The sequence below is a fragment of the Manis pentadactyla genome, chromosome 12 (assembly GCF_030020395.1).
Source record: "Manis pentadactyla isolate mManPen7 chromosome 12, mManPen7.hap1, whole genome shotgun sequence".
NCBI lineage: Eukaryota > Metazoa > Chordata > Mammalia > Pholidota > Manidae > Manis > Manis pentadactyla.
The window spans coordinates 11768856-11837432 of record NC_080030.1 but is presented as its reverse complement, the minus strand read 5'-3'; the positions used below and the strand labels follow the sequence as shown (position 1 = coordinate 11837432).

Below are 68577 nucleotides of genomic sequence, written 5' to 3'. Positions count from 1 at the left end.
TACACCAGTTCCCAGAATTCCCCAGCAGGAACCCCAGTTGACCATGATGGTAACTGGCTTGGTAAACACCCTTTCTGGCTGACCTTCCTGGCCTGACTCGCTTCTCCACTTCCTGGGACCACAGAAATCTTCATCTTAACCAGACTGAACTGAGTTCTATGTAATGGTTTGAATGAGCCATGTAATGGTTTGAATTGCCACCCACACAAAAGATATGCCTACATGGATCCTGGGAATGTGACCTTGTTTAAAAAAGATTGCCTTTGCAGAACTAATGAAGTTTGGGATCTTGAGATGATATTGTTATGGATTACCTGGGTGGGCCCTAAATCCATCCAGGTAAGATTAAGATACAGAAGAGAAGATGCAAATAAGAGAAAGCATGAGAAGTAAGGCAGACTTTGGAGGGATGAGGTCACAAGCTGAGAGATTCCTGGAGCCCCAGAGGCTGGAAGGGGCAAGGAAAGTGTAAGATAAATTTTAGCCGAAATAAGCAGGCGAAGAGAGGCAACAAAGGGCCAGGTAGTTTATTTGAATGCAACTCCCAGGTGATGTTCTGTGGTCTGGGTATTACAGGCTGGGGAAGTCACACCCGACCAGGGAGGTGGGGGCTTATAAGGGATTAGGAGGGGAGGAGTGGGCAAGCTATCCTAGGGGGCGTGGAGAGGTATGATTGGCTAAAGGTGACATACTAGACAACTAGAAACTTTCTTTCCTTCCAAGAGGGAGGAGGCTGACATCCGGGTCTTGTTGGCACATCAGAAGGATGGAATTCAGGAAGAGCTGTCCCCTTCCCATATAAGGCACGGACCTTGGGGTCTGGTCTGTTCTCCCCCTATGGCATCTCTCTCTTCTGTTTGCATGCCCTTGTTTCTCCTTCCTCCAGCCTAACACTAAGTTCATTCTTTGACTCTGCAAACAAGAACCCGGGCATCAGTTTCAGAGGTGTTCAAGGTGCTGGTGTGTTACCAGAACTTTCTTCAGACCCTGGAGGGAGACTGTGGGTGTGCAGTTGCTCAGGCTCGGCTGAGCAACAGAGAGACCTGATCCATGCATGGATCGCCGGCCTCGCAGGCAGCTCGGGGCCTCCAGAGAACAGGGCCTTTTCGGGGAGGGGGCTTCAGCAGGTGGTTCCTGGTGGCTGTGTGGTGAGGCAGGGCTGGGATGGGCTCCCCCAGCTGGGGTGGGCTGGAGGAAGAGCCACCACCTCCCCCTTGGCGGTCCTGGGCTGGGAGAGAATTGTGTCGGCTGTGCTTTGGGGAGCCCAGCCACTGGGCTGCCTGTGGCCTGGGGTGGCCACCTGCCGTCAATAAAGTTTTATTGGGATGCGGCCCTGCTGCCTGTCCACACGGGGCCTGGCGGCTCAGTGGTTATGGCAGGACAGCCTCCCTTTGCAGAGAAGGCTTTCTAGACCCAAGCACTAGAACGTTCCCCCCTTGCTGTCTTCAGTTGGAGAGCTTGTAGGACCCGCTGGATGTCTTGTAGAAGGGCACGGAGTTTATGTGCCTGGCTGTGGAGTTGATGCCTGACCTCCGCTGAGCGTGGAGGGCCCCGGTGCCGGATGCCTCCCCTTTGTAACGAATCGGGGGCGCCTGCAGCCTCCCGTGCACCCTGTGGTTTCAGGGCCTTTGCAGACTCTTGCCCAATCCCTTGGTTACGGTGGGAGCTTCTAATGTGTGTGCAGAGATCACAAGCTGCACTGGCCGCTGAGTGCATTTTCTAGGCCTTGATCTTACAGATTCTCTCCTGGGCGTGTGGACAGCCACCTTCTCCCGTGTCCTCATGTGGTCGTCCCTCTGTACCACTGGGCAGCAGGGAGCACGGTGTCCCTAGAGGCTGGGTGCAGCCTTCCGGGAGGTTCTGCCACATTGTGTGGCTGTGGGTTCAGGGCCCAGGCCTTACTGTGGGGTCCACCCAGGAATGCCCCCGCGGGTGTGCGAAGGGACCCTGTGCCTCCGTGTTGCGGCTGGCCTCAGGATGCCAGGAGACCCCCGGCCAGCGCTCTGTGCAGGGGCCCGGGGTCTAATGGTACCTGGCCTTCACCTACCCCCACGAGTTCTGGGTGTCCCGGGCGCGGCGAGGCAATCCTGACATGTGAGGCTATGCATTTCTGCTGGTGCCACGTCTCTGAGATGCCCCTGGGTCGGGCCACCCAGTGGGCTCGTCCCCTGAATGCAGGGTGCTCCTGAGGCTCCTGCACTGCGGCCACCAGCTCCCTGCCCTTCTCCTGCACGAGTTTCGCCATGGAAAGGCCAACGGGGAGCCCACGTGGGCCCTGCTACTCACAGCCCTCATCTGCAAGGCTGGCATTCTCATCGCCTCCCTGGACAGCGTGGCCCCCATCCTCTCCGTGTGTGGCCACGGGTGCGGCAGGAGATGGGGGATGTGAGGCACCTGCTCTGTGGGTTGGCCTGTAAGGGCACACAGGGATGGACACGGGGCCAGGTGTGGGACACGGTCATCCATGGGATGGTGACGTGGCCAAGAGGGAGGGTGCTTCCTGGGACATGGAGGGCAGGGGACCCGGCATACTGGAGCCTGGGCCTGCCCGCCCCCCGCCCCCCCGCCATGCTGTGCCTGATGCCCTCAGGTTTTTCCTCACGTGCTACATGTTTGTGAACCTGGCCTGCATAATGTAGACCCTGCTGCATGCACCCAACTGGCGGCCACGCTTTAAGTACTACCACTGGTAAGCACGTGGGGTGGCCCAGCGGTCCCTGCTTGTCCTCTGGGGCATGAACCTCAGCCAAGCCACTGGTCATCACCTGGGATGTCCAGGCGTCTGAGCTGTGCGGCCTTGGGCTGCTGGGCTCCTGCCTCAGCGCGTCAGCCATCCCGGCAGACACGGGGAACCAGTGTGTGTGGCGTGCAGGGGTGCTGAGCGCACTGGGGGAGGAGGGGGTGGCTGTGGAGCCCGGGGCCCGGTCGGAGGCCGTGTGGCCAAACCATCAGTGACCCTGATGGTTTACTGGGCCTTCATAACGGATTATTTGGAACTGCTGGCTGGCACTCTGGGCCTAAAGTTGGCTTTCGTCTAATGCAGTAAATCGTCCCCAGTGTGAAGAGCCTAACCTGAGCATAACTGTTAACTCTCACACGCCAACTGAGAAAACCGAGGGGCCCGTGTGCACACTTAGGACTTCCCAACAGCTCCGTCGCCCTGGATGGGGAGCCGGGGTCTGGGAGGCACAGAAGCGTGTCGCAGTCATTTCCCAGCATAGACACTTAACAGTGGACTCATCCATGCCCAGAGAGAAGACAGGGTGGGGAGCCCCCATGCCAGGGCACGTGTGTGAGATGCAGCTCAGGCTTCCTTGATCCTCTTTGTGTGGAAACCCCATGCGTAACTATCGATGTCTTTGTCTCATTACGTAAGTCTCTGAAAGATAATCAACTGTTTAAAACCAAAACGTTACCAGTGGGCTTGCTGCCTATGACCCATTCATTGCAAGTGAAACATGTGACACCAGAGCTGGGGGAGCGGGGTACAAGTGCGCAGAGGACATACGGTGGGATCGTTAAAAACATTCAGAAACAGAGAACCAGGAAAGAGCAAATGGAACAAACAGAAAACAAACACAAGCTGACAGACTTAAACAATGCAACATCACATTCAATGTAAATGGTCTAAACACCCAAACAAAAGGCAGGAATGGTTAAATTGGATAAAAAAGCAAGACCCTATGCTATGCTGTCTAAAAGAAACATACTTTAAACACAGAGACCCAAACAGGTTAAGTGGAAAAGATCTACGATGTTTGTTGACGCAAAGAAGGCTGGAAAGGCGGTTTTGACACTTGAGTCAGAGCAGAATATCACCAGGATAAATAAAGGTCATTTGTGACTTTAAGAGACTCACCCAACCTCATGCTTATGCTCCCCCAGCAGAGCCTTTGACCAAGACCAGCACTGAGGATGGGGAGGGGTCCCTCGGAGCTGGTGGGAGCTGGGGAGCAGGCATGCCTGCAGGCTCTCACCTTCCCAGTGGACTGGATGCCTCTGATGACGCACAGATACACGATCGCCCAGCAGGCGGCCAAGTGGCCCAGCAGCCGCCGTGGGACGGAGCCGCTGTCGCTGATGTCGGCCGTGACGTTCAGAGCCTGCCGGTCCCAGAAGTAGCTCATGGTACTGCTGCCCTGGCACAGGACCACAAGCCCTGGGACCAGAGGGGCCTGTCAGGGGCTGGCTACGCAGTTCATGCGGGACCGGAGCCCCACCAACCTCCAGCAGGAAGTGCAGGCTGCAGGTAACCTGCACTGGGGCTGCCAGAGCACTGGGCACAGCTGGGGATCCAGTGCCCCTGCTGCCCAGGGTGTCCAGCCATGGCCCATGGGGCCTCGCCATCCAAGCACGCAGGGCTTTCTCGTTCAGAATGTGCCAACACTAGCTGGGACCAGCCCAAGGCAGGAGGGAAACTGGGCTGACACCGCTCCACCAGTGAACTGCCGAGCTGACGACTTCCACATCACAAAGATGTCCCCAGATCGAGCCCTCAGCTGGGGTCTGGGCCCAAAGACCCCGTGCGGTGAGGTGGCAATCCCACCTGCTCCCCTCATGGGGGTGAGGGCCCTGGTGCTGTGCTGTGGACAGCGGGGTCCCCGCGGGCCCCTGCGCCTGCAGTGGGTGCAGAGTGGGTTTCAGGTGTGCTCTCTGGGGAGCCCTCAGGGGCTCCGGTGCCCGGCGATGCCCTGGTCTTAACTGTGTGGGTGAGGTCCAGCAGGCAGGAGCTCTAGGACAGGGGGTTCTGGGAGTTGCTGAGGAATTACCACGGCACCCAACTCAGGACCATGTTGTAGGACAGGCTGATTTGGAAGGACGTGGTGAGGCAGCCCAGCCCTGCGGTCCAGCCACAGCTCCTGCTCAGCACCTGCCCACCTGCAGGCCGTCCCATGCACAGGCACCATTCCCGCCCCCCAGGGCGCCCCGGGGGCTCCCGCCGCCCGCCCCTCCAGCCTGCATCCACAGGGCGAGCCCACTGGGCCCTTCCTGGCTGGGCACAGCCCTTCTCTCCCCGGGGCTTCTAGCGTGTTTCAGGTGGGGCTTCTGGACCACAGTGGACCCGCCTGGAGGGGAGGCGTCATGTCACAGGCCCAACGGTGGCACACGGACCCCTGTACTTCAGCCTTCACCTCAAGGGCACGGGGTGTGTGTGTGTGTGCGCGCGGGGGGGCAGGTCTGCTCTCATCAGGGACTCCCCCAATGCGCCACGTGTGCACAGGCCCAGGGCAGTTCAGGACATCTGGCTGCTCCATTGGGCTGGGCCCCTTGCCACCCCTCCTATGCCAAGTGTACCCCACGCAGTACCCTGCTCCCACGTCCTTGCCCTCCTGGGAGAGGCCTCCTCAGAGTGTGGCCAGGTCAGCTCCCACTGGGATGCTGCCGCGTGGGTCTCCCTGCACGTCTGCGTCAGGCACCCCGTAGGTCTACAGGCTCAAAACCACCAAATGTGTGCCGATGAGACAAGCAGGCAGACACCACCCCCGGACCTGCAACCCCAGCAACTCCCCCTCCAGGCCTGAGCAGCTGTGCGCAGGGCTCCAGGGACCTGTATACCAACTCCACCCAGGTAGGGTGAGATGGCTGTCCACACCCCGATGCTGGCCCTCCGCAGGCGCTGGCCGAAGGCAAGCTCAATGTGGAAGAGGGGGATCCCCTTGAGGGCCAAGGCGAAAAGGTAGGGGACGAGGAAGGGCCCTGCACAGACACAGAGGCCAGGTGTGGGCCCCGGAGAGGGGGACGGGCAGTGTTGGGCACCTCATTTGCCACTGTAGGGTCACTCGGCCATGTCCCAGCTCACGGCTCCAGGCTCCATGCACCAGCCCCGTGGGCTCTGCGGGCCTGTGAGCCCGCCAGGCGGGGACCTGGGCTTTGTTCAGAGTGGTATGTTGGGGTCCCCGAGCCTGGCTGGGACTTTCCCTTTGGCACCTCCCGTACCGTGTGTGGGTGTGGGGGGTGGACACCCATGGCACCTGAGGGACCAGGGCTCCCCAGCCCCCAGGGGGAGCTGCCCTGACAGGCTCCACGGAGCGGATGGTAGAGCGGATGAGGTCCATGGGGAAGGTCCCCACCCAGCAAGCTGGGGGCATAAGTAGCCGGGAAGAAAGAGTGCTGGGCCCCAGGGAGCCACAGGGTGAGTGGGGACCAGGCTACCTGAGCCCGCAGGCCCAGTGTGATGGGACCGCAGCCTCTCAGCCAGGCCTGCAGGAAGACGCCATTGTCTGCACCCCGTGGGGCTACACACCATCTCCCGCTGTCACGAGAACTGAGCCCCTGGCAGCCATGGGCTGTGTCCCTGGGCTGCACCCTGACCGGGAGCCGCTTGCCTTCCCTCCGTGAGGAGCCTCCAACCCCTTGGCCCCACAGACCCTGGGCGTCTGCATGTTGGCACCTGGATGCTCCAGGGCCGGTGGCTGCCCTTCCCCACCTGTGCACCAAGTCCGGGACGCGTGGTCCCCTGAGCTGCGGTGCTGCCGGTCAGTGCCATGGTGCCCCTCCCAGCTCCCGGCTGAGGCGGTGTGGGGCCGGCCAGCCTTTGCCACCAACCACAGGTGCCCAGAATGGCTTGCCAGCCTCTCTGTTTTTTTATGTCACCATCAGATGTCCTGACACTGACTGGGACCCTGGAGAAGGCAGGTGGCCACTGAGCCCTTGGCCCACTCTGACTTGTGCAGAGGACTCCAGGCCAGCATTTGGGGTGAAACTGTGCCTATTGGTCATTTCTGTATCAGCCAGGGGGCATTGAAGGGCAAGGTCACATTCCGGGGAGCCTCTGCCCCGGAGGTGTGGGAGCCCCAGGGACGGCCAGGGCACCTGTGGGCTGGGGCTTGGAGGTGGGGATGTGAACGAAGCCCAGGTCATGCCAGGGAACTCCTGGTGGAAAGGAGCCATCCCCAAGGCTGGGGGCCAGGACCCAGGTGGAGGCGTCCTCCCTCCGCCCCCCCCCCCCACCTCCACCTGCACTGTGGGGTCTCACACAGGTGTGCGGACCTCCAGCCACCTTGGGCTTTGGGCACACACCTGCCATGTGGTGAGGACAGTCACAGGGGACTGCACAGGCCTTGGAAATGGGCACCCAGCCATCGGGCAGGGATTTGGGTCCCAGCAGTTTGATCCACTGTCTAGACTAGGCTATGAGCTTCAGGCCCGCTGGGCCCCTTGGCCCCATGGACCCCATGTTCTGTGGGGAGGGCAGGCCTGGAGCCCATGGGCCAGGGACTCCCCAAAGGGAAAGGTCCAAGAGAAGGGAGTCTGCCTCTGTAGCTGAACCTGCCGTGTTTTGGGGAGAAGAGAACGAAGTGTTTCTGTGACCCCAAGATTAGAGCCGCAAGGTCGGGACCCTCAGTCTGCATGTCAGGCACACGCCTTACCCGATGCCGTGTGCAAAGCAACACCACACACCAAACGGGTCGTGGGCTGGCGGCTGGCGCCAGAGGAGCGGGGCCGTGTGACTAGAGGTTGGAACTTTCTCCCCAGGAGGGGAGAGGGTCTGATTCTGAGCTAATCACCAGTGGCCAGAACTTAACCCATCGTGCCTACAGGACAGAACTTCCATAAAAACCTTTAACTCGGAGGCCTGGGAGCTGCGGGGCGGTAGGCGCTTGGAGGTTCCTGGAGGGCGGTGCGGGAGAAGGCACAGGAGCCCCCCACCCCTCAGCTCACCCTGCCCACCTCGTTCGTCTGGCTGCTCCTGGGTCGCATCCTCTCTGAAACCCGGTGATCGTTAAGTCAAGAGCCTTCTTGAGTCTGCGAGTCAATCTAGCAAATTTTTGAACCAGGGGTGGGGATCACGGAATCCTGAGTTTCCAGCCAAGCTGGGCAATTGTGAGTGACCTGGGAACCCAGGAGCTGAGACTGGCACGTGGGGATAGGGGTGTGGGGCTGTGCCCTTCACCTTTGCGCTGAGTTCACGTAGACAGCGCCAGAACCGGGACGGACCATAGGACGCGCCCTTTGCACCCGGAGATCAGGAGGCTGGGTGGGTGTGCCAACGACCTCACGCATTCGGTGTCAGAGCCCCAAGGGCTGGTCCTTCCTTTAGCACCACGCAGGTGTGACCAAATCTGCCTGTTTTGCATGTAGCTTGTCTACTGGAGACTGACAGGTCGCTGGCACTGTTCACAGTTGCTGCGAGGTGAGCCGAGGGCCCCCCGCCCGTCTCCAGCACGGTGGGTGTCGAGCACAGTGGCGGTGCGCATCAACGTCTGCCCAGGACAGAGCCTGGGGTTGCTCAGGGTAAGCAGAATAAATATGCTGAGATCTCTGTGGAGGGCATCAGCAGAGGACAGCAGTGAACACCTGGGCAGGAGAGCCGGACATGCTCCCTGTGGACTGGACGGCTCAACGTTGTCACGGTGGAACTCCTTCCCAAATCAGCCTAGAAATCCAAGGCCCTACCACTGAGACCCTTAGGGTCTTTAACGGGAAATGACAACCTAGCTGACGGTCATATGGAAACGTAACTGCCAATAACATTAAGAGGAGCATGAGCTAAAGGACAGACTGGGCACCAAGGCTTATCCTAAAGCTACAGGAATTAATACAATGCAGCCTTCAGGACAAAGAATTCATGGATCCCAGCAGATGCATGCACCCTGGTGGGGTGGAGCTGGCGGACCACATACTGAGTGACCCCTGCGTTGCCACGGCCCCGCGGCGGGTGCTTCCTGGGCTGAACCACAGCCAGTGTTTGAAGATCCTTCCACCTCCTGCTTGTGGGCTTAGTGCATCCCTTTGGCTCAAAGGCCCAGGAGTGGTGGGGGCTCTGGGGATGAGGGGAGGGGACCCAGGGGTGAGGGGCGGGGGCCCTGGGGTGAGGGGTGGGGCCCCGGGGATGAGGGATGATGGGCCCCGGGGGTGAGGGGTGGGGCCCTGGGGATGAGGGATGATGGGTCCTGGGGGTGAGGGGTGGGGGCCTGGGGGTGAGGGATGATGGGTCCTGGGGGTGAGGGGTGGGGCCGTGGGGGTGAGGGATGATGGGCCCTGGGGGTGAGGGGTGATGGGGCCTGGGGTGAGGGGCAGGGACCCAGGGGGTGACAGGTGATGGGCCCTGGGTTCTCCCTGTGTAACTCCAGGGAGGGGAGATCCCAGGGCAAAATACCTTTGAAAGAGAAATCAGGCAAAGGGAGAAATAATGTTTAAAAGTCATTTATTGCCTACCACCAGTCGCCCTGCATCTCTCTCTCCTGCTGCAGTAGAAGAGAGCGAATACTCCCACCAACCTCTCTCGTCCAGATAAACCCTCCCTCGCCCACGTAATTACCCACTGACGTGGAGACGGACTACTTCTCTCCACCCCTTGGAAACACCTGTTGATAACGGAGAAGCACTAAAGCCAGGCCAAGAGATTCTGGAAATATTGCAATTTTACCCACACCCTGTCTGTGGAACACGCGTCTATGGCTTCCCTTTATGTACTTAATTAAATTTTGTTACTTTTTCTCCTGTTCATCTGTCTCACGTCAATTTGTTTCTTAGACCAGCTAAGGGAACCTCTAGGAACTGAAGGAATTCTTCCTCCCACCACCAGTCAAGTAGCTATGTTTACTCAGGGATGAACCAGGACCTCTCTCTTTTTGTTAAAAGGACCAGGATGGTGTGGAGAAAGTGGAAATTACAGCCAGGATCCTTGCCTGGGTGTCACCCATTGTAGACCTGAAGTGCCTGTTTGCATGTCTATGGGATGTTTACCGAGAGGCTGGTCAGTCTTGGGAGTGTTAGGCAGAAAAATAGATATGAGCGGGATGAGAGACAATTAAGGCCAGTAAAGTTCACTAAACAGGGGACTCAAAAAAGCATCCTGTCCCAGGGGACTGAGGAGGAGCAGAAAAGAAAAACACAAAGCTAGTGAATCGGCGCAGGAATGTCTGCTTGGACCCTTGCAAGCTGCTGCTTCATGTGTCTGCACCCCAGCCCCTCTCCCACGATTTCCCCTCGAAAAGCCCTGACCGCTTGTGTGTCCGGAGGACGGTGGTTCTGCAAGGCAGGAGCCTGCCGCTCCCTCGTTTGCTAGCAAATCAATAAACTATTCTTTCCTTTCCTCAAAACCTTGTCACTGTCTTTTGTGATTTGACCTCAGGGACAAGGACTGGGTTTCGGTACCAGGAGCGGTCCCCCGACCAAGTGCCCGCACTGCCGCTCCCTCGGTGTCAGGGCCCAAGGCCGAGCTGCCCTGGAGGAACGCAGAGCTCCTGCCTTCCTCCTCGCTAGCCACAGGGGACTGTGCCGGCAAGGAATTCGTGCTGTATGGTAGCTCGAGCACAAGCCTCTAGGATTCCATCTAAAGTACACACTGAAAGCAGTAACGCCTTCCAGGAGAGAGTACAGAAACCGGTGTCGCCACCAAGGACTTGGAAGATGTCGGGGTGGTGATCTCCACATACCCTTGTTGAAGTCACTCATTTGGCCTACTCGGAAAACAGATGAATCTTGGAGATGCCAGTGCATGATGGTCACCGTAATCAGAGTGGCTCAGATTGCCGTTACTGCTGCACATGGGGCTTCATCACTTGATCCCCAAGCTGCCAGTGTGTAAGTATTGGTCAGGAAAATGCTCTTTGTTCTCTTCCTGTGAGTAAAGACCAGCAGGGCAGTTAGCTTTCAGCCGGCAAGGAGAGAAAACTATCTCAGAGGTATATCAGACCTCCAGACTTAGGTTGTCACTTAGTCAGAAGGAACCTTCGTCTCCTTTTCCTTCCAGAAGACATCACACTGGCCCATCACATTGATGGTATTATGCTGATTGGACGCAGTGATCAGGAAGTACAACTCCTGTGTCACCCGAGGAGCCCCGAGGTAACACAGGGCAGCCCAGAGCGGGCCACTCCAGGGCCAGGCCACAAGTGTGACCCACCTGGACTGACCTATCAAGCATATTGATAAAACAGTCACGTGTCAAAAGGTGGGAAATAAATCCAACAAAAATTCAGGGGCCTTTCTTTCGTCTTAGAGAAGTTTCTACAAGTCTATCATGTGGGCATGCTAAGCTCTCCCTTGTAAGGTGATGAATAAGGTGCTGTATCCGGCCCCTCTTCCCGCCCACATACACAAAATGCACAGCGGCCTGGTGGACCACCTCGGATTTCAGAGGCAGCAGAGACCTCATTTCCAGTGGGCTACTCTGAGCCATTTACTGATTGGTCTGAAAAGCACCTAGTTTGAGAGCAACCTGGACCTCTGGAAGGTGGAAGGCAGTAGAGGGCAACACCTGGATCTCCTCTCATTGCCACCCCTTCAAGGTGCACACCTGAAAACGGCCTAGCGTGAGACGGACCTGCCCAAGATCACAAGGCCCGGACCCCGGCCTGACCTGCGTGGTGGTCCACGCTCCATGCCAAGCCTGGTTGGCATTCTTCCGTCTCTGAGTCCGTGCGACACACACACGTGACACCAGCCGCCAGGAGCTGGAGGTGTCATCCATGTATCCCTGGGGATGTCCTTAGGGAGGAATATCTGGCGTGACCCTCCCTGTGCAGGTTGGGATGTTGGGCAGCTCCTGGGAGGTGCCGTGGCCTCAGCAGGACAGGGAACTGGTGAGAAAAAGAGGCCTGAGCTCAGCTCTTGTCTCCTCAGAGCTGGGACCCCAGTGACATTGCCAGAGAGCGTGGGGAGGGCTCTGGTGGAGATGTGTGTACTCTTGCATGGCAAGGGCCAGGAGGGGGGGCAGTCAGCAGCCCAGAGGGGCACGTGGGCGTGTCTGAATGCAGGGAGGGGCCCTTGAAGAAGTGATGTCTCTGATGACACGCCCAGTAGAACCTGAATTGTGACCCGGACGGAACCCAGCTCCTGGTCGCAGACCCCAGTCCTGCTCACTTGACCGGAGGTGCTCGACAGAGCAACATGTGGTCTTGTTGTGTGGAGCCTTCTGAAGGCGAGGAAGACAGGGGGGCATCTGAGAGTGAGAGTCCTGCTTCCTGTGGGCATTGGCTCAGTGACCTCTTTCAATGCTTCTGTCCGTGTCTCCAGGGGGAGTCCGAGGTAACACAGTGCAGCCCAGAGCGGGCCACTCCAGGGCCAGGTCACTGTGTGACCCATCCCCGGCTGACCTTCCCCGTGGCCCCTAATGTGTCTGCGGTGGGCGTGGGGAGGAGGGGGTCCGTTCTAGGGTGGGAGCATGTTGTGAGGTGGTGGCCCCCTGGTGGGGCAGTCAGTGTCACAGCTCTGGTCTCATCATTCAGGACATGGAGGTGAGTGTTGGGACCAGGTATTTCCACCCACATGTTAATCCTGAGCCCAGGGGTGTCCTCCTCTTCCCTGAGGGACTGGATGTCTACGCAGATGGCCCTGTGGGCCTTATCTCCGGTCAAGTTTGGGGCCCACACTGCCCCCTGCGGGGAGGTCCAGGCATCCCCGGGTGCCTCCTCCCCAGCTACCAGGTGCTGGCTTTGCAGAGCTCCACCCTAGGGAGCGTGGAGGAGCTGGTGGATGGATTCACCTACTCCATCTCCCTGGACCTGGGGCAGGCTGTCTACACCCCAGGACCCCGTTCCACACCTGGCAACCGGCCAGGGCCCTCCCTCGAGAGTGGCCAACAGGACCACTCCAGAGGGCCTGGAACGTTGTTCCCGGGGGCACCCCGTGCCTCTCCTTGCTCGCACCCCAGGGGGCTGGGGGCTCTCAGGTGAGCCACAAACCTCCCTCGTCCTGGTGGTTCCTGGGTTTCCCACTGACTATATCCCTGCTGCCCCCCTCAGCGAGAAGCTGAGCTAACTCTCTTTCGGAGTGAGCTCAACATGAGCAGGGTTCCCCAGATGGACGTGTGTATGCAGACAAGGCGCACAGCATGGGAGGAACGAGCTCCAAACACCAGCCGGAGCACTCCCGAGGACGCTGACCAGCCGACCACGGACCAGCGGCTCCCCCGGTGAGCACCCACCCCCCTCCTCGGCACAGTCGGGCCTCTGCCCACAGCCCGCGGTGTGTCTTGCGTGTCCCCACGTGTCTGAGCCTCAGCGTGCTCCTCTGACGGGCAGGGTGGCTGGCGATCAGCCTGTTAGGGTGCCCATGGGGAACACGGGAGGAGCCTTAGAGGGGCTCCGCTGGCGCCCGGCACTGTAAAGGACTGCCAGCCAAGCTGGGCCACTTCGGGGCTTACTTCTCTGTACCCGATGAAAAGCCTTTGGCCTCACCCGTCAGTGGCCTGGAGCCTGGCTCATTTGGAAAAGCACATGGAAAGCAGCCTTTGGAACGGAGGCTCGCGATTCCCTGTGGCTGGGCCCGGTCCTTGTCCTCGCCGTGGCCACATGAGGGACCTCTGGGGGCAGCAGAGGGGTACCTGGGAAGGTTCGGGAAGGACTTCCTTCAGCAACAATAGGTATGCAGCACCCACTTTGTGCAGACCCTTTGGGGACACTTAGCATAACTGAATGAAGGAAGCAGACACAGTACTGGAACCCTGTCCCGGGCCGAGTAGGGTAGTCACTTCAGGCGTCATCCGCAGGTCACAGCCAGGGAGCGACACGGACGATGCCATCGTGTCCTGCTTCCGTAAATGGGGGTATTTCTCCTGGACACAGGATGCGCAATCGTTCACTGGGTCCAGAGGGAGCGCTGCCCGTCTCACAGAATGGGGGAAGGAGGAGTTTGGGGCTTGGGGCAGGAGGAACCCAGCAGAGCCCAGCGGTCATCCATCTTCAGATTCCCATGGGCGGACTGATGACTTGGGACTTCCTATTCGGGAGGATGGGAGAGGATGGGGTCCCAGGACAGACACGCAGGGCCAGGCAGGGGGAGGGACAGGTGTCTGGACAGGCAGAGGAGTGCACAGCGGCCAGGCCCACACAAGGGTGGGCCGGGAGGGCAGTGCGGCTGGAAAGACCAGGCTTCTCACTCTGCCACCCCCAGGCCGTACTCCAGCCCCGTGGAAATAAAGTTAAACCACTATATCGAGAAGCAAGGGAGGGAGGTCCACGTGATCAATGGCGGACGGCGTTCATTCCCCGAGAAGGGCCAAGTCCTCCACCACTTGGTCCAGGAGGAGCACCTGGGGCCCACGGTGGCGGTGCTGGAAGGTGAGGGGCTGCAGCCAGGGGACCGTCTAGGGTGGGCTTCCCGGACTGGGGTTCCCTTCAAGGCACTGAGGGCTCTTCTGTCATTGTAAGGCGCGGGGAATCAGCCCCGGGGTGACCCTTTCTCTGTGTCCCGCTCCAGACCCACGGCAGAGGCAGCTGGCTCCAGAGACACGGGGAGGGCCAGCTTCGTGGCTAGAGCCCATCCAGGAGCTCCCTGAGACCCCTGTTCTGGAGATACGGCCGGTGACACCTGCCTCAGCCCCTGCAGAGCTGGAGGATGTCCCAGCAGTGGCCTCAGCCTCAGAGCCAGGCCCCGAGCTGGAGCCCTATGAGCACACAGCAGAGCCCAACAGGTCACTCATCTTCGGATTCCCATGGGCGAACTGACGACTGGGGACTTCCTGTTCGGGAGGATGGGAGAGGATGGGGTCCCAGGACAGACACGCCGGTTCAGGAAGGGGGAGGGAGGGACAGGTGCCTGGACAGACAGGGGAGTGCACAGCGGCCAGGCCCACACAAGGGTGGACCCGGAGGGCAGTGTGGCTGGAAAGACCAGGCTTCTCACTCTGCCACCCTCCGGCTTTCCCCCAGCCCCAAGATGGGACAGGCTAGTCGCCTTCGTTTCTGGGATTTAGAGGAGGTGCTCCGCTTCATCTATACCAGTGAGTGCATACCCACCTGTGAGGGCCAAGTCCTCCACCGCTTGGTCCAGGAGGAGCACCTGGGGCCCACGGTGGCGGTGCTGGAAGGTGAGGGGCTGCAGCCAGGGGACCGTCTAGGGTGGGCTTCCCGGACTGGGGTTTTCCTTCAAGGCAGTGAGGGCTCTTCTGTCATTGTAAGGCGCGGGGAATCAGCCCCGGGGTGACCCTTTCTCTGTGTCCCGCTCCAGACCCACGGCAGATGCAGCTGGCTCCAGAGACACAGGGAGGGCCAGCTTCGTGGCTAGAGCCCGTCCAGGAGCTCCCTGAGACCCCTGTGCTGGAGCGACGGCCGGTGTCGCCTGCCTCAGCCCCTGCAGTGGCCTCAGCCCCGCTGGCAGGCCCTGAGCTGGAGCCCCATGAGCCCACAGCAGAGCCCAGCAGGTCACTCATCTTTGGATTCCCATGGGGGGGCTGACGACTGGAGACTTCCTATTCGGGAGGATGGGAGAGGATGGGGTCCCAGGACAGACACGCAGGGTCAGGAAGGGGGAGGGGCAGGTGCCGGGACAGGCAGGGGAGTGCACAGCGGCCAGGCCCACACAAGGGTGGACCCGGAGGGCAGTGCGGCTGGAAAGACCAGGCTTCTCACTCTGCCACCCCCAGGCCTTACCCCAGTCGCAGGATGGGACGGGCTAGGCACGTTACCTGGCAGGACGAACAACTGGGGCCCACGGTTTCAGAGCTGGAAGGTGAGGGGCTGCGGCCAGGGGACCGTCTAGGGTGGGCTTCCCGGACTGGGGTTCCCTTCAAGGCAGTGTGGGCTCTTCTGTCATTGTAAGGTGCGGGGAATCAGCCCCGGGGTGACCCTTTCTCTGTGTCCTGCTCCAGACCCACGGCAGAGGCAGCTGGCCCCACAGAGACGGCGAAGGCCGACTCCGCGGATAAAGCTCGTCCAGAGGCCCTATGAGACCCGTGTGCCGAAGCTACGGCCGGTGTCACCTGATTCAGCCCCTGCAGAGCTGGAGGATGTCCAAGCAGTGACCTCAGACATGGACCTTGTCCCGGAGCTGGAGCCCCATGAGCCGTCGGGCTCGGGGCCCATGGCATCTGCAGGAATGGCACCGGTCCTAGTAGAGCCATACCCGGGCCCGGAGCCTGCCCACCCCTGTGCTGCGAGCACCTGGGATGTGACAAGAAAGGAGGAGTGGACCATCCTGGTGTTTCCCTCCCGCCTGGTGGCCGAGCAGCTGACCCTGGCCTTTGCGGTGAGCGGAGCGGGCTCTCAGGGTCGGGGGTGGGCCTGCCCTGTGTCACGGTCTGCCGCCGACCTCCTGCCCCTGACGTGGACTCCTGTGATCTCGGCCCACGTTCCAACTTCCCCCCGGACTCACCATGTGCCACGAGAGACTCTCCTCACCCCCAAGCCCTCACTGACTACAGGGGGACAGTAGGGCTGGCACTTAGGGGTCCTTGCAGACCAATGATTTGGAGCGGAGGGAAAGGGGGCAGGGCCTGGTGGGCTGGGAGGGGTGCTCAGGGAGGTGCTGCCAGGGCCTTAGGTCCTCGGGCCATTGGCCTGGCAGGCTTCCATGGCCTCTGCACTTCAGAGGCCGCTGCCATGGATCTGACTGCGTGGGAGACACAGACACCAACAAAGGCCCTGGGTGGAGTTGTTTAGGGTGAAACTGCACCTGAGTGGGCAGCGGGACCCACGGGGTGGCAGAATGGGAGGCAGATGCCCCAGGATGGGCAAGCGTGAGCTGCCTTGGGCGGCAGGGAGGAGGTGAGTGAGGGTGCCTACGAGCAGAGCCCCTCCGCTCCCCACGACTGCGGGGTACTGTGCATCCAGTCCTCGGCGCCTCCTTGGACGGTGTCCGAGGCCTGGACGGCCACGAGGCTCACAGCACGTCCCCACCTGCCTGGGCTCCAGGTCTGACCGGTGACCCTGCCTGGGCACGGGGGCACCAGGGGCACAGCTGGATGACCCTCCCTCCCTTCTGATCCACAGACGCTGTACAGCAGGATAAACTATTCTGAATGCAAGGCCTACCTACAGAAGCAGTCACAGACGGGAGACATTGAGCACCTGGCCCCCACCATGCATAGGGTCCTGAGGGAATTTGACACCTTGGTTGAGTTGGTCACCACCACCTGCCTCAGGACGCCAAGCATGACAGCCCAGGATAGGGCCCGAGTGGTGGAATTCTGGATCCGGGTTGCCAAGGTGAGTCATGGGACAGCCCCCCGGGTCCATCTTGGCATCCTGGTACCTGCTCCCCTCCTTGGCCAGCTCTCAGGATGGGTTCCTACGGTCTGCCCTGCACCGTCCCTGGGCCCCTCCTGCCAGGGATGTGTGGACCTGGACTCGCAGGCCCCAGGGGTGGGACAGCCATCCCTGGCCCCTTCCTTGGGTTGAGCTACAGTCCTCCACCCAGGAGGGCTGCTCAGCAGGTACCAGGCGTGCTGGGCTCCCTGGGTGTCCGTCTCCTTAAGGACAGGAGTTCATGGGGGGATAGAAGCAGAGAAGCAGGCCACGCTCTCAGCTCTGTCTTCCCTCCCAGGAGTGTCTGGCCCTCAGGAATTTCGCGGCACTCCATGCCATTCTCTTGGCCCTGCAGAGTCGTGCCTTAGGTCGCCTGGAAAGGACCTGGGAACATGTTTCCTGGTGGGTAGTCCTGTCTCTGGGACCGGGGTACCTGAGTGGACAGGGACACCCCTATGTCTGGGACTTCCTGGGAGGCGGCAGAGCCTAAGGACAGGGATGGCAGGCTCTTGGGGCCCCCTGTGAGTTAGGACAGGAGTACCCCTGCAGGAATCAGTTTCCTCCAATGTCAGGTGTGGGTTGAAGCCCATTGGAGATCTTGAGCTTATGTTCTGCAGCAAGAGGTCTCTGCCCCAAGGACAGCGACCTTGCCCAAAGCAGATTCGCCCCTGGGAGAACTGGGAATGGAGGCCCTGGGTGGAAACATAGAGCCCTCTCCCCAGGCCACAGATTCCCCAGGGCTCAGGGCCGTGGTGGAAAGCCTCCTGCAGGCTAGTGGACCTTCTAGGATCTCCAGGAAAAGGGGTCGGCCCCAAGACTCTCCACCTGCTGGCCATGTATCTCCCTACTCCTCTCCCCTCCCCTTAGGAAGAGCACCAGGACGTATAAAAACCTGACAAAGAAGGTCAAGTGGGTTACCAGGAAGCATCTCCTCAAGGTAAATGGGGGCTGGAGGTCTGGAAGGGAGGGGTCCTCGGGGCAAGTCTTCTACCGTGCTGTGGCACAACTTTGGGGAGGACTCCAGGTGTGCGGGGTGAGAGGGGGAAGCTGATGGTGAAAGTAGGGTCCCCCAGGCCCCAAGGGCCTCGTCTATCTCCCTCCCTGGCTCCACTTGACTGGGGGCCTGGCATCCAGTGAGGACCCAGAGGACAGGCCCCCGTCAGGGCTGGAGCTGGCCTGGGGTCGGCAGCAGGGGTGGGGCCTGTGGATGAGCAAGGTTGGCTTCTCCCCTGGGACCCCTGAGCTTGTCACTGCCCCTCTGTGACCTCGGGCTCCTCATGTGGACATGGAGGGTTGCCGTCACCCTGGGGTGTGGGCCTCCCTGGTGAGCAGGGTCCAGGGAGCCCAAGACGCGCTTCAGCTTTGTGCCCAGCCCACCTGGTCATGTGAGGGGAGCCGTGCTGATAGCCGGGTGACAGTGAGTGCTCAGGGCACCCTGGGAGGCAGAGGGACCTCCCCTGACCCTCTCAGGGCGGCGGCTGTGGCCCAAGGACCCCCGTGAGTTTGTGTGTGTTGGAGCTGGGGTCGCTCTAGGCTGAGAGCCTGCTGGAGGTGGGGACAGCGTAGGTGCCAGGGGGCTCGGGCAAGGCATCCATCCACCACGGTCTGGTTGCGGGAGGCCGCGTGGGAGGGGAGCATGAGCACCCGAGTGTCCTGGGCCTTGCAGGAGCTGGACTGTGTATTGAGGGAAAGGCAGCGGGACCGCATGGGACCCGAGGAGAGGAAGAGGAAGGTGAGAGAGGCGTGCCGCGGGTCACGGGCGGTGGGGGCGACCCTGCACCTGCTCCTGGTGCCACCAGTCCTGAGCTGCCAGCATTGGTGTGACCAGAAGGAGGGCGAGAGCAGCTGGGTACAGGGGGAAGTTGGAGGACAGGTGCAAGGCCCACAGGTCCTGGGATTGGCCAAAAGCCAGCCCTGGGAGGGCCCGGGAGGGGAGAGCTGGGCGAAGGGAGGTGGGGAGGCAGCACAGGGTGGTCCAAGGGAGCTGGAGGCTGAGGGTGTGGGGTTCAGGGGAGGCTCTGTGGGCTCCCCTGGGGCAGGCGGGGACTCATCACCTCCTCACCCCGGTGGCACAGGGCATGGTCCCCTACCTCGGACTGTTTCTTGCTGACCTGCCTAAAGAGAAACTCCTGGAGCATAATGAGGACGTGAGTGAGCCCAGAGGGGCACGGGGGGACAGGATGGTGAGCTTTAGGGAGGAGAGAGCCCCCAGTGAGCCTGGACCTCAGCACCGGGCCACCCCTCCGTCCCCCACCTTTCCTGAGAGTGGGTTCCCGTGTGAGCAAAGATCCAGCACCATCCAGTGCCCCACTCCTCACCCCCCCTTGTCTGCATCCTGTCCTTCCTCTGCCCCAGGTCGCTACCCTCCAGGACGAGATCATGGTGCACAAGCACATGGCCGCGGTGTACGACCTGGAGAGGGACGAGCACTTCATGTCCTTTGTCCAGGCTGTGGAGCCCCTGGACGAGGAGCAGAGGTGAGGCTGGCCGGAGTCAGGCGTGGGCTGCAGCTGCCGGTGGGCTCTGGGGGAAGGGACCCCTGACATGTGCCTCCAGGGGCTCACAGGTGTCCCTGTGTCCTGCAGCTACACGCTGTCCTGCCAGCTGGAGCCCCCAGGCCAGAGGGCCGGCAGAAAGGGACTGTTACAGTTCCTCAGGTCCCACGTTTAAACGTCCTGGGCCAGGGCCAGGTGAGTTTCTGGGCTGGGGCGATCGGCAGGGGGGTGGGCTGCTCGCTCCTCAGCCTCAGGGAAGCTTCGGGCCATGCTGGGTGTGGGGGCGTCCTAAAGACCGGTGCGGCTGGGGTCCCAGCTCCACGGCCGACCAGTCCTGTCAGACTGAAGGGTGGTTCCCCGCCCCCTCTGGGACCCAGCCTCCTCCTCTGTGAGTAGGTGACGCTCAGGAGCCTTCCCGTGACAGGGACCCCCCGGGTGCTGGTGATGGACAGGACCCTCCACACAGGGCCCGGAGCCCAGAGGGCAGTGGGGACGGGGTGGAAGCAGGATAATGGGGGGAACCCGGGATAACCTGCCTCTTCTGCTCACCCGCGTGGCCCTGTAGCTGCTGTCATCGGGCCCGCGGCCCTGCTGGTGTCCTGGCTGCATGTGGAGGAGAGCTGCTTCCCCTTCGGGCAGGCGGCGCTTGGCGCCCCAGGACCCCAGTCTGTTTGCTGCTCCTCCTCCTCCCGCTGCTCATCCTGAGCCTCTGCTGGGGCAGCTGCTCTGGCACCTCCTCCGTCGGCCGACTTCGGCATCTCCCCACGCTGCCGCTGCCTCCTCAAGGGCCTGTACGTAGCCACTGCCAACCTGGCCGCCTTCGTGCTGTGTCCTACCCTCTGCTCGTGGCCCGCTGGACAAAGGCGAGCCACCCCACCGTGTGGAGGGTTTTCCCCTTTGAGTAGGTGGCCTCCCACCGTGACGCCAACTGCTGCCTGGGTGCCATCAGCCACAGAGTCATGGCCACAACGGTCCAGGAAGAGCTGGGGCCCGTCCTCACCATGGCCAGCCTTTCCCAGGATGGACACAGAGACGGCGCAGTGCTGCATGGGACCACCGCCCCCTGGGTGCCCAGCGGAGGCATCCGAGGCTGCAGGGCCGGCCGGCCGACGCAGGGTCCCGGGACATGCTCCCAGCGGAGCCCCTGTGCAACTCCCTCCCCTCATCCCTGAGAAATAGCCTCCCCAGGCACAGTGTGGTCTCGGTGTTGTGTCTGAGGTTAATGGTTCCTGGGGGTTGGGGTCATCCCTGTGCAGAATGTAATAAATGATGAACGGATTGCCACCACACTGCTCTTTCTTCTCAAAGCTCTGCCCCTCCTGCAGACATCGTGTGCCCCAGCCCACCGCACCCCCAGCCCTCAAACTCTATGACGCAGGGGGGCCCTGACCTCCGCCAGGTTATCCTCCATCCTCAGTCCTCTCCCCGTAAGGTGCTCAGGAAGAGCAGGGCGCTCTAAGCCACAGGCTGGCACACTTTGGCAACACTGGGGAGGGCGGTTCAAACAGAAACTGGACCTTCCTTCCTGACCCCTATAGGTTATGATCAGACACCAAAATCTACTGAATAGACGCCCCGGGGTGTCTCTTCACGTCTTCAACACCACTGCAGATGTCGTAACCCAAGCAGATCCCAGGGCTGCAAGGCACCAGTCTAGCACTGTCCCATTTAATGACACACAGCTGCCCCACACATTCCAAGAAATTCCTTTTCAAAAAATGTTGAACTTGGTCTCAAAGCACCTCCAAGATGTGCACTCCTTCCTTTGGGGGCCTTTCTCTGAGCCCAATTTTTCCATGCTTCACACCTCAGAGCACCCACCAAAGCTCCCAGGTCTCCAGTCCTCCCCCATGGTGCCCCTCAGCCGTCCATCCCCGGGCCAGGCTGGTGTGAGGCCCCTGGTATCCCGCTCCTGGATCCTGGCTGAGCGGCCTGACGTCTGTGACAAAAGGCTGGGGAGGCTGAGCGGAGGCACTTGGCTCTTGATTCTCCCCATAATGCTCTCCCAGGGCTCTCAGGATGTGTTCACCCTCCCAGGAGGGGAGGTCTGGCCTGCAGCAGAGCTGCAGGATCAGCACAAATACCCCCTTGGGGGGCTCCACGCTGGAGACAGTCTCCAGGCCTTATGCTGCAGGTGGAGCCCCAGACTGGGGACTGGAGAAGCGGAAGTGGGCCCTACTGACAGCCTCAGGTGACCAGATGACAGGAGGTAAAATCAGGACACCCAGGCCACCCTCCTCCTCCTGGCCCTGCCCACAGCACCCTCAGAGCCATCTGCCTGCACGGTGGTCCCAGGGATGACCTCAGGCTCCCCGGCCACATAGGGAAGGAGGTTTGGGCAGAAGGAGGGCAGACGGGCCTCTGGCAGGGCGGTGGCCCAGGTCAGACCTGTCTTCCTGCACGGCCCACCAGCCTCAACCCTAGAGAGATGAACTTCTGGGCCCAGAAACAAAGCAGTAGCCCTGGGACTGCTGGGTGGTCACTGTGGTCAGCAGTCCGTCCTGCCCCGGTGTGTGCAGGTGCCCAGGGCATGCCAGGCCCTGGACTGCTGCTGCTGGGACACCAGGCTCACACGGCTGCGTGGCCACCCTGACTGTGGGCTGCAATGCACCTGCCCACCCGATGTGTGCTGTGGAGATGGCACGGCCCTCTGGCACCAGGTGCGCGGCTCTGTGCCCAGGCACGGGGCTCTGGGGACTCCCCGTCTTCGGGCTCCTCAGAGAAGCTAATGCTGGATTTCTTGTTCACGGAGTCGAATAACGAACTCCGGAAACACTAAAGGTAGGAGAGCAAGTGCGAGGCTTTTATTTAGAGATGAAGCAGGCAGGCAGAGCTCCTGGCTTGCACCTGCCCGGAGGGCTCAAGACAGCCCTGGGTTTCTGCGTCGTCTAGGGGATTTACAGGTGGTTGAGAGACAAAGGGTAGGGATGCAGACCGGCTAAATGGCCCCCAAATGCTTATTTTTGAAGAGACAGTTAATTTCTTATCAGTCTTCCAGATTATTTTGCAGAGTTAACACAAGAAATTTACTGCTCGGATTCTTTCCCAGAACAGCAGCTTCTTGGTTTGCGAGCATATCAATCAAGACTGCCTGTCCTGCTCCCAAGGTGGGCTGAGTCATTGTCCGCTATGTTAAGAAACCCATTTTTTGACTTCTTGGGTTTTAAAATGCAATCTTATCTTGAAGATGGAATCTTTCCTGATTTTACTATGTTGTTTGTGACTGGGCTCACTTGCCATTATGAGTTGCCTAGGATGCAAATCGTTTGATTAGGGCTAGAGGAAGAAAAGCAGCATCTGGGTAAAGTTAAAGAAACTAAGCTGGGCCTTTTAGCAGGCTAAAGTAAATTTTACAATAGTGTCATTTAACTGACACAATGAAGACATGGGCTATGCTGAGGTATTTTCCTTCCTATCTGGGGGATATTCAAACATTTCAGGCCAAGTTACTCCTGGGCTTTTTTAGTTTTCATCAATCTCCCAGAAGAATGCTTGTATTACATTAGAGAATTAATGTGACTGACTTTCCTTAATTGTTTCATGTGGAATTTCAGTAGGGGGTTTTATTCCGGAGGCCTCCCTACTCGGTCTGCACCCACAGTCCCTTCCTCACTACCACTGAGGCTCTGTGGCTTCCCTCCCCAGCTGCTGCCATTCTCTCCTTGTTCTTCCTCCAGGCTCTGTGTTCCCATGCTTGGGGCACCCCTCTCTCCCTGCCCTCCCAGCGGACTCCTTCCCCCATCCCTCCCCTGGCCTGGGAGTCCTGCTGGGAGGGCGTTGTGTCTTTTCCTCGGTTCTTGTCCCTGCCGCAACCAAGAATTGAAGGGCAGGAACACACTAGTGTGGGCTACCTCAGAGAGAGAGGCACACTGAAAGGTTGGCGGTTCCCCCTTTTAAGGATTTCTCAGGAATGTAACAAAGGGCTAGGGGTGTGGACTTGTTAAGTGGTCTCAAGATGTTTTTCTTTGATGAGACATGAAGTTTCTCATCAGTCCTCTGGGTAATTCTGCAAAATTAGCTTAACACAAGAAATGCACTGCTCGGATGCATGTGGGAGCATATCAATTAAGACTGCCTTCCTTACCTCTAAGGTGGGCTGAGTTATTGTATGTTCGCTAAAGAGTATGTTAAGTGTGGATAAAATGGAAGTTCCTGTGTCCAGGATTCTCCCCTGGGCCTAGTCGGCTAGCTCACTACACGTGTTTGGGCAATATGTTGCTATTGACTCTATAGAAAGAGCTTCCACCCAGTGCTCTGGGTGACACGGTGACACGGCTGCGAGGCTGCAGGAGAGCAGAGCAGAGGCTGGAGTGGTGGCAGCGCTGAGGTCAGAGCCCCAGAGGATGGCTGTGTGGGATGGCTGTGTAGGCAGAGTCCCAGAGGACTTGCTGCATGCAGACTCGCTCTGATTGGATGAGATGTTAGTGATTGACCTGCCACTGTGGAAATAAAGTTCGGTACGACCCTTTCACCCCAAGAACATTTTACTGTCATTTCTTTGGTCACATTGAATCCATAGTGAACTTGCCCAGGGTTGAAACCCAGTGGCAGGACATTAAAAATCTTACTTCTTAACTTCCTGAGTTTTAAAATGCAATCTTAGCTTTAAGATAGAATCTTTCTTGTCTTTACTATGCTGTTTATGGCTGGGCTAGCTTGCTACATTAACTGTCCAGACCGCAAATTACTTGATTACGGGATGAAGGAGGAAAAACAGCATATAGGTAAAGTTAAAAAAATAAGCTGGGCCTTTTGGCATGCTAAAGTAAATCTTACACATGATTACAAACAATTAGCATAATAAAAACACGGACTATTTTCCTTCACCTGGGGAATATTAACTGATCTCACTGTGCATAATGCTTAACACAGAGTTCTGATAGGGGCTTTCCTTCCATGTAGTCACACTGCTCTGACTTTAATTATCCTGCCTTGCTTTTTCCAGAGGCCCTCACCCTCACCCTATTGTGTCTAAGCCGAGGGTCCCTGTCTCAAGCTGAGCCTGGGCAGCGACGCAGCCATGGGAGGAGGAGACTTTGCTCGGAGATGGTGAAGATTCAGGCCTCTGCAGAGTCGGGGAGGGGTGAGGATCTGCGCCTCACCTCTGTTGGCCCCCAAGTTCTCTCCTGATGGCCCCTCTGCGACTGTGCCTGTCTTAGGTTGTTCCTCCCTTGAGGAATCTTACCCGTCTCTGGCTAGCCAGCCATCCTCCGGGGCCAATCAGGGCGAAGTGAGGCATGTGGGTGAGAGAGAGGCGGCATCGGTTTTCTGTCTCCTTGGCTGTTTCTGCCTCCGCGGCCTCCGTGCCCAGTACCTGCTTTAGGGATCCCTTGCCAGCCGGCACGGTCCCAGCTCAGGTAATATATTTTGAGGAACTCAGGCCATTTTTTATAACGTAAGATACTTCTTCCAAAACAGCACAGTAGTGAAGTTTCAGAAAAAATCTGGTTTGAGAAGGAAGGAGAAAGATCACAGAACCAGAAAACAGGAAAAAAGGTGAAAAGATTGGAAACACCTCAGGGCAAAACGCTGGGCATAGCTGGGAGCTCTCCCCTCCTTCTCTCTTTAACTGAAGTTGTAGGTGATGTTGGGTGCCGAGGGAGGCAGACTTCTGAGGCGGGGGGGTTTTCACCCTCATTTTGGGAGCTGACCGCTGTGTGATGACGTTTGACCAGCTGTGTGGGGAGCCAGCGAGGACCTGTAACAGACACGACCTCGCCCCCAGATAAGCACCGCTGCTGGCATCTAGTTCTTTACCAGTTTAGGAATAAGAAACTATAAATGACAAAAGACTTGCAATTTACAATGGTTAAAGAGCTGAGGAGAACTTACAATAAGGCAGTAGATATAAGGATATTTTGAAATATCTGTAATGTAAAATACTGAATAAAGTTTAGCATTATTCCTTTGACAGTGCTTTCCAGGTAATTATAGATGAGATAAATGTAAGCCAAATTAGCCAAATTTTCCCTAATGAGGAGAAAAAATTCCTCTGGCATGTTCCAGGGGGCCTCTGGAAAATAACAGGAGTTACTCAGAGGTAAGAGCACCGTTCTGAATTTGGTGTTGGTGAGACAAGGGACCGTGGGGTTAGGCAGAGTAGGGTGAGGGCCTCCGGAGAAAAAGCAGAGCAAGACCATTACAGTCAGAACAATGTAACAATGTGCGAAGAAGTCCCTAGCGAAACTCTGTGATAAGCATTACGCGGTCAGTCACACTAACTCTCTAGGGTAAAGATACCAGAGTAGGAATATAGACATTCTTCAGTGAAATCAGTTCAAGCTCAAAAGGCCAGGAGCAACTCGGCCTGGAATGTCTGAGTGTTCTGCAGATGAAGAAGAGTATCTCAGCATAACCTGTGACTTCTTTGTATCAGTTAGACCATGACACTGTAAAATTTACCTTAGCTTGCAAAAAGGCCCAGCTTATTTGTAATTGTACCTATATGCTGTGTTTCCTTCTCTGATCCTAACCAAGTAATCCGCAACCTGAGCAAAAGATTCATTTAGTAAACAAGCCAGGCTATAAACATCTCAAAAAGTTACGAAGTAAGATTCTTAACACACTTTAGCAAACAGGGAACAATCCAGCCCACCTTGCGGGCAGGGCACGTGGTCTTAATTGACATGCTCCCAGAGGGACACTGCTATCCTGAGAAAGAATCACAGCAGCAAATTTCTTCTGTTACTCATCAAAAATGAGCATTCTGGGACCACTCAACAAGTCTGCACCCCTAGCCCTTTACCCCCATTCCTGAAAATCCTCAACTGCGCATACATCCCCTAGACAATGAGCCAACCACGGACTCTCGTGTCCCCTCCTGGCGTGAGCTAGGAGTTCTGTCCAATCACTTTAACTCTAAATTAAAGCCTCTAACCTTGACCTCCTACCTTGAGTGTTTGCGAAGTTCATTCTTTGGCTCAGTGAACAAGAACCCCGGCACCAAAGGCACCACGAAAAGGCAGGGACTCATCCTCACTACCCCGCCAGACTGGTCAAAAATTAGATATAGAGCAAAGAAAACTGAGTATGATTACAGTGCTTTCTTAGTACGCAGAACTAACGACCGCAGGAGGCTCGCACTCCCGTGAAAAGCCCGCCAACTGAATCACACCCAGTAAAATAATGAATACCCTCTGTGTGTTCCAGTTGTACTCTTCCTGTCTTCCTCCACCTCTAGTGGAAAGAGCCAAAGCGTGTATTCCCCTATCAGAGGAAACAAAGCAGGAAATTCCACCTAAACTGGAGAATTCAAATCCCCAGGCACAGCCAAGCACGATGTCAAAGGTCACACCCCACATTTGGCCAAACAAAAATACTGTTACTCTATTTGTAGCCCAAATGAGTAACTGTAAAGTCCAACAGCTACAAGCTGATGGAAGGTGGAAGGGGCATAAAATCCCAGTGTTTAAGCCGACACAGGCACACGGTCCTAGTGCCGTTCCAGTTCGTCTGCACAATAAACATGCTCTAACACGTCACTACGCTCCTGTCAGCGGCCTGGGCGGCGATGTAAGTGGCGCGGCCCAGCTGGCTGCTAACTCGCTTCAGGCCAGAGTAACAGAATAGCAGCCCGTGGGAACAGGGACACCTCACCGGGAGAGGGGAGCTTTTGTGCAAAAGGCAGGTCACAGATGTGAAAGTTTGCTTCATAAAATTCAATGTCATTTTTTAAAGTGAGTCCCTGAAAGTCCCAGCAAGCCACCCAGAAACAAGCTTAGTAAGGGCCCATGACCCGGGGGGGGGGTCCCCATTTCCAATCCCAGCGTGCATTCACACAGTTAAGGGGCAAAAAGAACTCAGGGCGGGAACCTGCGGGTGCATTTCCTTAGATTCTGAAATGCTGTCACACTTCATTTTCTCTCTCAGATTTCATTACTCCTCCTCCCAGACCTCTCGGAATACTTATTTGAAACACAAATGGGGGCGGGCAGTGTGAACAAGGCCTAACTTGGGGCTCCGAATGGCCAATTGCACAAGAATCGACCTCAGCTATGGCTAGCCTAAGGACCAAAGCCATCAAGGGCTTGTCTTTGTTTAAAGTATCTCCATAATTTCATCACAAAAGAAGGAAGTAGGATTTTTGGATGAATACAGTCAGCATCTGACAGAACCCAAGAACATGTCCTCTATTCAGGGGAATCACATGGCACAATAACCATACGTCTCAGATTTTTTTCCTTAGAACTACAACTTAGAAAGCATGCAAGCTAATGGCAATGAATTCTGAAGCTGACTGACTTCCAACAGGCACCCTCCCGTGGCTTAAGCGGAAAAAAGCATTCAGCGTTAAGGCGGCGTCATCCGTATCAATGTAACATTTTCTCCATTTTACTTTCTATCTCCCTTATCCTCCACCGTTAGCTCAAAATAAACCAGTCACGCTAAGGAATGCATGGCACCAATTTTAATATTCATACTAATTAAGTAGCTTGAAGCTCAACTAAGATGAACAGATGAAGACTATCTACTTCAGAGCTAGATGCCACTGTGAAAAATTCAGACGAGAAAGATCATGAGAGGGGGCAGTCTCTAAAACGGAGGTGACAGGTGGTGCGGGGACCAGCGCTCTAACAGGAGATGTAGAACCTGAAGAATCAAAAGTTAGCATAAGCACAGCCATCTTAAAGGCTCAAACACCATTTTCTAACCTAGAAGGAGAAAAATTACTAGAACTTTGAAAAACAAGTTAGTCAGCCAGTGTTAATTGTAGTGACCTTTAGTTAGCCAACCTCAATCAGTTAAGCTTATCTTGCTAGAACCACCCTAAACATTCCGAAAGTGATTTTATTTAACCAGACCCCCAGGATGAGGCGTCAGCTGAAAATTTATGTGTCTATGAAAAAAAACCACTGTATTGTGACTGTAGAAAATACTGCCCCTTTGAAAATGCTATAAAAACTTCTGGCTTTGTGTGTTCGGGGTCCTTGTTGAGACCCGCTGCGTCGGGCTAACACATGGACCCCAGCTAGCTGGCCTCTGAATAAATTCCTCTTGCTTGTTGCATCAAGAGAAGCCTTCCGTGAGTGATTTGGGGCGGCATCCTCCTCTGGGAGAATCCAACAGAGACACCCCCCAACAAACACTACAGTGCGGGCACGGGAATTCTCACAGCTTGTGATAACCATGCTTTAAAGCTTTTGTTTTTAATAATCCAAATTCTGCTTTCTTTTTATTTATTTTTTTAAACTATGTTCTCAGTATAACTGATTATCAAAGGTATCAAAATGACATGCACAGAAATAGAAAGCACCTTAAAGGAACATTCCAGGAACACTGGAATATCATCCACAAGACCACTACAAAGCAGTGTGGTCCCAGCTGGGAAGTGTCCACTCAGAGCCAAGAGAGGCTGTAAGTCACACCAAAACATGCCTAATTACTGGACTTTTTAACCCTAATACGTGTTCTTAGCATTAAGTTTTTTCATTGCCCCAAATAGCTCAGACAAGAACAAAAACAGCAATAAAAACCTTTGGTGACATCTTCTACAACATAAAGCCATGAAATACCGTATTTAAAATCAGCCCTATGCCATAACCTGAAAGCCTGCGTGTTAACAAAAATACATACAATAAATATAAATTTAGACCCCGCATAATTGAATGTTTCCTGAATTCTAAAGGTTCAAGAAACCATTTCAGGGGGAGCCTAGTAAACATAATGTTCTTCATGTAATTGTAGATTAATGATAACAAGAGGGAGGGAGGGAGGGAGGGAGGGAGGGAGGGAGGGAGGGAGGGAGGGAGGGAGGGAGGGAGGGAGGGAGGGAGGGAGGGAGGGAGGGAGGGAGGGAGGGAGGGAGGGAGGGAGGGAGGGAGGGAGGGAGGGAGGGAGGAAGGAAGGAAGGAAGGAAGGAAGGAAGGAAGGAAGGAAGGAAGGAAGGAAGGAAGGAAGGAAGGAAGGAAGGAAGGAAGGAAGGAAGGAAGGAAGGAAGGAAGGAAGGAAGGAAGGAAGGAAGGAAGGAAGGAAGGAAGGAAGGAAGGAAGGGCATCAGAGTTAATACCATTACCTTGGTGGTAAGATACAGCTAAATTTAACATAGTGCTCCACTTACTGTTATAAGGCCACAGATTAACTGGTGAATAGCCTTAGTTTCTTCACTTCTAAAATAGGGAAGGATAACAGAGCCAACCTCATAGTATATAATTTAACATGATTAGCACAATTCCCACTGCACAGCAAATACGCAATAAGTATTACCATATATCTACTGTAAGTGCTTCCTATCAAACATGAACTCACGAAGGTAAGTTTTTGATGGAGATTATAGGGCCAACCTTAGATAGGCTGGTGAAAACCAGACTCTATTCAATACCCTGGAGATGTTACTTTTGCAAAGGCAATGTGCTATAAAGAATTTTTTTCCTTCTCTTTATTTTTCCAGTCAGCTCACACAATACACTTATTGTTACTGAGAGCCACCAGTAGGAAAGCTCACTGTAATTAAAAGATTGATCTTCTGGAAACAATGCTTAATAACAGGCACAAAAAAGTGTGAGTAATTCTGCATTTTCAAACACTGTCCTCAAGTTAATTTAACCTGAGCTCTTTGTGAATCACCTAGAAAGTCTAGAATCAGTATGTACAGGCTGAAATCAATGGACCAGAGAGAAGAGGAGACAAACTCCAATTGGCCACTTCATTAAGATCAGGGGAGCCTTGTGCAAAAAAAAAAAACCAGGTGCACAAACATTTTATATGCTCCAGATGAAAACAGTTCAGATTTACAATGGCAATATTTTGTATTTTGTGTGTTCTCTAAAGGAAAAATCTATCTTTATGCACATATATATATATATATATATGTGTGTGTGTATATATATATATATATATGTGTGTGTGTGTGTGTGTGTGTGCTGCAGGTATACTGGGAAAAACACTTGGTATATTAATAAGACAAAAAATAAAAGTGGTTCTGAGAAAAAAAAAACAACAGCAAAATATTGGCACACCAAATCAAAAAGTACATCAAAAAGATCATCCATCATGAACAAGTAGGACTTATTCCAGGGAAGCAAGGATGGTACAGTATTAGAAAATCCATGAACATCATCCACCACATCAACAAAAAGGAGGACAAAAACCACAGGATCACGTCCACAGATGCTGAATAAAACATTTGACAAAATTCAACATCCACTCATGATAAAAACTCTCAACAAAATGAGTATGCAGGGCAAGTACCTCAACATAATAAAGGCCATATATGACAAGCCCACAGCCAACATCATACTTAACAGCAAGAAGCTGAAAGCTCTTCCACTGAGATCGGGAACAAGACAGGGATGCCCACTCTCCCCACTGTTATTCAACATAGTACTGGAGGTCCTAGCCACGGCAACCAGTCAAAACGAAGAAATACACGGCATCCAGATTGGTAAAGAACAAGTCAAACCGTCACTATTTGTAGATGACATGATATTGAACATAGAAAAACCCTAAAGACCCCACTCCAAAACTACTAGAACTGGTATCTGAATTCAGCAGAGTTGCAGGATACACAATTAATACACAGAAACCTGTTGCTTTCCTAGACACTAACGAAGTAGCCGAAAGAGAAATCAGAAAAACAATTCCATTCACAATTGCATCAACAAGAATAAAAATACCTAGGAATAAACCTAACCAAGGAACTGAAAGACCTACCATACCCTGAAAACTACAAGATACTCTTAACAGAAATTAAAGAGGACACTAACAAATGGAAACTCATCCACGCTCCTGGCTAGGAGGAATTAGTATTATCAAAATGCCCATCCTGCCTAAAGCAATCTACAGATTCAATGCAATCCCCATCAGAATACCAACAGCATTCTTCAACGAACCGGACACATTATTATGAGATAAAAAGTGCAGCATTTCATCAGGAATAAGAGCGAAGCGTAGATCTCCTACCTTGCGGTGCTGAGCATCGGGGTCCGTGGCACTGACGAAGTTAGAGGCACACATCGAGCGAGTAAAGGAAGTAAAGAGCACCCTTGCCTCACCCAGAGGCTGGGGCGGCCCGGAGAAGCAGGCTGGAAGACAGACAGACAGAAAGAGAGACACTCCTCATGGATACCCAGTCGGGCTGTCAGGGTCTGACTCCAGACACACAGGCCTTTGAGAAGCCAATGAAGCGCAGCCTCAGCCTAGACTCTCGCAGGTGACCACGGCCTTCCTCAGTCCCTCGCATCGAGGGAGATGCCTCTGAAGGGGAATCCTGGCCTCCACTCAGGTGACTTTCCTGGCTCCCAAGGGAGACGGGGGATCCACTGAGGGAGACGCAGGGGAACCTGGCACTCGAGACTTTGAGATCGGCAGCCGGGCTAGTCCCATTTAAGTGGCTGACAAGCGCCCGATGTTGTGTGCCATAGATGGCTTCCTTCTATAAGGACAGTGAAGGAAAAGGCAGGCTCGGATGCCTATACTCACCTCCGAAGTTATCCCGGACGAGCCCCCAAAAACGACGCAGCTTCTCACACCACAAGGGTATGAAACTAGAAATAATTTACGCAAATAAAACGAAAAAGCCCACCACCGCATGGAGGCTTAACAACATGCTCCTGAATAACCAACGGATCAATGACCGAATAAAAACAGAGATCCAGCAATATATGGAGACAAATGACAGCAATAACTGAACAACACAAAATCCGTGGGACAGAGAAAAGGCGGTGCTGAGAGCGAAGTACACTGCAATACAGGCCTACCTCAGGAAAGAAGAACAATCCCATATGAACAGTCTAAACTCACAACTACCACAACTAGAAAAAGAAGAACAAATGAGGCCCAAAGTCAGCAGGAGGAGGAACGTAATAAAGATTGGAGCAGAAATAAATAAAACCGAGAAGAATGAAACAATACAAAGAATCCATGAAAGCAGGAGCTGATTCTTCGAGAAAACATACAAAATGGATAAACCCCTAGCCAGACTCTTCAAGAAAAAAAGAGAGCCTGCACACATAAACAGAATCAGAAATGAAAAAGGAAAAATCACTACAGAAACCACAGAAATACAAAGAATTATGAGAGAATACCATGAAAAATCATATGCTAACACACTGGATAACCTAGAAGAAATGGACAACTTTCTAGTAAAATGCAACCGGGCTAGTTCCACTTAAGTGGCTCACGGGCGTCCGATGTTGTGTGCCACCGACGGCTTCTATAAAGACAGTGAAAGAAAAGGCAGGCTTCGATGCTGATAACTCACCTCCCACATTATCCCGGACGAGCCACCCAAAATGATGCTGGGGTTTTTCTTGTCTGCGGAGGGGAAGAGTGAACTTAGAGAACACCCAAGCCAACGTAGGAGACGCTTTTAGTGAGAGATACAGTGACAGGACAGATCTCCTGGCTCGCGGCGCCAGGAGGGGTCAAGAGAGCCCATAGTTGTGCGTTGCCTAGGGATTTTTATAGGCAGTTGAGGATTTGGGGGGACCCTATAAAGGCTTAACGGTGTGGACTTGTTAAGGGGTCCCTGAATATTTAAAATCAACTTAACACACGAAATTTAGTGCTCTGGTTTCTCCCTGGGATACCGGCGTCTTGGTCAGGGAGCATATCATTCAAGGCTGCCCGCCCAGTTCGCAAGGTGGGCTGAGTTATTGTCTATCTGCTAAAGAATAAGTTAAGAATCTTACTACTTCTTCACTCTGATGCGGAGAGGTAAATCCCAGATATCATAGTAGCTCCTCTCCTGACAGTAAATTAACTGCAACCAACAGAGCCATCCAGATTTGACAAGTCATAACTCCAAGTTCTAGGCGGAGCATCAAAACTGAGACTGGATTAAAGACGGCGGTGTGAGACGTGAGACAGAGATCCCCTCCAAAACCACATATAATGTGAAAATATAATTAACACAACTAGTCCTGAAAGAGCACCGGGAAACAAGGCTGCAGCAGACTGCATATACCTGGAGAAAGCAGCGGATCTCACGGAACAGGGCACCAGCACCACTCCCCCTGAGACCCAGGACATCCCTCCACTGGGTGAGCAGCTCCAGAGAGAAGAGGTTCTGGGCACTAGAGGGCGCCACATACAAATATATAACGTCAAAGGAACCTGGTTCAAAGCAAAATCTCAGCACCAGAGAAAGGACTGAGGCTGAATTAATAAATCTTCCTGAAAGAGATTTCAAAATAAAAACTATAAACATGCTCATGGAGGTACAGAAAAATATTCAAGAACTCAGGAAAGAATTTAGGAAGGAGATCTAATCATTGAAGAGCACACTGTAGGGTATTAAAAGGAGATTAGATTCGGTGGAGGAGACGACAAATGAAAACAGAAACTAGGGAAGAGGAATACAAACAAGATGAGGCACAGAGAGAAAAAAGGATCTCTAGGAATGAAAGAATACTGAGAGAACTGTGTGACCAATCCAAACAGAACAATATTCATATTACAGGAGTGCCAGAAGAAGGAGAGAGAGAAAGGGATAGAAAGTGTCTTTGAGGAAGTAATTGCTGAACACTTCCCCAATATGGGGAAGGAGATAGTTTCTCAGGCCATGGAGGTGCACAGATCTGCAAACACAAGGGACCCAAGGAGGACACCACCAAGACATATAATAATTAAAATGGCAAAGATCAAGGATAAGGACAGACTTTTAAAAGCAGCCAGAGAGAGAAATGAGACCACATACAAAGGAAAACCCATCAGGCTATCATCAGACTTCTCAGCAGAAACCTTACAGGCCAGAAGAGAATGGCATGATATATTTAATGCAAAGAAAGAGAAGGGCCTTGACCCAAGAATACTGTATCCAGCATGACTGTCATTTAAATTTGAAGGAGGGATTAAACAATTCCCAGACAGGCAAAAGTGAGGAAATTTGCCTCCCACAAACCACCTCTACAGGATATTTTAAAGGGATTGCTCTAGATGGAAGCACTCCTAAGGCTAAATAGGTGTCACCAGAGAAAATAAAATCACAGCAAAGAAAGCAAACCAACCAAATACTAACTAAAGGCAAAAAAATAAAATCAACAATCCACAAAAGCAGTCAAAGGAAACACAAAGGAGTACAGAATAGAACATCTACCATATAAAGAATGGAGGAAGAATAAGAAGGGAGAGAAATAAAGAATCATCAGACTGTGTTTATAATAGCCTAATACAAGAGTTAAGTTAGACAGTCAGATAGTAAAGAAGCTACCCTTGAACCTTTGGTAACCACGAATCGAAAGCCTGCAACGGCAATAAGCACGTATCTTTTGATAATCACCCTAATTGTAAATGGACTGAATGCACCAACCAGAAGACACAGAGTAACAGAATGGATAAAACGGCAAGACCCATCTACATGCTGCTTACAAGAGACTCACCTCAAACCCGAAGACATGCACAGACTACAAGTAAAGGGATGGAAAAAGATACTTCATGCAAACAACAGGGAGAAAAAAGCAGGTGTTGCAGTACTACTATCTGACAAAATAGACTTCAAAAAAAGAAAGTCACAAGAGATAAAGAAGGACATTACATAAGATAAAGGGGTCAGTCCAACGAGAGGATATAGCCACTATAAATATCTATGCACCCAACACAGGAGCACCTACATATGTGAGACAAATACTAACAGAATTCAAAGGGGAAATAGAATGTCATGCATTCATTTTAGGAGACTTCAACACTCCACTCACTCCAAAGAACAGATCAACCAGACAGAAAATAAGTAAGGACACAGAGGCATTGAACAACACATTAGAACAGCTGGACCTTAGACATCTACAGAACTCTCCACTCAAAAGCACCAGGATACACATTCTTCTCAAGTGCACACGGAACATTTTCAAGAATAGATCATATACTAGGCCACAAAAAGAGCCTCAGAAAATTAGAAAAGATCGAAATTTACCAACCAGCTTCTCAGACCACAAGGGTATGAAACTAGAAATAAATTACACAAAGACGACGAAATGGCCTACAATCACATGGAGGCTTAACAACATGCTCCTAAATAACCAGTAGCTCAATGACCAAATAAAAACAGAGATCAAGCAATATATGGAAACAAATAACAACAATAATTCAACAAGGCAAAATCTGTGGGACTCAGCAAAGGCGGTGGTAAGAAGGAAGCATATTGCACCACAGGCCTACCTCAGGGAAGAACAACAATCCCATAGGAACACTCTAAACTCACAATTAACCAAACTAGACAAAGAAGAAAAAGTGAGGCCCAAAGTCAGGAGAAGGAGGGACATAATAATGTTTAGAGCAGAAATAAATAAAATAGAGAATAGAACAATAGAGAGAATGAAAGCAGGAGCTGGTTCTTCGAGAAAATAAGTAAAATAGTAAACCCCTAGCTAGACTTATCAAGAAAAAAAGAGAGTCTACACACATGAACACTTTTCATTCTGAAGGCGCGGCCTCCGGCGGCCTCTCCCCCGCCGCCCCGCCGCGGGTCCCGCCTCACCCTCTGCTCGCCCGGCCCTCGCCCTCGAGGCCGCCGCCGAAAACCTCCACACGCGGCAAGACGCCCGCCGGCCTCCCCGCCTGCGCGGCCCCGGGCCCTCCGCCTGGGGCCCCGGCCCCGGCGGCGGCGGCAGGTCGGCGGAGCGGCCCCGAGCCGGGCCCAGCGAGGACCCAGCACCCGCGTCAGCCGCCCCACGGCCCCGCGCGCCCCGCGCCGCCCGCCGAGCCCTCGCACGAGCGCCCCCTCACCGGCTCCACCGCGCCCACAGGCGGAGGCAGGGGTCCCCGCGGCCACGTACCTTCTGGCCCACAGAGCCGTCGCTGTCGCCTTCACCCCTGAAGCGGGGCCCGCTCTGGACGCTCCGCCGCAGGTCCGCGGTGGCGGGAGCCTCTTCCCGGCCGGGCTCTCGGAGGCCTTGGCGAAGCGGCGAGTGCGGCTCCGGGAGCCCAGCGGGCGAGGTCGGTGCCGCCGGCGCCTCCGCTCCGGGAGGAAGGCGAAGTCGAGCACAGCGCGAGTCCACCATCTGGGCTACGGAGGGCCGGAGGCGCCCGGAGAAGGACGGCGGACCGGACCACGGACGGAGCCGAGGGAGCAGCTCCTCCTGGCGGCGCTCGCGAACCTACTGATTCTTCAATATGGCGGCTGCGGCGCCTGCAGCTACTACGCAGCCGCCGGAGGTACGTTTTCTGCGCGCGCGCCCAATGAGTACCTGCTCCGCGGAGCCGCTCCCTCATTGGCCTCGAATGCCGTCAGTCGTGGGAGGCCCTGAGCCTGACGTGCCACGCTCATTCGCCGCGACGGCCTTCTGATGGGGGCGGGCCTGCGCGGGACGCTGCACGCTCATTGGCCGCGAGGGCTGTCAGGCCGGGACTTTGATTTTGTTCAATGTACTTTCTAATTTTTCTTGAGATGACCCACGTGTTATTTTTATTTACTTATTTATTGATTGTGGTGTCATTAATACACAATCACATGAGCAACAACGTGGTTACTAGATTCTCCCCATTATCAAGTCTCCCCCCACACCCCATTACAGTCACTGTCCATCAGCGTAGTAAGATGCTAGAGTCATTACTTGTCTTCTCTGTATTTACTGCCTTTCTCGTGTCCCCCCGCTACATTATGTGTGCTAATCGTAATGCCCCTTTTCCCCCTTATCCCTCCCTTCCCACCCACCTCCACAGTCCCTTTCCGTTTGGTAACTGTCAGTCCATTCTTGGGTTCTTTGAGTCCGCTGCCGTTTTGTTCCTTTAGAAAGATATGTAGAAAATCTCCAGTCACTTGAAAATAAAGTAACTTAATGACACGTGAGTTATTTACAATAGCCAAGAAATGGAAGCAACCTAACTGCCCATCAGTAGATGAATGGATAAAGAGATGGTGCATATACACAAAGAATATTCTTCAGCCATAGGAAGAAAACGAATCCTACCATTTGCAACAACATGGACGGGAGCTAGAGGGTACTATGCTCAGGGAAATAAGCCAGGAGGAGAAAGACAACTACCAAAAAATGATTTCACTCATCTGTGGAGCATAAGATCAAAGCAAAAACTGAAGGAACAAAACAACAACGGACTCACAGAACCCAAGAATGGACTGACAGTTGCCAAAGGGAAAGGGACTGGGGAGTGTGGGTGGGGAGGGAGAAGGGGAATGAGGGGCATCGGGATCAGCACACATAACGCAGGGTGGGCGCGGGGAGGGCGGTACAACCCGGAGACGACCTGTAGTGACTCTGCAGCGAGCGTCTCACTACGCTGATGGACAGTGACTGTAATGGGGTTTGTGGGGAGGCTTGATAATGGGGGGAGTCTAGTAACCACATTGTTGCTCATGTGATTGTGTATTAATGACACCACAATCAATCAATCAATCAATAAAAATAACACGTGGGTCATCTCATGAAAAATTAGAAAGTACTTGGGGGAGAGGCCGCCGGAGGCACCGCCTCCAGGATTAACAATTGTTTCCTGAGGCTCCTGTCGTCCTTGTCATTTGGGATTACCAGTTCCGTTTCCTTGCTGGTCATTGGTCTGTTCATATTTTCTGTTTCTTCCTGGGTCACCCTTGGAAGGTTGCATTTTCCTAGAAAGTTGACCATTTCTTCTAGATTGTCCTGTTTGTTACTATATAATTTTTCATAGTATTCTCTAATCTTCATATTTCAGTAGTGTCAGTAGTGAGTTTTGCTTTCTCATTTCTGATTCTGTTCATGTGCGTAGACTCTTTTTTTCTTGATAAGTCTGGCTAGGGGTTTATCTATTTTGTTTATTTTCTCAAAGAACCAGCTCCTGCTTTCATTGATTCTGTTGTTTTATTCTTCTCAATTTTATTTATTTTTGCTCTAATCTTTATTATGTCGCTCCTTCTACTGACTTTAGGTCTCATTTGTTCTTCTTTTTCTAGTTTAGTTAATTGTGAATTTAGACTGTTCATACGGAATTGTTGTTCTTTCCTTAGGTAGACCTGTGTTGCAGTATACTTCCCTCTTAGCACCGCCTTTGCTGTGTCCCACAGATTTTGCGTTGTTGAATTATTGTTGTGATTTGTTTCCATATATTGCTTGATCTCTTTTTATTTGGTCATTGATCCATTGGTTATTTAGGAGCATGTTGTTAAGCCTCCATGTGATTGTAGGCTTTTTCGTCACTTTGTGTAATTTATTTCTAGTTTCATACCCTTGTTATCTGAGATGTTGGTTGGTATAATTTCAATGTTTTTGAATTTACTGAGGCTCTTTTTGTGCCCTAGAATATGATCTATTTTTGAAAATGTTCCGTGTGCACTTGAGAAGAATGAGTATCCTCCTGCTTTTGAGTGGAGAGTTCTGTAGATGACTGTAATGTCCATCTGTTCCAATGTGTTGTTCAATGCCTCTGTCTCCTTACTTATTTTCTCTCTGGTGCATCTGTTCTTTGGAGTGAGTGGAGTGTTGAAGTCTCCTAAAGGAATGCATTGCATTATATTTCCCCTTTTAATTCTGTTTCTATTTGTTTCACATATGTAGGTGCTCCTGTGTTGGGGGAATAGATATTTATAATGGTTATATCCTGTTGTTGGATTGACCCTTTTATCATTATGTCATGTTATAAATATAGATATTTATAATGGTTATATCCTGTTGTTGGATTGATCCTTTTATCATTATGTCATGTCCTTCTTTGTCTCTTGTGACTTTGTTTTTAAGTCTATTTTGTCCAATACAAGTACTGCAACCCCTGCTTTTTTCTCCATTAGTTGCGTGAAATATCTTTTTCCATCCCTTCAACTTTTAGTCTGTGTATGTGTTTGGGTTTGAAGTGAGTCTCTTGTAGGCAGCATCTAGATGGGTCTCTTTTTTTTATCCATTCAGTGAGTCTATGTCTTTTGATTGGTGCATTCAGACCATTTACATTTAGGGTGATTCTCTATAGGTATGTACTTATTGCTATTGCAGGCTTTAGATTCATGGTTACCAAAGGTTAAAGGGTCCCTTCCTTACTATCTAAGAAGCTAACTTAACTCACCTAAGTATGCTATTACAAACACAATCTAAAGGTTGTTTTTTTTTCCTCCTCATTACTTATGTATTAGGTATCATATTCTGTACTCTTTGTCTATCCATTGTTGTTACCTCTGGTGACAGCTATTTAACCTTAGGAACACTTCCATCTGTAGCAGTCCCTGCAAAATACACTGTAGAGATGCTTGGTGGGAGCTAAATTCTATCAGCTTTTGCTTAGCTGGAAATTGTGTAATCCCTCCTTAAAATTTAAATGATAATATATTTTTTAAATTTGATTATTATTATTATTTTGTGCAATTAATCTACAATTACATGAGCAACATTGTGTTTACGAGACTCCCCCCATCGACAAGTCCCCCCCACATACCCCATTACAGTCAGTGTCTATGAGCATAATAAGATGCTATTGAATCACTACTTGTCTTCTCTGTGTTGTACAGGCCTCCCCATATCCCACCTACATCATGTCTCCTAATAGTAATGCCCCCCTTTTTCCCTTTATCCCTCCCTTCCCACCGATCCTCCCCAGCCCCTTTCCCTTTGGTAACTGTTAGTTCATTGTTTGCTCCTGGAATTGTGCTGCCATTTTGTTCCTTCAGATTTTGCTGTGTCCTTTTTTTTTTTTTTTGAAAAACATTATGTTTACTAGGCTCCCCCTTTCACAAAGGCCCCCCCACATACCCCTTCACAGTCACTGTCCATCAGCATACTAAGATGCTGTAAAATCACTACTTGTCTTCTCTGTGTTGCACAGCCCTCCCCGTGCCCACCCCCCACACTATACATGCTAATCGTAATGCCCCCTTTCTTTTTCCCAGGCCTTGTCCCTCCCTTCCCACCCATCCTCCCCAGTCCCTTTCCCTTTGGTAACTATTAGTCCATTCTTGGGTTCTGTGAATCTGCTGCTGTTTTGTTCCTTCAGTTTTTCTTTTGTTCTTATACTCCACATATGAGTGAAATCATTTGGTGCTTGTCTCTCTCCGACTGGCTTATTTCACTGAGCATAATACCCTCTAGCTCCATCCATGTTGTTGCGAATGATAGGATTTGTTTTCTTCTTATGGCTGGATAATATTCCATTGTGTATATGTACCACATGTTCTTTAGCTATTCATCTACTGATGGACACTTAGGTTGCTTCCATTTCTTGGCTATTGTAAATAGTGCTGTGATAAACATACGGGTGTATCTGTCTTTTTAAAACTGGGCTGCTGCATTCGTAGGGTAAATTCCTAGAAGTGGATGGTTGAGTATTTTTGCATGTATGTTTGTCAGCGATATTGGTCTGTAATTTTCTTTCTTTGTGGTGTCTTTGTCTGGTTTTCGTATTAAGGTGATGCTGGCCTCATAGAATGAGTTTGGATGTATTCCTTCTTCTACTTTTTGGAAAAGTTCAAGGAGGATGACTATTAGATCTTCACTACATGTTTATTTAAAGTCAGCGGTGCAGCCATCTGGTTCAGGTGTTGTGTTCTTAGGTAGATTTTTTATTACCAGTTCAATTTTGTTGCTAGTAATTGGTGTGTTCAGATTTTCTTTTCTTTCTGGGTTAGCCTTGGAGGGTTGCATCTTTCTAGAAACTTTTCCATTTCTTGTAGCTTATCCAGTGTGTTAGCATATAATTTTTCATGGTATTCTCTCATAATTCTTTGTATTTCTGTGGTTTCTGTAGTGATTTTTCCTTTTTCATTTCTGATTCTGTTTATGTGTGCAGGCTCTCTTTTTTTCTTGAAGAGTCTGGCTAGGGGGATATCCATTTTGTTTATTTTCTCAAAGAATCAGCTCCTGCTTTCATCAATTCTTTGTATTGTTTCATTCTTCTCGGTTTTATTTATTTCTGCTCCAATCTTTATTATGTTCCTCCTCCTGCTGACTTTGGGCCTCATTTGTTCTTCTTTTTCTAGTTGTGATAGTTGTGAGTTTAGACTGTTCATATGGGATTGTTCTTTCCTGAGGTAGGCCTGTATTGCAGTGTACTTCCCTCTTATCACCTCCTTTTCTCTGTCCCACGTATTTTGCGTTGTTCAGTTATTGCTGTCATTTGTCTCCATATATTGCTGGATCTCTTGTTTTTATTCGGTCATTGATCCGTTGGTTATTCAGGAGCATGTTGTTAAGCCTTCATGCGTTGGTTGGCTTTTTCATTCTATTTGCATAAGTTATTTCTAGTTTCATACCCTTGTGGTGTGAGAAGCCGCGTCGTTTTTGGGGGCTCGTCCGGGATAACTTCGGAGGTGAGTATAGGCATCCGAGCCTGCCTTTTCCTTCACTGTCCTTATAGAAGGAAGCCGTCTATGGCACACAACATCGGGCGCTCGTCAGCCACTTAAATGGGACTAGCCCGGCTGCCGATCTCAAAGTCTCGAGCGCCAGGTTCCCCTGCGTCTCCCTCAGTGGATCCCCCGTCTCCCTTGGGAGCCGGGAAAGTCACCTGAGTGGAGGCCAGGATTCCCCTTCAGAGGCATCTCCTTGGACGCCAGGGACTGAGGAAGGCCGTGGGCACCTGCGAGAGTCTAGGCTGAGGATGCGCTTCAGCGGCTTCCCAAAGGCCCGCGTGTCTGGAGTCAGACCCCGAGAGCCCGACTGGGTATCCATGAGGAGTGTCTCTCTTTCTGTCTGCCTGACTTCCAGCCTGCTTCTCCGGGCCGCCCCAGCCTCTGGGTGAGGCAAGGGTGCTCTTTACTTCCTTTACTCGCTCGATGTGTGCCTCTAACTTCGTCAGTGCCACGGACCCTGATGCTCAGCACCGCAAGGTAGAAGATCTATGCTTCACTCTTATTCCTGATGAAACGCTGTACTTTTTACCTCATAAAAATGTGTCCGTTTCGTTGAAGAATGCTGTTGGTATTTTGATGGGGATAGCGTTGTATCTGTAGCTTGCTTTAGGCAGGATGGCCATTTTGATAATATTAATTCCTCCTAGCCTGGAGCATGGGATGAGTTTCCATTTGTTAGTGTCCTCTTTAATTTCTGTTAAGAGTATCTTGTAGTTTTCAGGGTATGGTAGGTCTTTCAGTTCCTTTGTTAGGTTTATTCCTAGGTATTTTATTCTTGTTGATGCAATTTTGTGTGAATGGAATTGTTTTTCTGATTTCTCTTTCTGCTACTTCATCGTTAGTGTATAGGAAAGCAACAGGTTTATGTGTGTTAATGGTGTATCCTGCAACTCTGCTGAATTCAGATATCAGTTCTAGTAGTTTTGGAGTGGAGTCTTTAGGGTTTTTTTTATGTACAATATCATGTCATCTGCAAATCGTGACGGTTTGACTTGTTCTTTACCAATCTGGATGCCTTGTATTTCTTTGTTTTGTCTGATTTCCGTGGCTAGGACCTCCACTACTATGTTGAATAACAGTGGGGAGAGTGGGCATCCCTGTCTTGTTCCCGATGTCAGAGGAAAACCTTTCAGCTTCTCGCTGTTAAGTATGATGTTGGCTGTGGGTTTATCATATATGGCCTTTATTATTTTGAGGTAACTGCCCTCTGTACCCATTTTGTTGAGAGTTTTTATCATGAATGGATGTTGAATTTTGTCAAATGCTTTTTCAGCATCTATGGAGATGATCATGTGGTTTTTGTCCTTCTTTTTATTGATGTGGTGGATGATGTTGATGGATTTTCGAATGTTGTACCATCCTTGCATCCCTGGGATGAATCCCACTTGGTCATGGTGTATGATCATTTTAATGTATTTTTGAAATCAGTTTCCTAGTACTTTGTTGAGTATTTTTGCATCTACGTTCATCAGGGATATTGGTCTGTATTTTTCTTTTTTGGTGGGGTCTTTGCCTGGTTTTGGTATTAGGGTGATGTTGGCTTCATAGAATGAGTTTGGGAGTATTCCCTCCTGTCCTATTTTTTGGAAAACTTTAAAGAGAATGGGTATTATGTCTTCTCTGTACGTCTGATAAAATTCTGACGTAAATCCTTCTGGCCCGGGTGTTTTCTTCTTGGGCAGTTTTTTTATTAACACTTCAATTTCTTAGTTGGTAATTGGTTTGTCTAGATTGTGTGTTTCTTCCTTGGTCAGTCTTGGAAGGTTGTATTTTTCTAGGAAGTTATCCATTTCTTCTAGGTTTTCCAGCTTCTTAGCATATAGGTTTTCATAGTAGTCTCTAATAATTCTTTGTATTTCTGTTGGGTCCATTGTGATATTTCCTTTCTCATTTCTGATTCTGTTGATGTGTGTTGATTCTCTTTTTCTCTTAATAAATCTGGCTAGAGGCTTATCTATTTTGTTTATTTTCTCAAATAACCAGCTCTTGGTTTCATTGATTTTTTTCTATTGTTTTATTCTTCTAAATTTTGTTTATTTCTTCTCTGGTCTTTATTATGTCCCTGCTGACTTTAGACCTCATTTGTTCTTCTTTTTCCAATTTTCATAATTGTGATGTTAGACTATTCATTTGGGTTTGTTCTTCCTTCTTTAAATATGCCTGGATTGCTATATACTTTCCTCTTAAGACTGCTTTCGCTGCGTCCCACGGAAGTTGGGGCTTTGTGTTGTTGTTTCCATTTATATCCATATATTGCTTGATCTCTGTTTTAATTTGGTCATTGATCCATTGGTTATTTAGGAGCATGTTAACCCTCTATATGTTTGTGATCTGAGAAGTTGGTTGGTACAATTTCAGTTTTTTGAATTTAGTGAGGCTCTTTTTGTGGCCTAGTATGTGGTCTATTCTTGAAAATGTTCCATATGTACTTGAGAAGAATGTGTATCTTGCTGCTTTTGGATGTCGAGTTCTGTAGATGTCTGTTAGGTCCATCTGTTCTAGTGTGTTGTTCAGTGCCTCTATGTCCTAACTTATTTTCTCTCTGGTTGATCTGTCCTTTGGAGTGAGTGGAGTGTTAAAGTCTCCTAGAATGAATGCATTGCATTGTATTTCCTCCTTTAGTTCTGTTAGTATCTGTTTCACATATGCTGGTGCTCCTGTGTTGGGTGCATATATATTTATAATAGTTATATCCTCTTGTAGGACTGAGCCCTTTATCGTTATGTGATGTCCTTCTTTATCTCTTCTTACTTTCTTTGTTTTGAAGTCTATTTTGTCTGATACTAGTACTGGAACACCTGCTTTTTTCTCCGTATTGTTTGCATGAAATATCTTTTTCCATCCCTTGACTTTTAGTCTGTGCATGTCTTTGGGTTTGAGGTGAGTCTCTTGTAAGCAGCACATAGATGGGTCTTGTTTTTTTATCCATTCAGTGACTCTGTGTCTTTTGATTGGTGCATTCAGGTTATTTACATTAAGGGTGGTTATCGATAGGTATGTACTTATTGCCATTTCAGGCTTTAGAGTCATGGTTACCAAAGGTTCCAGGTTACTTTCCTTACTATCTAAGAGTCTAACTTAACTCACTTAGTATGCTGTTATAAACACAATCTAAAGGTTCTTTTCTATTTCTCCTCCTTTTTCTTCCTCCTTCATTCTTTATATATTAGGTATCAAATTCTGTACTTTTTGTCTATCCCTTGATTGACTTTGGGGATAGTCGATTTAATTTTGCATTTGCCTCGCAATCAGCTGCTCCACCCTCCCTACCATGGTTTTACTACCTCTGGTGACAGCTATCCAACCCTAGGAACACTTCCATCTATAGCAGTCCCTGCAAAATAGACTGCAGAGATGGTTTGTGGGAGGTAAACTCTCTCAGGTTTTGCTTATCTGGAAATTGTTTAATCCCTCCTTCAAATTTAAACGATAATCTCTTGGATTAAGTAATCTTGGTTCCAGGCCCTTCTGCTTCATGGCATGAAATGCATCATGCCACTCCCTTCTGGCCTGTAAGGTTTCTGATGAGAAGTCTGATGTTAGGCTGATGGGCTTTCCTTTGTATGTGATCTTATTTATGCCTCTGGCTGCTTTTAACAGTCTGTCCTTATCCTTGATCTTTCCCATTTTAATTACTATGTGTCTTGCTGTTGTCTTCCTTGGGTCCCTTGTGTTGGGAAATCTGTGGATCTCCATGGCCTGAGAGACTATCTCCTTCCCCAGATTGGGGAAGTTTTCAGCAACTACCTCCTCAAAGACACTTTCTATCCCTTTCTCTCTCTTCTTCTTCTTCTGGTACCCCTATAATGCAAATATTGTTCCATTTGGATTGGTCACACAGTTCTCTCAATATTGTTTCATTTTTAGAGATCCTTTTTTCTCTCTGAGCCTCAGCTTCTTTGTATTCCTCTTCTCTAGTTTCTCTTTCATTTATTGTCTCCTCCTCCGTATCCAACCGGCTTTTAATACCCTCCATCGTGTTCTTCAACGATTGAATCTCTGACCTGAATTCATTCCTGAGTTCTTGGATGTCTTTCAGTAACTCCATTAGAATGTTGATGATTTTTATTTTGAGCTATTTTGAACTCCATTTCAGGAAGAGTCACGAGGTCCACATCATTTAAATGTTTCTCGGAAGTTGTATTAACAATTTTACTCTGGACAAGGTTCCTTTGTCGGTTCACGTTTGTATATGGCGCCCTCTAGTGTCCAGAAGCTCTATTCTGGAGCTGCTCTGCCCCTGAAGCAATGTCGGGGGTCACAGGGGAGCGGTACTGGTGCCTGGGGGTAGGAAAGAGCTGTTCCCCGCCTCCCGGCTCCTGTGCCTGTCTCCACTGCCTGAGCCGGTGGGCCGGGCACACAGGTATAAATTTTTGTCCCAGAGCAGCCAGATATGGATCCCTGCTTTCCACAAGCAGCCGGAATCCCAGTCTCCCCAGGAACTCTGCCTGTATTAACTTTCCAACCCAGTAGTCATGCAAGTCTCATGACAGCACCATGAAATATAGGTTTGTGCTCCCAGAGCAGATCTCCTGAGACAGGTATTCAGCAGTCCCAGGCCTTCCACTCCCTCTCTGCTCCATTTCTCTTCCTCCCGACAGTGAGCTGGGGTGGGGGAAGGGCTCGAGGTCTCGCGGAGCCACAGCTCCGGTATGTTACCCGGTTGGCTGAGATCTGCTCTTTTCTCCAGGTGTGTGCAGTCTGGTGCCGTCCTCGTTCCTGTTGCTCTTTCAGGATTAGTTGCACCAATTAAATTTTCTAATTGTATCCAGTTTTAGGAGGAAGCCTCTGTCTCTCCTCTCACGCCGCCATCGTTAATCCTATCTCCAGATTTGTTTTCTTAAACCCACTTTAGAGTCTTCAGAAATGTCTTAACAAAGGATCGATCGGTCTGCTCTTAGTTGTTTTGTTTTGGTTTCCCCTTAAAAATCAGGTCCATGATGACACGCACAAGCTGTCATGTGTGCTGCGCACGGGGCCAGCTCCGTGCAGCTGTGAGGGTGTTCCCCGTGTGCCCCCGAGTCAGTGGGACATGCCGCCCCCACTTCAGCCCCTGCCCTGGTTTTCCTATCCATGCAATTAGGGACTTAATTTAAAACCCTTATTTCGTAGGGCTACCTTCAAACACACTGCTGCAACATTCTAATAAAGACTCATTTAACCTCCTCATGTTGTGTGAATATCAGTGTTTAGAAAACACTTTTAATACACGGAAGAAGACCTAGTTTTGCAGGACATTCTAACTTTGTTGTGGAAAACCCTACATTTCTCGATTTTTGTTTTAAGTGTGTAACTTAGATGGGCCGAGGAGGGGCAGGCAGGGAAGGGTAGATTTCATTCCAAGATGCAGGGATTTGGGAGAAAGGAAGGGAAACTGATATTCTGGTACTGGGGGGAAAGGGTGTGTTTTTACACCAAAAAATCAAGAGTATGCAAGCATTTCCATTCCTCGCATTTTTCTGTGTGCCTGGCAAATTAAATACCTGTCTTATTCCACCCTGAGCTGTCAGCCCACTCTGTTCAATGACACAGGCCAGAACGCAGCCAACTTCCTGCCCCAGCAAACAGAGCTCATTTCTATGCAGTAACTCAGGATCGGCTACCCGGGCCAAAGTCACCAGCTGTGACAAGGGGGTTGATGCGTTCTGTGACTCGCTGGCCCCGTCCGGATCTCACTCCATATGGTGCCCACTTCACCTGGCCGGACTTCCTGGGCCTTGTGAGTTCACTACAAACCCAGCACAGGTGGAGGAGGGAACAGCCGGCGCTGGCTCTGCTTTCTCCTGCCCAGCAGCTTTGGGAACAGTCCCATCAAGGGTGATGTCCTGGGACAGAAATGTAGGTTGTTTTTTTTTAATGGGGCAAGATTTTTAGATGCCTTAATCTTTAGTCCATTTCTACTGTCTGAAAACTCCTGTCTGCCTCTCTTCAGTTGGCCCTTTGCAGTACAACTTCTAGAATCGGCCCCCAGTAGTGTTTCTGCGGTAACCTGTTACAGAAAAGGCATTAAATGCCTGTTGTGGGGTTTGGATGCACTAGGAAAGAAAATTAGTGTGAGGGTGTTCTCCTGGCAGCAGAGCACACCCCTCAGAATTGACCCCTGTGCTGAGGTCCTGACCTCCCCTGGGAGCTCAGGGCCAAAAGGTCTGGGTTCCCAGGAGCAGTGAGGACACAGGGAAGCCCCCAGTCCTAGGTGACAATCATAATGGCTCCAGGATATCTGTGACACGAACCCCCAGTGGCAGCTGGAAACAAACTTGTCAACCATTCTGGACTGGGGTCAGGGCTTTGTGGCACTCACTCCCTTGTTTTGATGGTGGGGGCCCAGCCCTGGAATGGCCATGTGTATATGCATGTGTGCACACAGATAAACCTTTGTTCCCTTGGAGGCATCCAACCTCGGTCCCCGGTGTCCCAACTGTGGTGTCGGGGCCACATCGTTGACAAGGCCAAGAGTGGCCCTTCTCCTGCGAGCGGCCTTTTGTACCCAAAGACCTCTGTGAAGCAAAAGCTCACCCCAGAGCAGAGGGAATGAAAGGCAACTGTACAGCCCTGCTGGGTGTCAGGGCTTCTGTCCCACATGTCTGGACAGACATATGGGGAGTTTCTGTATGAAGCATTCTGATCACAGGCGTGAATAACAGAGATGTTCCTTGGTGCTCCACTGAGGGGTTTTCCTTGGTTGCCAACTTATGCTGCACATGTTTGCCTGAAGAACTTGGACTGAGCTTTTTTTCAAAGGACAGCTAACATTTTATAATCCCCAAGACAAATGTAATGGACGGTTACACTAGTGCAGGGTGTTTGGGAGGAGGGGTGTTTTGGGGTGGGTCGGGGAGGCTGTCACGTATTGTGACTCTCAATCTTTGATAATAAATGTAAAAAAAAAAAATTACCACCACCAAACCAGAATAGACATACCAATAAAGAGGCTGGAATTAATGGCCATACATTGTCATGAGGAAGTTTTAGAATCTGAAAGATAATAAAGAAATGGATGATGTGTTGGCTGCGTTTTTCTTTCGTGTTCTCAGCCCTTCTTGCCCTGCATTTGCAGCTTTGGGGCAGTTCAGATATGTGGGAAGATACATAGCAGGGTGACCCGTGGTTAATGGGGAAGCAAAGGGTAAGAAACTTGCTTGGGGCTTTTTTTTTTTTAGTTTATGTTACATATTTTTTTATTGAAGTATTGTTGATATACGATCTTATATTGGTTTCAAGTATACAACACAGTGGTTCGCCAGTTACCCATATTATTAAATCCTCACCCCCACCAGTGCAGTTATTATCTGTCAACATAGGAAGATGTTACGGATCCATTGGTTATAGTAGGCGATAAACAGAGGTGCATATATCTTTTTGAATCAGGGATTTCTTTCTTTGAGTAAATTCCTGTAAGTGGAATTACTGGGTCAAATGGTATTTCTGTGTATCGGGGGTGGGGTGGCTTCTTGCCCTGCTCCACACCAGAGAAGGAGTGGGGTGAGAATGGAGTGAGCTGCCCGTCGGGCTGGCTCCTAGCCTGTCCAGCATCCACCCGAGTGCTGGGTTCTCCGGAGCTTTTCAGGCTTGGCACCCACGTAGGGTGTCTGCCACAGGACATTGTGTTACAGACGCAGGTTCTAAGCACAGACAGAGCCACCTGGCTGACTCTGAAACCAATGATTCCTGGTGAAAATCTGTTTTCGATGTTAACACGCTGTTTCAAGTTTTATTCATGAAGACCTGTGACCACTTTGGTTAAGTCTAATATGCATAAAATGTGGCCCTGTTTTCCTAAGTGCTTTTATTTAGTTTGCTGTTTCCTGTTTTTGTGGATCTGTGCTTCTGGCCATGCTCCCCAAAGGCCATGGCCAGCAAGACATGGAGCTCATAGGTTTGGGTTTAATTTCTGCCATGCCTCCTGTCCCCATCTACCTGTGACATCCTCACTGGTGCCCCATGCCCCAGCATTGGCTGTGAGAAGTGTGCTTGTGGGGAGCTTTCTCGGGGGGCTGCACACTCAGCCCTCAAGTGAGTCTTTGCTGGATCAGGCACAGGCCCCACAGACCAGGGGTGAATTTCAAGTAGCAATTCCAACTAACAATGGGACACTTGCTCTGGCTCCAGAGACCTTGCTCAGCTGCGCTGTGGGTGTGCAACCGTGGGGTAGGAGGAGGTCGGGGCCCCACTGCTCACACAGAAAGAGGCATGTGCCAAGCCCCAGCGTTAGGTGCCTTGTGACCAGGACAAGGAGTGCAAGGGTGTCAGAGAGGAGGTACCATTTACGTCAAGTCCTGAATGAGGAGATGGGCAGTGGTCCAGGGAATGGTAAGAGCCAGTGCAGAGGCTGAGGTGAGAGCCGGGCAGGGAGAGGGCAAGGGAGGCAACGTGGCTGGAACCCAGAGAAAAAGGGGTGAGGATACAGGTTTTATTCTGAGTGCCACGGGAACCTCGAGAAGGCTTGGGATGCAGCCCTTCAGCGAGCCACAGTGCATCCCAACACCCCCAAGGATGCTGGCCTCTTGCCCCATTTTCTAGCTGTGGAGCCAAGACACGCTACAGAAGAGGCACCTTTCTAGGACAAACCAGGAGCTGCTGGCTTTTCTGTCTCAGTTCAGACATGAACAAGCCAGGATTGGAGCCGAAGCACTTCCCATCTTAGCCTCAGTTTCCTCATCGGCGAAACAAGGGAAGCAGGGCACAGCCTATTTGAAACAGTTGAGTATAGCTGCCACCTGAGAGCCATGGAGGACGAAGGGGCAGGGGCAGGGTATCGGCGGGCTCACAGCTGACCAGCCTCCAGAACCCTGTGGGGCTCAGATGGACGCAAGTAGGATGGGGGGTTAGGGAGACGTTTCCCACACAACCTAAACGATGGGCAGCCGACGCTAAACTCAGTAACCTTGGCAGCAAAACGACCCCCAGCCCTCCTCAGGCTCTGTGAGGTCCCCTCTCCAGACCTCCGTCCTCGCCTCTCCACCCCTCTCCGTCCCAGCCACACCAGCTCCGTCCTGTCTCAGGAACACTGTAACACTTTCCTTCTAACAGCTGATTCCTTCAGGGTTCAGCCTACAGGTCCGCTTCAATCCCTCCTTGCTCATGCCCCACCCAGCATTAAACAGCTAGTTTTATTTTCACACCATTCTTTACTTGATTTTTCCCTTCCCTAGCTGGGGGGGCAGGGATAGAGCCAAGCCTCTCTGCTGAGTCCCAGAGCCGGGCACACAGCTGGCGTTCAATAAATGCATGGACAACAGCCTAGCATCTGCCCACAGACTCACCCTCACCGCCACGTCTTCCCCCCACGTCAGCCATAGCTGGGTTCAAATTCCAGATGTGCTCTTGGGCAAGTGACATCTGTGGGGGCTGGTTCCTCATCTGTAAACGCTGTTTAGCCCAGACAGGCGCCCCCACCCAACCCCCGTCCCATCCTTAAACACGGGAGGGGTACTGGGGTCTTGCTTCCCAGTCCAGTATCTCCACTGTCCCCGGGGACGACGCCAAAGCCCTCTGCCCTGTCTAGGGAGCCCAAAAAGACCCGGGTTTGAGCCCTCTCAACTCCCTTTCGAGACCCAGAGTAAGAGCCTCAACAAGCCTTCCTGTAAAACGCCCCGATCGCGCCCGCCTTCCCCCAGGGACGACCGCCGCCCCCCTCTGTAAAAGGGCGTCATCGCTAGAGCAAGGTGCCGGGAAGAGGGAGTTTAATGCTCAGGTTCCAGGGCGGGCAGCGCCCAGAGCGCGCCGTCCCGTACCAGCGTGAGCTGGGGACTCGGGACGGACGCCTCCCGGGAAGGGCCACTCGGCAGCAGCCGCACATCTGCGGACGTGCCTCCCGCTGCGCAGCCGTCTCTCACCCCGCGCAGACGCAATGTTCCGTCTCCATTGGCGGGGAGTCTGGGAAGCGCACGCGCCCTCCTGTTCTCGGGATCGTGTAGGAGGAGCTAAATTCCTAACTCTGGCGACTGAGGCCCCAGGGGTCGAGGGGAAAGGGGAAGGGGGAAGAACATCTGCGCGGTGGCAAGCAGGAACTACGTGGGACTCCACGAGCGCGCCTGTCCCGAGTGCGACGGCGCGTGCGCAATGCTCGGGGCAGCAGGGATGGTGGGAACCCCGCCTCCTAACCGGAGTCCTGTTCAAGCAGCCAGGCGTTGCGCGCTACTTGGCCCGCCGAAGGCCTGGCACACGGGTAGTACTGTAGCAGCTTGGCGATTAGGTCCTTGCAGCGCTCGGACAGCTCGAGGCCTTCTGGGTAGAGGACGCCACGCTTCTGGCGCCAGGGCAGGCTAGCGATGTTCGAGTCGTTGAAGGCCATGTACCCGGTGACCATGACGTAAAGCACGACTCCCAGGCTCCACATGTCGTACTTCTTGGGATCGTAGGGGATGCCCCGGAGTACCTCGGGTGCCGCGTAGGCGAGAGAGCCGCAGTAGGTGGTGCTCAACTCAGGGCAACCGTGTGTTTCGCGGCCGAAGCCAAAGTCCGTAAGCTTGACGTGGCGCTCGTCTGAGCTCAGCAGCACATTTTCGCACTTGATGTCGCGGTGCACCAGCTGGTGATTGTGCAAGTAGCTCACAGCGCCGGCTAACTGCGCGAAGAGGTCGCGCGCCTGCCCTCCGGGGATGCACCCGTTGCGCTGCACGACTTGCAGCAGGTCCGTGGCGGCTGCCTCCATCACGATGTACAGCTTCCCATTGCACGCCTCAATGAATTCGAAGACGTGCACGATGTGTGGGTGCCGCACGCTCCTAAGGATGGATAGCTCACGCGGCAGGAACTTGTCGACAAAGTCGCGAGGCGCGCGCCGCCGGTCCACCACCTTGATTGCCACCGTTCCCTGGTATTTCTTAGACGTGGCCACCTTAACTTTGGAAAACCTGCCCTCACCTATCGTGCGGCCCAGCTTGTAGCCGAGTTTGTTCAGAATTCTGTCATCCGACATAGTGGCATCTGGGGCGCACGGGGAGCAGGTGGCGGCTGTTGTCGGAAGGTGGCCGGACTCCCATCTCAGGCCCAACCCATGGTGCTTGGCATCTGCACTCCCATGCCCCCCGGGCGCCTACTCCCGGGTCTTCACCGCCCCGTGCTTTTTATTGCCCAGGTAACAATTTGTGTATTGTGAAGTAGCTGCGGGCGTCATCCCGCCTCGGGGTGGGGCCTCTCCGACCCCCACCCCGCATGACCCCCCAAGACCCTTGGGCTTCGTGACTGACAATCGCTCTGAATGGCCCAGTTCTCATGAGAGGCCACTAGCAAGGGGTCCCGGCCACCACCGAGGGAAGCGGAATCTGTGCCTGGCAGTGGGAAGGCTCTTTGTGACTCCGAATCCAAGGAGCAGTCGCACCCCACCCCCCTACTTTGTGTACCCATACCTGACCAGTGGAGCCCTGGGCTGTCCGCAGAGCCCCGCAAAGGGGAGAAAATGCCAAAGTGAGCTTAACTCGGAGACTTGGCTCCCTCGAGAGCATGGGGTTTCCGACTGGCCCTGAGCATCCTCCAGAGAGAAGGTGACCAGGAGGTCCTGTAGGGCCAGAACCCTGGCGGCTGGACCCGCTCCGACCGAGCCACGCCCCTTCTGAAAGAAGGGGAAATAATAGCTCCTCCGCTGCCCAGTCAGTCCCAGGCCTCGCTGCCCGACTCGCCAGTGGCCTGGAATCGCTGCGGCAGCGTGCTAGGTTCCCGAGATGGCACTGTAGTTTCTGCCACACTCAGCATGGCGGCACTCCACCCCCGTTTCCGTAACTTCCGCTCGCGGCCGGAAGCGCATGGCTCTTCGAGCATGGCGGCAGCGAAGGTGAAGCAGGACATGCCCCCGCCGGGGGGCTACGGCCCCATCGATTACAAGCGGAATCTTCCCCGTCGGGGACTGTCGGGTCAGTGTCGCACGGCGCGGGTGTGTCAGGGTGTGGGCCGTCGGGGCGGGGCTCCGGGGACGCTAGCGGGCCTCAGTGTCTCCCGCGGGTGACGGCGGGCGGAGCGGCGGACCCCGGGGGCCTCCGCAGTAACAGCGGTGACCACGGCGAGCTGCGGAGCGCGGACGGAGGCCTGTGCCTCCCTCACCTAACGGCCGGAGAGGTCGGTCCCGCTTATTATCTATTTATTTACTCTTATTTTTTTTTAATTAAGGTAGCATTGGTATACACTCTTACAAAGGGTTCAGAAGCAAGACAATGTGGTTATTACATTCACCCATATTATCGAGTACCCACCACATACCCCATTGCTGTCACTGTCCATCAGTGTAGGAAGATGCCACTGAGTCCCTACTTGTCTTCTCGGTCCCGCTTATTATAACCATTTGACAGAGGTTTAAATTTAGATTAGTTTAGCCAAGAAATGGAAGCAACCTAAGTGTCCATTGGAAGATGAAAGAATAAATATGATGTGGCACATATACACATTCGAGTATTATTCAGCCATAAGAAGAAAACAAATCCAAAAATAAAGAAGAAGAAAACAAATCCTACCATTTGCAACAACATGGGTGGAACTAGAGGGTATTATGGTCAGTAAAATAAGCCAGGCGGAGAAAGACACGTACCAAATAATTTCACTCATCTGTGAAGCATAAGTACAAGGCAAAAACTGAAGGAACAAAACAGCAGCAGACTCACAGAACCCAAGAATGGACTAACAGTTACCAAAGGGAAAGGGACTGGGGAGGGTGGGAGGGCATGGGGAAGGCGGTACAACACAGAGGAGACAGGTAGTGATTCTATAGCATCTTACTATGCTGATGGACAGTGACTGTAATGGGGTATGTGGTGGGGACTTGATAATAGGGGGAGTCTAGTAACCATAATGTTGCTCATATAATTGTACGTTAATGATACCAAAAAAAAAAAACTATGGCAGAGCTAGCTTCTAACTCTGTCCAGTCCCCTTTCCATTGCATAGCACCTCCTGAGAAAGACACGTGCCAGATAATTGTAATTGCTTAAGAAAAAATAAAAACAAATTTAGATTCGTTTAAGCCATGCCCTTCTCTCTTGGCCACACGTTGGTTTCACAGGTGGGGAAACTGAGGCCCAAGAGAGGCTGCGCCCTGCCCCCAAGGCCACCCAGAGCAAAATTTGGTGCCCGCTTGCCAGATGTCCCGGCAATATGTGTTCTTAAATTTTTCAAATGTTTTGATGACCATTTTCAGATTCGTCATTGAGTTTAAACACAGGAAAATGTAACAGAAAGTAAAAGGAACCCAAACTGCACCCAGGGTTAACAAGAGAAATACAAAATTTAAAATAAGTTAAGGGTGAATTCATTTACCATGACTCAACATTTAAAATCTGTATGTTAGGCAAATTAAGCTTCGATTTAAAAAAAAGAATTTGTTCCCATGGTTTAAAGAAAAAGTAGTAATTCAATCTATAGGAAGGTTAAAACTCAAGCCTTCCTTAACCCCTTCCTGATTTTTTCTCTTTTTTCTCCATATATCCCAGAACAGAGATGGGCAAATTTTTTCTATAAAGGGCCAGATAAATGCTTTATGCTTTGCTGTCCAGGTAGTCTGTACACTGCTGCTGCTTTATTACTACTGTTTACAAATCTACCCCAAGGGCCTTACCCAGCACGCCCGATCTGGCACCACAGGGGCACTCAGCTTACCCCAGATCATACTGCGCGAACATGTGATCTGACATAACCATATTTCTCCCCTGGAGTCGAGTGCACCCCTCAGGTATGCAGCTCGAGGACTGTGTAGTCCTGTGCAGTGTGTGACCCTCACCCAGACCAGGCCGCAGAAGGATCTCAGCCCTCAGGTCTCCCTTGACAACTCGTGTTCAGCGTCTTTTTTTATTTTCAAGTCACAGACATGCTCTTTGTCCTCGTTCTCTCCCAGTGCATGACAGCAGAACCCCCTGTGTGTCCAAAATACCAGTCTCTAGGGTCAGGTCTCCTGATCACACCCTTTTCCACCAACTTGCATTATAGCCATCGCAAACCCACCGTCTTTGCTGGCTGCCGAGGGGTGAGGTAGATGCCCCTTCTGGTCTTTGGTTTTTGTGCCTGCGTTCAGTTACTGCTTGTTGAATGGCCACAATGGTAATTTTCCTTGTTTTAAAAATCTAGCCCTCCTAGTCAGTGTGAGGTGGGATCTCACTGTGGTTTTGATTTGCAATTCTCTGGTGACTAATGACACGGAGCATCTTTTCATGTGTGTGTTGGCCATTTGTAGATCTTCCTTGGAGAAATGTCTGTTCAGGTCCTTGACACATTTTTAGTTGGGCCGTTCATCTTTTTATTACTGTATTTTGAGAGTTCTTTATATATTTTGGGTACCATTCTATTATCTGAGAGATGATTTGCAAATACTTTCTCCTATTCTGGCTTTTCACCTTGTCGGTGGTGTCCTTTGCAGCACAAGCGTTTAATTTCAGTGATGTCCAGTTCATCTTTTTTCTTTTTATTGGTCACTCGTGCTTCTCACATCATCCTGTTGTCTAAAAGTTTTATAGCTTTAGTTCTGACGTTGAAGTCTTCGATCCATTTTGAGTTAACTTCTGTGTGTGTGGAGGGGAAGAAGCACACTTGATTCTTTTGCATGTGACTCTCCAGTTGTCCAATTTGCTGAAAAGACTGTTCCTTCCCCATTGATTTGTCTTGGCGCTCTTGTCCAAAATCAATTGACCATAAATGTGGGCACTTATTTCTGGACTCAGCTCTGTTCCATCAAGTACATGTCTGTCCTTAGGCCATGCCAGGCTCTCTTGTCTTGTACACACAGCTGTGTGACAAGTTTTGAAATCATGAAGTGCAAGTCCTCCAACTTTGTTCTTCAGAATTGTCTTGGCTAATTTGCTCCCTTGTGTTTTTGTGTGCATTTCACTATCTGCTTGCCAATTTCTTTGGGGCTGGTTGGGGGAAAGTTGGGATTCTGATGGGATCTGCGTTGAATCTACCTCAAACGGGAGAGTGCTACCATCTGGTTAATGTTGTTTTGACACATGAACACGGTATGTTTCCATTTATTTAGGTCTTTTCACATGGCCTGCACCCCCTCTGTACATGCCCCTAGTCAGCTTCCCCCGCCAGACTGGCAGCTCCTGAGGCATAGACCCCTCCCCGCCAGCTCGCATGAGGGCCTGGGGTCTCAGCCTCGCAGCTGTCAGCAAGAAAGATGAGTTAGAGGCCCCCTAGGTCTTGGGCTCTATCTTCCAGAGGGCCCAATGGCAGGGTGCCCAGTGCGAGGGCACAGGGTCTCTACTAGGACACCCCAGGACTGTCCCCTGGTCCCCTGGGGCAGGGTCAGAAGAGGCCCTGGGCTTCCCTGCGGCTGTTGAAAAGAACGAGGCAGTTCTGATGAGACGCTCCCGCCCTGCAGAGAGAGGTCCAAGTTCCGGCACAGGTGGCCGGCTGCGTGTGAGTGCCACAGGGGCCCTGGGAGCTGGTCCTGGCATTCAGGCTCCTTGGAGAGGCCCTGCCTCTGAGCCCAGGAACCACAGCGCCCTTGCTACCCTGCCTCTCTTAACAAGGAAGTGTCCTACCCTGAACTCATGTTTTTAGCAGGTTTAACTAAGGATAAAAAAATCGAGCCAGTTTCTCACTCATCTTTGGGGCCGTCAGGGTCCAGATGAGCCGTGGACCTGAGCCAAGCGGAAGGTGAAAGATGGGGACGGGGACAGTGCAGGCACCCCCACCACACTCCCAGAGCACCAGCTCTGCCCCCGACTAGGCCCAGGGAGTGGCCTCTGCTTGACCCACCATTTGCTGGTCATTTACTGGGTGATACCTGGAGCTCAGCCTAGTCGAACTCGGCAGTTTGTCCCAGCAACCATGAGGCCCATCCAAAGGAGACCAATATGCAAAAGTTAGGGAGCTCTGGGTGAGTTAGACCCCAGGCAGCTGAGCCTCCCTGAAGACCCCAGGTGCCTGTGGCCCGGCAGTGAGGATTGCAGTGCAGGTGTCCGCTGGTCAGTAAATATTCATGACCGCTTCCGTTCCCTGTGTCCAGGCAGGGGTCTCGACCCCACTGGGCCGGGAGGCAGCCGCACCCTGGGAACCCAGGGGTGCTGAGCGGCCCCTGGAGGGGACTGCTGCCTCTGGAAGCCCTGTCCAGCCCCCTGTGGGCTGCATTCAGGGAGGTGGCCCAGGCAGCCACCATGGAGCTGGGACCTAGCTGCAGACAACATCCCAACTCATGAGGACCCACATGGTGCCTGGAAACCAAATGACCTTCTAGAAGGTTGGTGGGGCTAGGACCACCCAACCATAAACATCTAGACTCTCATGCCCTCCTGCAGTCCCCACCCGGTTCTGCAGCCCCTACCTTCCGGAAGCCCTGGCCTGGAGGCAGAGCGGGTGGCTGGGACAGAGGGTAGTCTGCAGCTGCTGAGGAGGGGGCGGCTATGGGAGGGGCTCTGGACCCTCCACAAAGACAAAAAATACATGATAGACAGGGCCCTGGCTTTCCCCTCCCCACCAACCATGTTTCTGGAGTATTTGCACAGTGAGCAGGCAGACGTCACAGGCAGGCGCGGCACGGGGTGGCCTGCCTGGCGTGTGCAGGTGCTGAGGTGGCCCCCGTCTCCCCACAGGCTACAGCATGTTTGCTGTGGGCATTGGGGCCCTGCTCTTCGGGTACTGGAGCATGATGAAGTGGAACCGCGAGCGCAGGTAGGCCCTGGCTGGGGGGCCCTGTGCCCTAGGACCTGAGGCCGAGGGGCAAGCCCAGGATGGGCTGCCCTGGCAGTTTTTGTCAGTGGTGACCAGGCAGTGCAGATTATCAGGGCTTAGAAAATGGCCACCCAAGACGATGGCCCTGCCAGTCACATGGGACCTGAGGGACCGACGCCTGCTGTGGCCTAGGCTCAGATTCCAGCCACCTGCAAGCTTGCCGGCTGCCATAGCAGGTGTCTCCTCCTCATTGACCTCTGACTGTGGGCCCCTCCACCCTGTCCTGTCTTGTGTCACGTCTCCTTAGCACCGTCCCCCAACCCTTGAGCTCGCTCACCCTTGAGGCTGGGTATCTGAGGGTGGTGCTGGAGAGGTCCCTACCTGGGGTGGGTGCTCAGCACTGTTGCATGAACTCAAGCTTCTGGGGGTGCCAGATAGTGGGGCCCCACACTGGACAGATGAGGCCTGGGACGTGCCACCTGCAGAGGGTGTGGACACAGTAGTGACAACAGAGTGCTGCTGGGGTGGGGGCAGCAGCCTGGGGTGGGGATGCTACCCTGGGACCTGGGGCTGGGGTGGGGCTTGGCATTCATCCAGACCCTTCTCTGCACTGCTGCAAGCTTCCTGGTGATGAGGACACAGGGCAGTCAGCCTCTCCCTGGGTCACATCCCTGGGTGCTGCTCTCTGAGCGCAGATGGCGCTGGGGCTTGGAAGACACTGCAGAGCAGGGAGAAGAAGGGAGCCCCGTACAGTGCACAGGCCCCACCTTCCCTGGGCTCACACCCCACGGGTATTCTGAGATGAAGGGGTGTGGTTTTGTACCATCCAGAGCCCTGTGATGAACTCTCCCCACCCCCGGGGCTTCACCAGTCATCAGGGCAGGGTGAGTTTTAACATGAAAAGAGGGTTTTAATTGAAAGGAAAGTGAAGCCAGAAGTCTTGTAGGCCGAAGGGTGCTTGTGCTATGTGCTAGCTGCACGTCCCCTCACCCTCATTTTGGGCATCTGTGGGCAGAGCCCACCACCCCTGCCCTGCCCCACCTGCTCACTTCTCCCGCAAACCCTTCCCCACGCATCACCCGGAGTGTCTGAGGCTCATGTCTTCTGCCCCTCACCCCAGCCTGGTCTGACGTGACTGTCGGTTTTGGGGTTTCACAGGCGCTTGCAGATCGAGGACTTCGAGGCCCGTATTGCACTGATGCCACTGCTGCAGGCAGAGAAGGACCGGAGGTGGGGCTGCCAGGCCAGGGTTGAGAGGCCACAGGCCTGAGGGCCTCTGGCTTCAGCTCGGGGCAGGGCCAGAATGCTCGTGGAGCCTGGCAGCTGCGTGCTTGCACGGTCAGAGCGTCCCCAGACTTGACTTAAAGACCCAAGTAGGAAGATGGAAAGGTTTCCTGAAGGAGGGGGTGTTGGGCTGCCGCTGGAGGACAGCAGGTTTGCCCCGGGAGGAGGGGAAAGGAGAAGGCTCAGTGCGCAGGGCCTGAAGCAGCAGGAAGTGGTGGGGACTGGAACGTGGAGAGCCCTGGCGGGCGCATCAGGCAACATAATGAGGCCCCCACCTCCCACGCTGTCCCTGCAGGGTGCTACAGATGCTTCGGGAAAACCTGGAGGAGGAGGCCATCATCATGAAAGATGTGCCCAACTGGAAGGTGGGTCCCAGGCAGGGAGGGCGGGGTCCAGTCCGCTGCAGAAACGCAACCTCCCAAGGAAAACCTGAAGCGAGAGGGGTGGGTGCCAGGTGTGCGGCGGGGAAGGCAGCCCCCGACTTTTTAAAGTTTTGGTATCGCTAATGAACAATTACATGAACAACATGGTTACTAGACTCCCCCCATCATCAAGTGCCCCCCACACACCCCATTACGGTCACTGTCCATCAGCGTAGTAAGATGCTGTAGAATCATTACTTGTATTCTCTGTATATAGGAAGGCAGCCCCTATTTTAATGTGGGCGCTGACTGCCAGGGTGGGTCCCAGCAGGCGGTGCGGGCCTAAGGGGGCAGCTGCACCCCACCGATCCCTGTTGTCCCCGCAGGTGGGAGAGTCCGTGTTCCACACCACGCGCTGGGTGACCCCCGTGATGGGGGAGCTCTATGGGCTGCGCCCGAGCGAGGAGATCATCCGCAACACCTACGGCTTCCTGTGGTACATGTAGGGGGCCTGCGGCGCTCAGACCACCAGCCCCTGCCGCCTCCCCACCAGGACGGAATAAAGGCTGTGGAGACGGGCCTGCCTGTGTCCTTGCGGCTAACTGGGATGGGGCCACACAGACTAGATCTGGGGACTCCAGCAGAAGATGACAGGCGGGGTGCCTTAAAACCCACCCAGAGGCTGCCTCTGGGTCCATCAACCTCGACCCCCAAATATCCCGGGATCCTTCCACCATTTGAAACTGCTTGTCAACAGCCCACCTCTCCAGTCTTGGGGCTTCTTCACGCGGGCACAGGGGTGGGAGGGGGACCTGGAGAGGAGAGCCCTGGCGGCAGAGGCGGGGAACCCCGTGCTCCTGGACCAGGATCCCACAGCGGTGTGACCGGTCCGGAATCCCCCGGACCTCGTTTCCCTGCCCAGATCCGCGCCTCGGTCTTGCCGGCGCGCCTGCGGGCAGCTCTGCCACGGCGTGAGAGGGTTAAGTCCCCCGCTGTCGGCCAATGGCCGCCCGCGGCGCCGCCTGATTAACGGACGCGCAGCGGGCGGTGCGTCCCGGCTGGGGCTGCGCTTAAATGGCGGAGGCGGCGGTGCGCGTCCCGTACACCTTGGCCATGAGCTGCGCGGCTGTTCCGGACCTGGCGGCGGCGCCGGAAGAGCGACGTTTCCTCAGGTCAGCCCGGGAGGGGCGCAGCCGTGGGATGGGGCCCGGGGGAGTCGTGGGGCTGGAGCCACTGTACCTGCCGCAGCCAGCGCCACCCGAGCCATGTTCCCTGGGAAACTGCAACCGTGGTGGGCCCGCCCCTCATGCATTATTCATCAGCACCGCTGGGGACTCCCCATCTTGCTGGCCCCCGCTGGTCCAGGGCTCACCGCGCTGTCCCTCCCTCCCAGGGAGCCTGGAGCCCGCCGCTCCTTGTCCGTCTGGGATGAGCTGAGCTCTCCTAGTGCTCAAAGGGCTCATACCCGCGTTGGAGTCCCCTTGTCCAGAGGGGAAACTAAGGCTCAAACAGGACAACCACTACCTGTGCCAGGACTGGGGCAATTTCTAAACACATGGGCCACGTGTCAGGGGTCTGAAGCTGGCAGCTGTGGCTGTCTCCCCTCGTCCTGAGTCCCCCTCCTGTGGGACGAGAGGCCCCAAATAGGGCTGTGGACCTCACGGGAAACCAGATTCACCCAACAGCCCCTTGTTGACCGCCTCAGCCCTGTCCACACAGTCCTCTTCCCAGGGCAGATACCGTCCAGGGACTGAGGTCCAGGTGCAGCCTAGAGTCCCAGCTCATCCTAGGCAGGGGGAGAAGAATGTTCTGGAAGATGGAGCTGCGATTTCACCTTGTGCGGGGATGGTGGGGACTCAAATGCCAAGTGAGAAGGATGGGGCACTGTGGGGTGGGTGGGAGTGGGATGTGGGGGGCAAGGGGAGAGGAGGCAGTGAGGTGGGGGACATGTAGGCGTGGTGAGGGATTTGAATATTCTTTGACTCCTGGGAAGCCATAGGAGGATTTGGGACGGGGGTGGGCAATGCAGTCTGGGGTTCAGGTTTTCAAAGTGTGTTGAAGAGGAGTTTGGGTGTTGTGGGACGGCTGCAGGCAGCCCGGTGAGCAATGGTGGCACGCTGGCGGGAGGAGGTGGGAGGACGGGGAGAGGCAGGGGAGGTAGGGCGCAGGAGCCCTGGCCTTAGGGCGTCCCCTCCCAAAGATCCCTCTCTCTTAAGCAAGTTGGGACGCCTGGCTCAGGCCCCTGTGGAACCAGGTCCGCCCAGCCCTCTGGGCTGGTGGGGAAACTCTGATAGTGGGAGCTCCTCTCCTCTGCGGGCTGAGGTAGGAAGGAGCAAGGGGCACCCTCCTGACAGCCCCTTCCTCTGTCCCCCCGACACTGAGCCCCACAACACCTCTGCCCTGTCCCTCTCCTCACTGGTCCTAATGCCCTCGCAGGCTTACCCAGAGCCTCTGCGGCCACCATCCCAGGCCCCTCGCCTGGCCGTCCCCTTACCACTCTAATGACCAGTTAGGACGGTACCGTTCCCAGTGCTGGCCCAAGGCCACAGCTTCGGGACAGAGGGAGAGGAGTCATGGGTAGCCTCCACTACGGAGGCCGCAGCCAGAGCTGTCATACGATGATGGCGGAGGAATGAGCCCCATTCCCAAGCTCGTCTTCCCCAGCGTTCCTACCCAGGAGCTGGGCCAGCCCACCCTGGGAGTACCTTTAGCTGGCCCCACTGTGAGCTCCTTTCCACGCCTGGTCCTTCACCTCATCTGAGGTGAGCTGGGATTGAGTCTGACTCTCGTTGCTGCGTGACTCAGGGCACGTGGCCCCCCTGCCGTAAGCCTCTATCTCCCCCATCCGCATGGGCTCCCAGAGTGTCATTCCCACCACAGAGCCTTGGCCTTCACTGTTCTTGCCGTCTGGATCACCTCGCAGAGTGTCAGCTCCTGCGGAAGCCCTCCCTGACTCCCCAGCCCATGCAGTCCTCGCTCCCCACCCTATGCCCCTGCAGCCACCCAGCCTGATCACACTGCAAAATTGGCCTATGGTTGGCAGTCTCCTGCTCACAGAATTGAAGAAAGGAAGCTCAGTATTCATCCCGACAAACCTCTGCCCTCTGTGGGTCTGACTCTGCTTCTCTGCTCACACCGTCTGTGGCTCTAGAGTCAGCCTCCAAGGGTGGCAGGGGCAGTTTTCCTGCTTGCTTCCTGCATGAGCCTGGGCAAGCCACTTGGCTTCTCTGAGTTGTTGGATATTCTTCTAACTTCTGGGCCTGGGTATTTTATTATTATTATTATTATTCCATTCTATAGGGGCTGTTGAGCTGAGCGTTAGGTGCTGTCCTCCAGCCAGAAGGGGTCCTGCTGAAGGGAGGCTGGCTTCTGGCCACACACCCCTGATTCTGGAGTGAGGAACATCTTCAGCTCCTCAGTGCCAGCTCTCCCTCTCTGCACCAACCATGCCCATGCCCCTTGGAAGCCCATGCCAGGGCTAGCAGGTTGTTATTCCAGAAGGGCCCACCACTTGGTTTAATGCTGTGCTGTCACCATCTCAAAATTCTTAATAATTTTTGAAAGAGGGGCCCCACATTTGCATTTTGAACTGGGCCACATAAATGATTCAGTCCCTCCTGCCTTCACTTTTGCAAAGGAGGAAGCAGGTGTCAGGTGAAACAGATTCCTGTCACTCAGCAAGTGTGCCCCATTGTTCTGCACAATTATTTGAATTTTATTACTGCTCCTGAACAGTGGTCATCAAAGGGTCTCATACCTGCTGGCTGCACATCCACTTCCTTCAGTGAGCCATCAAACTCCTCTGCAACCTTCAAAACCCATGCTCCGCAGACACCAGTCCAGTCCGCCCCCTCCAATGTCCTGGAGTGCACTCAGTCGTTTTCACTGCCTGGAATCTGCCCACCGTCCGCGTCAAAGTTCAGGCTGCATTTCTCCTGCTTCCTCCCACCTTCGGGGTTGGGGGCGCCTGCACGGGCCTGGGGCAGTAGAACCAACATGCGCCTCCCAGAACACCAGAGGGCGCCTATGCTTCAGGTTTGGGCTTTTAAACCTCCCACTGACGGCCGATCTTCCATTCAAACCTTGTGCGCCTCCCTAAGGAAACAGGTTGGAAGGCGGCGCCAGGGCCTGACCGGGGTCATTAGTGGGGCATTTCTGGCTCCATCTGAGCTGCTGTCTCCAGGTCTCTCTCCGTGTCTGTGTCTCTGAGCTGCTCTTCCCACTCTGTCCTTCAGCACTGCGGAGGCAGCCGCCCTGGAGCGGGAGCTTCTGGAGGATTACCGCTTCGGGCGGCAGCAGCTGGTGGAGTTGTGCGGCCATGCAAGCGCCGTGGCTGTGGCCAAGGTACCTGACCCTTGGCCCTGACCCCAAACATTTGACCAGCCCATGAGAGCTGAAGCCTAGGTGCACAACCCCTGTGGCCCGGATGGTTCATCCAAGAACCCCTCTTTGCTTGGGACCACCTCAGCCTGTCAGTCAGATGAGGAAACTGAGACCCAGGGAGGATCATCACTGGTTCGGGCCAGGCAGGCAGCCGAGTCAAAGGATGTCAGTGAAGGTCAGGGCAGAGCCTGGGGTTCCCCAGAGACTCAGAAGCTGGGGAGCAGGGACCAGTCTGGGGCCATTGAGGCACAGACATGACCACCTGCCTGTCACCTCCTAGGTCTTGCTCAAGGGGGCTATGGTCTCCTCCAGTCTGAGTACCCCCAAGCAACCCCACATCACAGGAGGGGAAACTGAGGTCCAGAGACAGGGAGGGGCCTGCACAGGGCATCAGGGGTTGGAAGCAGAGCTGTGTCCTGCTCTGGGGCAAGCCTCCAGCCCTTCAGGTGCCTGCAAGTAACACAAGAGAAATAGCCAGGACTATATTACCACCCAGCACCTTGGGCGATGATCCAAACCACGCTGGGCCCGTTTCCTCCTTGAGGAAAGAATAATAAACCGACACCAGTCCATAAATGCACACACCTCAGAGAAGTGCCCCATGGAATCAGGCGGGTAACCCTCCTCTGCTCTTCCTCCCTTCTTCCTTCTTTGCATTATTACACACTATACTTTTTTTAAAAACTCAGTATCTTTAAGTGAACTCCCTCTCTCTCTCTTTTTTTTTTTACTTAAATGTTCCTATTTCCAAATGAAACATATCCTGAGCTAGGTGCCCAGAGGAGAAGGAAATGGTGCAAATCAGAGCCATAAAGCAAACACGGTGTAGTGAGCTCTTGCCTGGCCTTTGGTAACCAGCCGTCCAGTTCTGGCCCTGAAAGTCCCGGGATGTCTGAGACTGGCCCCTGTCACCCGGACGCCCTCTCAGGCTCCGGGCCTGGTGTGGTGCTGTGCCGGACATGATCAGGGTGGGTCAGGGGCTCGCTCAAATCTTGGGGAGGGGACTCAGAAAGGGAGTAACTTCCCCTGTGTGTGGTGGGAGGATAGAGTGCAGCCAGGCCCCCAGGAGCCAGCCCTGGCTGGGAGAACACTGCCCCACCCCCGTGCCCATCAGAGCTGTTGGCACTCCCGTTTGATACAGGCAACTGAGGCTGGGAGAGGAGGGGCCACAGAGAGTCAGGCAGGGCTGGGACTCAAACACCAGTGTCTTAACTCCTGCATTTAAGGGAGGCACAGAGTATGAGAGATAGAGACTGTGACAGAGAGAGACAAACTGGAGACACAGAGAGTCAGAGATACAAGGAGAAAGCCAGAGCCATGAAGACTGGCAGACGGAGAGGGACAGGGCATCTCAGGCTGGAAAAGTACCCCCCTCCCCACCCCGCCCTGGGAGGGGCCAGGCCTGGAAACACGGGTGGGGGAGGGGCAGTGGAAAAAGGTGGAAGAATGTCTGCAACTCAGACTGAGAGTAAACAAACCTCCCTCAGGGCGCAGTGGCAGGAGGCACGTTTTCCTGCTTCCACTTGGCAGAGCCTGAGGCAAGGACTCTGAGCCTCCAACGAGGAAACAGACCCCAAGAGTGTCTCACCCAGAATGCCTCTCTTCCTGTCCTAGCCTATTGCCTGCAGGCCCATGGCCTGTCCCTTCCTCAACTCTGGGCCTCAGTTTCCCCACCTGAGCAAGAAGACATGCCCAGTGCCATGCCTTTGCCTTTGCCGTGTCCCCTACCAGGTGTTCCCCTTGCCTGCTCTCTCCCGGAAGCAGAGGACTGTGCTGGTCGTGTGCGGCCCAGAGCAGAACGGGGCTGTGGGGCTGGTCTGTGCCCGGCACCTGCGGGTGTTTGTGAGTAACAGGGACCCCTTCAGCTTCCCAGGGTTACCCCCAACACTGTCCCTGCAGAAATTGCTTCCTCCTCTTGATGTTTCAGAGCTTGCCCCAGGCAGGGTCTGCTGCCTGTACCCAGGTCTGGGGGCTAAGGCCCTGGGGACACTGGGAGGGCCCCCAGTGCTGACTCCTTCCCGCCCCCCCAGGAGTATGAACCGACCATCTTCTACCCCACCCGCTCCCTCGACCTGCTGCACCGCGACCTGACTACCCAGTGTGAGAAAATGGACATCCCCTTTCTATCCTATCTGCCCGCAGAGGTCAGTGCTCAGTGGTGACTGAGGGAGGAAGGTGGGGAGACAATGGCCCAAGGCCTCCCTGACCCTGCGTGTCCTCCCAGGTCCAGCTCATCAATGATGCCTACAGGCTGGTGGTGGATGCTGTGCTGGGCCCCGGCGTGGAACCTTGTGAGGTTGGGGGCCCCTGCATACGCACGCTGGCCACGCTCAAACTGCTGTCCATCCCCCTTGTGAGCCTGGACATTCCCTCAGGCATGCCAGGTGGAGGCGGGTTGGGGGGCCTTGGGTACACTGGCTTTGGGTGGCCTCAACCTGTCTGTCCACTCTGAGCCTGTTTCCCTGGTGTGGACGGGTCATGCACTCTGGGGGAGACTGCAGCTCACGTCCAGCCCGTGGACGGCGAAGACCATCACATAGATGCTGTCCATGTGACCCTGTGTCCCTCTCCCCCCAGCATCCAGCCCAGCCTGCCCGCTGCCCACCCTGGGCCAGTTACCCGGGCAGACGTGAGCTCACTCGGCAAAGGCCTTGCCTGCCCTGGCCGCCGCCCCGTGCCTGTTGGAGCCATTAGGCAATGGGCAGACAGAACAAACAGCTGCTGGCCAGCCAGACCCTCCACGGGGGTGGCTGGACTCAACGGAACATCCCCAGGCTTGCAAGACCCCAGGGCCATCCCAGCCAGGAGCCACAGAGCAGGGGTTGTCTGTGAGGATGTGGGCTGTCTGGTCTGAGGATGAAGGCTAGGGTCACAGAAGGGAGGGTTAAGGTCAGAGGGAGGAGGCTTTTAGTTAGTGGGCCCAGACTCTGGTCAGAGGCCGGAGAGAAGGCAAAGCCCCCAGTCTGGAGGTGGAGGCTCGTTAGAGAAGTGGCAGAGGCTAACGAGGGAGGGGTTGGGGTGCTGTCAACTCAAAAGACAAGACCTAGTCTGAGGGTAAAGGCAGGGATGTCTAGTCAGCGGACAGATGCTGAAACTGGGTGGTGAGGGGGGCCTGTGTTAGCAGATGCAAGAACCTGGGGTGAGGGGACAGGCCCGATGGAGGAGCTTTGCCTGAGGAGGGAGGCAGTTGTGTCCTCTGGGTAGAGAGTGGGCATCTGGTCAGAGAGGTAAGGCCAGCCGGGAAGTCTGGATGGAAAACGGCTCTAGTCTGAGTGGAGAAGCTCAGGATTGACAGGGAGGGAGACAGATGCTGGGTCAGAGCAGAGGCATGGGTCTCACTGGGGAAGGGCCACAGGTGGGAATGATGTACTGTGAAGGCAGAGGCTGCGTCACATGCAGGAGAAAGACTGGGTAGCAGGTGGGAAAAAGGGCAGAAAAGTCTGAGGGCAGAGGCTCCGGTCAGAGGGGGAGGGAAACCCCTCCCAGGACAGGGGGAGACGAGTCTGCGGGCAGAGGCTCCGCTGAGGCGGGTCAGAGAGCAGAGGCCGCATCTCACGGGGGAGGGGAAGCGGCCGTCGAGGCGGCAGGACTGTGAGGCCAGCACCCCTCGCAGCTCCCGACCCCCCTCCCGCCGTCCCCCCTCAGGCTGGGACGCGGAGACCGGCGGCGGGGAGACGGAGGACGGGCTCCGGCCGGATGTGCTCGTGTCGCTCACGGCGCCCAAGCGCTGCGCGGGCCGCTTCTCCGGGCGCCACCACTTCGTCGCCGGCAGGTTCGTGCCCGACGACGTGCGCCGCAAGTTCGCTCTGCGTCTGCCAGGGTACACGGGCACCGACTGCGTCGTGGCGCTGTGACCGCCACGCGTCCCCGCGCCAATAAACACATCGCGCCGCCGCCACCTGGCCTCTGCCTCCTCTGTGCGCCGGGGTGCCGCGCGGGTGGGCAGACGCGGGGAGGGCCTTCCACCGGGCCCCCGGCGGCCCAAGGCCGAAGGGATGGAGGGTAGACAGAAGGACTTCTCGCCGGCCTCCGAGGAAGCTCGAGCCGCCAGGTGGAGGGTAGGTGCACGGTGGGACTTCCAGCCTGCGCGGGGCGGCCTAACGCCGAGAGGATCGAACCTGACTCGACGGACGGTTTCTAGCCGCCTAAAGGGCCGCCCGAGGCGTCATGGTTCCAAGAGGCACGTCCCGCGGCACCTCGGGCCCCTACGTGGAGAACGGGGGGGTGGGCCAGGCTGAAGGAGGGGCTTCCAGCGGGCGGCGACGAGGGACGCGCGCCAGCCTGAGGGCGGAGGCGCAGCCGGGCGCACCGAGGGGGGCGACCCACAGGGCTTGTTCGCTGGCGGCGGCCTC

At 53.6% G+C, this 68577-nt stretch overlaps 4 protein-coding genes across 6 annotated transcripts; 3 read left to right on the top strand and 1 right to left on the bottom strand.

The window, feature by feature from the left end:
* The first annotated feature begins 12231 nt into the window (after nt 1-12231).
* LOC130680042 (ral guanine nucleotide dissociation stimulator-like) lies at nt 12232-20109 on the top strand. Of its 2 annotated transcripts, XM_057490021.1 has the most exons (15): nt 12232-12862; nt 13843-14009; nt 14149-14362; nt 14601-14758; nt 14899-15091; nt 15314-15399; nt 15539-15915; nt 16659-16874; nt 17212-17315; nt 17781-17850; nt 18580-18645; nt 18989-19060; nt 19269-19390; nt 19499-19603; nt 19974-20109. In XM_057490021.1, the coding sequence occupies exons 1-14, from the start codon at nt 12732-12734 to the stop codon at nt 19581-19583; spliced, it is 2061 nt and encodes a 686-aa protein (XP_057346004.1). In that variant the 5' UTR covers nt 12232-12731; the 3' UTR covers nt 19584-19603; nt 19974-20109. The 2 variants fall into 2 exon arrangements, with proteins under 2 accessions (XP_057346004.1, XP_057346003.1); XM_057490020.1 differs by lacking the exon at nt 12232-12862 and having other exon boundaries at nt 13689-14009.
* Nucleotides 20110-51096: 30987 nt separating this feature from the next.
* On the bottom strand, nt 51097-53280 carry LOC130680044 (testis-specific serine/threonine-protein kinase 6-like). Its single transcript, XM_057490033.1, has one exon. It carries the CDS (start codon nt 52522-52524, stop codon nt 51703-51705), a length of 822 nt encoding a protein of 273 aa, XP_057346016.1. The 5' UTR covers nt 52525-53280; the 3' UTR covers nt 51097-51702.
* On the top strand, nt 53281-60421 carry LOC118917623 (NADH dehydrogenase [ubiquinone] 1 alpha subcomplex subunit 13). The gene is made up of 5 exons (XM_057490037.1): nt 53281-53455; nt 58118-58196; nt 59355-59426; nt 59776-59845; nt 60229-60421. Exons 1-5 carry the CDS (start codon nt 53296-53298, stop codon nt 60346-60348), a joined length of 501 nt encoding a protein of 166 aa, XP_057346020.1. The 5' UTR covers nt 53281-53295; the 3' UTR covers nt 60349-60421.
* A 170-nt stretch (nt 60422-60591) lies between these two features.
* Nucleotides 60592-68132, top strand: LOC130680045 (yjeF N-terminal domain-containing protein 3). Of its 2 annotated transcripts, none has more exons than XM_057490034.1 (6): nt 60592-61014; nt 64078-64186; nt 65957-66067; nt 66256-66369; nt 66450-66600; nt 67871-68132. In XM_057490034.1, exons 1-6 carry the CDS (start codon nt 60917-60919, stop codon nt 68077-68079), a joined length of 792 nt encoding a protein of 263 aa, XP_057346017.1. In that variant the 5' UTR covers nt 60592-60916; the 3' UTR covers nt 68080-68132. The 2 variants fall into 2 exon arrangements, with proteins under 2 accessions (XP_057346017.1, XP_057346018.1); XM_057490035.1 differs by lacking the exon at nt 60592-61014 and adding an exon at nt 61093-61133 and having other exon boundaries at nt 67871-68131.
* Nucleotides 68133-68577: the final 445 nt, after the last annotated feature.

What these genes read in the sequence shown, in the direction of transcription:
- LOC130680042 (XM_057490020.1), top strand. Translation starts at nt 13,691, where the DNA reads ATGGGGTCCCAGGACAGACACGCAGGGCCAGGCAGGGGGAGGGACAGG. An exon ending in AGCTGACCCTGGCCTTTGCG is followed by an intron (nt 15,916 to 16,658) that starts GTGAGCGGAGCG and finishes TCTGATCCACAG; the next exon opens with ACGCTGTACAGCAGGATAAA. An exon ending in ACCTGGGAACATGTTTCCTG is followed by an intron (nt 17,316 to 17,780) that starts GTGGGTAGTCCT and finishes CCCTCCCCTTAG; the next exon opens with GAAGAGCACCAGGACGTATA.
- LOC130680044 (XM_057490033.1), bottom strand. Translation starts at nt 52,524, where the DNA reads ATGTCGGATGACAGAATTCTGAACAAACTCGGCTACAAGCTGGGCCGC.
- LOC118917623 (XM_057490037.1), top strand. Translation starts at nt 53,296, where the DNA reads ATGGCGGCACTCCACCCCCGTTTCCGTAACTTCCGCTCGCGGCCGGAA. An exon ending in AAGTGGAACCGCGAGCGCAG is followed by an intron (nt 58,197 to 59,354) that starts GTAGGCCCTGGC and finishes GGGGTTTCACAG; the next exon opens with GCGCTTGCAGATCGAGGACT. An exon ending in CAGGCAGAGAAGGACCGGAG is followed by an intron (nt 59,427 to 59,775) that starts GTGGGGCTGCCA and finishes CTGTCCCTGCAG; the next exon opens with GGTGCTACAGATGCTTCGGG.
- LOC130680045 (XM_057490034.1), top strand. Translation starts at nt 60,917, where the DNA reads ATGGCGGAGGCGGCGGTGCGCGTCCCGTACACCTTGGCCATGAGCTGC. An exon ending in GAAGAGCGACGTTTCCTCAG is followed by an intron (nt 61,015 to 64,077) that starts GTCAGCCCGGGA and finishes TCTGTCCTTCAG; the next exon opens with CACTGCGGAGGCAGCCGCCC. An exon ending in GAGCCTGGACATTCCCTCAG is followed by an intron (nt 66,601 to 67,870) that starts GCATGCCAGGTG and finishes GTCCCCCCTCAG; the next exon opens with GCTGGGACGCGGAGACCGGC.